This window comes from Arachis stenosperma, chromosome 5 (assembly GCF_014773155.1).
Source record: "Arachis stenosperma cultivar V10309 chromosome 5, arast.V10309.gnm1.PFL2, whole genome shotgun sequence".
Lineage (NCBI taxonomy): Eukaryota > Viridiplantae > Streptophyta > Magnoliopsida > Fabales > Fabaceae > Arachis > Arachis stenosperma.
Window position 1 is genome coordinate 3,603,889 of NC_080381.1, and position 72,089 is coordinate 3,675,977.

Sequence of the window (72,089 nt, forward strand, 5' to 3'; positions counted from 1 at the left end):
ATAAGTAATTTTGAATTCAAAGGACTAAAATGGTGAAAGTTGTGAATCTGAGGGACCACCTTGGAGATTTAGTCGCGCTTATATTGTTTATTTGAATGCCAAGATCAGATTATTAGTGCCACTAACTAACTACACTAATAATTGCTTTTAAAGGAGTTTATGAGAAAGATTCATTTCATAAAATACATATTACTGAATAATAGAAAGTTAACTATGCTTAGATAGTTCACTTCATTAGTTAATCATGAGGAAATTATTCTATTTAATTAGGATGTCTCAAGCTCACTTAAGCTAAAGTGGAATTAGAATAAACAAAATCTTGATCAACGCTAAAAAATTCTAATCAAAGAATTCCCATTTCATGAACTTCACTTACCATATAATCATAGAATGAAGCAACTAAATCAGTCAGTATTAACAAACTTTTGAGCAAAAAAGGAAAATTTGAACAGCTGAAGGAAATTCATAAATAGAAGACCAAAGAGGTTTTCTCTTTTATTATCAACACAAATGCGGGAAGGAATATGCAGCATAATGAAAAAGCTGTTCAAGTCATTGCATCCTCCTATCTAAACTCCAAGCTTTCCTATCAATTAAACTTACACACAACTTTAAACAGAAACAAGTAATGCAAGCAACTATAAATCTAAATTTACATTTAGTCAGCGCAAATCCATTACAAAACCAAAGATGAACCAAAAAGGAAAAAAAGAAGATAAAAGGCCATATATGTAAAAAGAAAGCATCAAGATGTCTACCTCCTCAGCTATCTGACTCCTAGCACCAAATCACCTCAACTTATGTTGAACATTATGACTGCACAGCTTTATTTTGTTTGATACAAGCCGGTGCCTTGAACTCCTGGCACTTCCACATTGATGTAGCCTCGATTGGCATCACTCTCTCAGTGGATGGCTCAACTGGAAACAAAGGAATACTATCAACAGGATGATTCCCCGAGTTCATTTCAGATATTGGTGTGCTTCTACCCCTGACACCTTCCTTTGGCTGCGCCCTGTCTTTCGAGGTGCAAATGCTTAATGGCAACTTTTTTAGCTTCACCCTTCCTCTCTTCTTACCTGTGGTAGACAAATCTTCAGTGTTTTTCTCCTTTGACTGGCTTGACTCTGCTTCCCCATTGTCCATCTCCATTTGGTTTAATCTATCATATCTGAGTCCCTTCTTGTCTTCCTTACTTGAGCATACTTCTTGAATGGAGCCTTCGGAATCAATCTTGCCAGCCGCTGCATGTCCATTGTTCAAAGATAAGTCTTGTCCATTTGCCATACCAGCATCAGATCCCTCAGTCATTTCCATGCTCGAAGAGCTTCTAGGCTTCTTCTGTCTGCTCCCTTTTGATTCCGAGTTTGGAGAATTCTTTGTGATCCTAGGAGAACTGTTCATGGCTCGGTGTAACTTTCGAGCCAATTCTTCATCTGTCCCACAATTTTCAATGGGTTGGTATTTTTTGTACAAGAGCTGAACTGGGAGATGCTTCTTCTGTTTGTTCTTTTTGAGACTTCTTTCCTTGTTGACCGACTCATCAGAGAAAGAGGCAACCAAATCTAAAGCACTCTTAGCTGCAGCAATTGCCTTCGCTGCTATTTCAGCCTTTTCTTCGGCTGCAGCTCTAGCAGCCTGCGCAGTCTTACTTGCAGCAACCGCCGCTGCTTTCGAGGCCTCCACTACCTCCTCAGGGGTAAGATTAGGGTTACTCGAATGAGCACTCAGCAAATTTTTAAGCCGAGCTTCAAACTCACTCGAATAGGACGACGAGGAAGAGGGAGCACCCTCGCAAACCGTGACACAAGAAGCAGCAATCGTCGAAGGAGAGGCAGCAGCATCAACACAATCCGAATTCTGTTTTTTTAATCCAGCTAGAAGCCGCTTTCGTGGAGGCAGAAGAACATCAGCATCCAAGTGATTCACATCACACACGTTCTCCATGAAAACTCTACTTAATCAAACCCAATTCAATTCAATGTTCAGGTACGAAGAACAATGAAAAAATCATCACATGAATCGAAATTCAAAACTCAAATCCATCCAGCAATCACACACTATCTAAACAATTATCAACGGTCAACTAATCTAGCTCAAAAACCCAACTCCACATCCGCGATCAAATCAGGATTCAGTAAAAACAAAAACCTACAAGATTCTCAGCAAACCCTACAGAAACTGCCTCGTTGTGATATCAGGAACCCTCCAAAGAAGAAAATTCGATTCATAACCAACATATTCTTCCAAATATTCCACCGATTTGGTTCCTAACCAGAAAAGAAGCAAAATCAAAGTCAAACTAAATTCACAACAAAATTATTCAATTCATCCGAATTAGAATCTCTACGAAAATGAACCAAAAACCAACAGAAAACGCTAATCCTTATCTAACGAATTAGAATGTAGCCATGGATGCATAATTGAGCTAAGAACAAAAGATCAGACACCGAAAAAACCAAGGAAAAACCTCCAATTCACATAGAATATCATTTTGAGCAGCAGACTCATGCATAGCAGAGTTTGCATATTTCCGATACACTTCTTTTTTTTTTTTCCTTCCAAATCAAATTAAGAAAGGGAAATGAAATCGAGAATCTCGATTCAAGCGAATTGCGCAAGAATCAACGAGAATTCAACAAACGCGGATCAAAATTGCAGAGAAGAACACACGGACAAGAAATGAGGTCCATGAGTACCTGATCCTGCTAGAGAGAGAAAGAAGAGAGAGAAAGGGAGAAGAGTAAACGGCGAGGTACCATTAGGGTTTTCTTCCTTTTTTTTTTTTTTGCTTTGTTTTTTTTTTCCCTTCTTCTTTGTTCTCTCTAAGGAAGAGAGAAAATTGGTGGTGGTGGTGTAGGAGAAGAAAATCCAGGGCGTGTGTAATGAAAACCGAAGATCTTTTTTTTTTTTAATTTTCATTTTTCGAATTTCTTTTTTTCTGTTTTAGTTTTCTTTATTTTCTAAGGAATTTGGATTAGTTATGTTTCCATATAAAGTTATAAACCACTAATAATTAATAATTACTGCCTCATTTCTCACTAAACCTTCATTTTTATTTGCATTACAATACCTAATTGCTATTACTTAATTACTCTTGCATGTTATTTTTATTTTATTATTATCCGTTTTTTTATATATATTTTGTCAAAAGAGGTCAAATTTTTCTTACAACTTTCTTAAACTCTTGTTGTTTACTTGTTTATTAGCTACTTTTTCTCAACAACCCTAATTTTTTTTCCAGGTTTCTCTTGTTTAGTTTAATGATTAGATTAGTTTGTATTTTGATTTTCCTATATGCTACTACCCCTGTCGGTAATAACCTTTTTTGTTTCTAAGATGCTAGTTTAATTTGAAATTAAAAAATCAAATTTATTCTGGGCATAATCGATGTATAACAAAATATATTTATGAGATCAAATTCAATTTGTCCCTCACTAAAATTACAAAGGATATAGTTGTTCTTTAAAAGAGAAAATAATAAATTCATCTATCACAATTTAAAATATTTAGCTAAAGAGTGTCTAAGAGCATTGATTGAAAGATGAAAATAGAACTTTTTTTTTTCAAATATATTCAATAATGTATTTAAAAAAATTACATATGAATTATATTTTTTATTTAAATCTTTTAGTTGTAATATCATTAAGAATTGTTTTTGGAACAGTTGTCAGTAAAAACAATTTTCATAGCATTGTTCATTACAAAAATTGTGAAAGACAAAGTTGTTTGGAAAGATAAATTTGTCATTTCCGAATACAAAAAATTTACTATTTTGTCTCTCCATTTTATATTATTGTATTCATTTATTTTATTCAAATACTATATTAAATTCACAGTGTATTTCAAGTAGATGAATTATTTATCTAATATATTGTCTCTTATATGTCATTTTTATTCAACATTAGTGAATATTACTTATTTTTATATCAGGCAATAATAAAACTAACTGTGTGTCATTTTAATATAAGATTATTCTATTAAATAATAGCGTGATCCATATATAATTAATATAACTAATTCTAATAATATAGATTTATATAATATGATAGTTATTATTAAAAAATGAATTAATGTGACTTTTTTAAATAATAAAAGATCTTTTTAAGGGATGATAAAATTCTCTGAGATGCAGAGATCATTACAGGGACTATTTTAAATAGAAATTTGACTATAATTTTTTTTTTTTATGAAGACAAACGCAGGGTAAAATTTTTTCGAGACAAAAGTGGAGACTTGAATAGGAATTTTCATCTGTCTCCGCTAATGTCTAAATTCATAAATTTACTTATTTGTCTTTAATCATATATATATATTAGTCATTTCACATGCTATATATATACTATATAAGAGAAACCTTAAATTTATAATCCTCATTTGTATAACTCTTCTTCAATTTAAAAATCTCTAGCTGTTGTCCATACTCCATTCAACCTCTTTGCAGCCACCTTTTCGTCACTTTTCCTTCTCAACGTGCTATCACTCCTCACTGTGCCATCAACTCTCACTACGTCGTTCTCTCTATTCGTAGCATTCTTTCTCCTCTTTGAGGATGCATTCGTTCTCCTCTTTGCAACTCTATCGTCGTATTCATTTTCATCTCTATTGCTGCGTCTCCTGTATTCGTCTACTATTTTGTATTCTGCCTCGCCGTCGCGTCTGCTCACTGCGTCAATTTAAAAGAAATCGTCGTCTATCATTTATCGTTTTTGTATAAAATCTTGCTTTATTGTATATGATGAATACTTACGACTCTATTTTTATAGAAATTAATGATCAGTTAAAACTAAAAAAAAAATAAAAAATAAAAACCTACAATAAATAACATCTCACAAAAAAATGAGAATAGATATAATATTTTTCTACAATAAAAATTAACAATAAAAATAAAAAATAAATCTGAGTGAAAGAAAAAACAAAAAGCGGTAAAGTATCTCTCGTCTCCGCCCTAATTCCTCCCCCTCCTTTCTGAAAAGTAAATAACAAATAGAGGTTACTTTTATAAAATAACATAATTATAAATTTTAAGATATTCTACTTAATAATTATAAATAGTTTCTTGATCGATTATAATACCGATAACTTATACTTAATTCACGTCAACAATCTATCTAATAATAATTGCTGGCATTTTTTTTTCTTGCCAGTTGCCGCTTATATCTAGGGGTGTCTGCGGATCGGATCGGATCGGATATGGCTAAAATTTCGATTCGATCCGCATTAAAATCATCGGATCGGATCGAATCTGATATCCGCAGTTTTTAAGGTTGGATCGGATCGGATATCGGATATATCCGCAAAACACAAAAATATTTTTAAAAGTTTATTTTTATTAAAAAATATCAATAAAATTCATGTTTTCTATTCTTTTAAATATGTTTACTTTTAAAATAATATTAAACATACTTATCTTAAATAATAAATTAAAATAATATAACATATATGATCATTATTAGTTGAAATAAAACATAAAAAAAAATTTACTTATTTATTTCTTTATTTTTGCGGATACGCGGATATGCGGATACCAACACAAAATCCGCAATCCGATCCGATTAGTATGCGGATCCGATTCAATCCTTGCGGATCGAATCCATATCCGCCATTTTCGGATCGGATTCGGATAAATACCGCGGATATGCGGATCGGATCTGATTCATGGACACCCCCACTTATATCTCACTCTCCCTTGCTTTGAAAATTGACGTAAATATTTTAACTTCAACTAGTAATTGCAACTTGAATCATTAATTGAATGGGTTTAGTTAACATATGTCTTCATAAATTTATTATTGATAAAAAAAATAAATTTTTTATTTAATAAATACAAAGTAAATATATTAAAAATTTAAATTTTTTATATTTTAATAAAAAAATTAATTTATAATATTAGTTTATATATCTTAGGACACATAATAAATAAATCCTAATTTAATTAAGTGGTTGTTTTTTTAACAAAAACTAATCTTAACACGTATTTTTTAGAAAATAAGTTAGCTAAATCTTAAATTAAAAGAATACTCATAAAAATGTCATATTGAATGGCATAATAGGAAAGTAATAGAGTTTGAGGTGGTTTGACATGAAATTTTCCAAAGTTCACTGTTATTTATATTGATAAAATAAATTGCTACGTACTAAAGTAGTAATTAATTTGTTTCATATTCTTGTCACTTATTGTCAGGAACTAAAATTAAAAAATAATAATATTTCATTTTATTTTACTATTAATTCTAATTGTTGTGTTACAAAATACCAGTTAATAATTAGCTAGTTGCATCTCCTCTATTTTGTTGTGTCACTCCAGATCACACTATTGTGATTTGTCTAATAAATATTAAAAAAAAAAACCCACCAGCCAAAAGAACAGTTCTTAAGGCAAAGTCAAATATTAACCCTTGATGAAAAAGAGTGTAGTTTCAAACACTTGTAGAACGATCACTCATCACTGGGATCCATATAAATTATTTAATAACATGGTTCTTTGTAATAGTTTTTTTTATAGATGAATTGGACAATTTTTAATTTCAGATACCACACAATATGTCTACACAATTCTCACACGTTGCAGCAATTGTTAGGAGATTTTTTTGATCGGTTATAATAAGTGGGATTTAAATCTGAGACATCTAGATAAAAAGAAAGAAATTATTTCATTTAAGTTATAGTTCGTTAGTTAATAATTTTAATACAGTAAAGAGTTATCAATATAAATTGGTACAGATAAATGAAGATCTGTATCCTTTAACTATCTTTTTCAAGTTTAATATTAATTAAAAAATAAGAATAAAATTTATTTACTTAAAAGAATATGAATACCCTAGTACAAATCAAAAATACAGTAACGAATTTAGTCAAATATCTTTTTTGAATATGACGGTAATAGTTTCTTAAATTTTTGTATTAGATTAAAAAATTTATAAAAAATAATGGTTTATTAAAATTTAATTATTATCTAATTTAATTATTTGAATAATTAATAATATCTCATTTTTTATTCTCTTAATGACATGAAATTTTTAAATATTTTTTTAATAAAAAATAAAACGTGAAATATTTTTATTAATTATGATTCCATTTTCCAAAAAATATTGTTTGTATATGATTTTTTTAATTATGTTATATTTTTTATAATTATGTGAAATCTAATTATTTTAATTTATTTATAAGGTATATTTTAAAATTAAAAATAATAATTATAAATATAATAGCTAAATACATTCTCTTTTATAAATTTAATGACTATATTAAATGCATTGTTTTATACAACTTATTAATTACGTTTAATCTCAATCATTTAAATTAAGGTGTTTGCTTAGGTACGATAATAAATTCATACGTATCGATACGTTTAAAATATGGACAAATAATAATAATTTACGTGGAATTTATTTTCCACATCAACATTTAATTTTTATTTTTTTAAATATATATTATATCACCACTTTTATTAATTTACCCCTTTAATTAAATAAAAATAAAAAATATTTTTTATTTAATTTTATAAAAAGTCTTAAACATCTTTCTTTTATTTGATTAGACAAAAATATCCTTTTAAATTAACGAAATCTTAGAATTCAATTAATCTTAATTTTATAGTTTCAAATGATTTAAATAACAAAACAAAAATATATTTAAAAAACAAAAAATCAAAATTTCTTCATCTTCTCCAATTTCTCTAATCAGTCGTGTCCCTCTCTAAACAAAACATATCAATAAAACAAAAAATCAATCGTTTTTCATCTTCTCCAATTATTCCTCTACAACAAAAAAGTGAAAATCCCGAATCAAAACCCTAAATTCTACGCTGCTGCCGTCCCAATGGCTTCATCCGCGTCGTCCAACCATTTCAGCACATGACCTTCAATTTTTTTCAAATCCCTTCTTTCGTTCTGAACACGATGCTTGGTTTCATCTCTTTTACCTTTAAGATCAGTAACACGGTCACTCAACTCCTTAAAATTGGCTTTGTACAATATTACATAACTGAATTGCCTTCCAATGGCACCCACAGTATAGTCTGCCACTTTTCCGGTAAGAGAAATTAGAATTTCCAGTGACTGTTTTGATTCAAGAGCTGAAACTACAAACAAAAGTCGAAAAAATTTGAATGAGGAAAAGGGTTCAAAACATATTTGATTTGTGACTTTTATTGCTTTGCTTCAGAGGGGTAATTGGAGAAGATGAAAAACGATCGATTTTTTGTTTTTTTGATATGTTTTGCTTAGAGGGGACACCAATGATTAGAGAAATTGGAGAAGATGAAGAAATTTTGATTTTTTGTTTTTTTAATATGTTTTTATTTTGTTGTTTAAATTATTTGAAACTATAAAATTAGGATTAATTGAATTCTAAAATTTCGTTAATTTAAAAGGATATTTTTGTCTAATCAAATAAAAGAAGGATGTTTAAGACGTTTTATAAAATTAAATAAAAAATATTTTTTATTTTCATTAATTAAATGGGTGTATTAGTAAAAGTGGTGATATAATATATATTTAAAAAAATAAAAATTAAATGTTGATGTGAAAAATAAATTTCACGTGGCTTATTATTATTTGTCTATATTTTAAATGTATCAGTATGTATGAATTTGTCATCGTACAGTAACAAACACCTTAAATTAATCCAATGACTATAAATAGATTCTTACATTTATGTAAGAATATCATTCTCATTAGATACATTCTTCACACATACACACTATATACATATATATACACATACATACATATGGATAGATTATGTTTTTTTATCGCTAGCTAACAATCTAGAAATGATCTCTAATATATAATTTGATTTAATTTCAATATTTAAAATGTTTTTATTTTACTTTTATCATTAATTATTTTAATTGTCAATAATTAAAATATTTTAAAAATTACATATAGTATATATATTTGCTTCCACAAGTCACCAAAAACAAAATGCTTCCACAAAACTAAAATTATTCTTTGAGACAAATGACATAAATAAATCATTGGAGTTTGAAATTTACTCTAAATGTAAAGAGTGGACATTAATACTCTAATTTTATGTAAATCAAATTATTTTATTTTGATATTGTGTAGCCTTTTTATATGTCTTCTATATTACGCTTTATTATTGTTTAGCAATATTTGTTGAGAAATGTATTATTTTTTTCGAATTTTTACAACAAACTATCATTATTGATATTATTGTGTTTTCTTTTTCAATACAATACTATCTTCACTTTTATTTTTGTAAACTTTCAAGATACATTAATTAAGAACATTATTAAGATATACCTTCCAAAGTCATTCATAAATATTATATAATGACATAACATGATAACATAATCACATATATATGATAACATAACAACTATAATAACATAGCATGATGATATAATTCTTAATAATACAACACAATAATAATGACATAGCACAATAACATAATAACACATAACATAACAGTCATTCAAATAGTCAGAATAGATGTGATCCTGTAAAGTAGCGACGTGGTGCCTGATTTTCTGTGTTCTCTGAGTGAGAGATACCTCTTCCTCGCCTTTGATCGGTTCAGGTGGCCTAGATGAACCAGCACGATCAGGGGGTGCAACTGCAACTGCCAAGGGAGGAGTGCCACCCAATTCAAATGTGTCTCATTCAAAGATCCTGACGGAGGCTCGTTCAGGCCCACATCAAGAGGTGTCTGCTGTCCAAAGACCTGCAGTTCACGTTGGGCTGCCTCATCCTCCTGGACAATAACACTAATCTCCTATAGGAAACGGATCCTCCGAAGTCACTATCTAAGTCATCATTGTCTAGCAAATCCAAAAGGAGTTTCACCTAGGCTCATGAATGTCTGACTCTCATGCAGGGATATATCACTGCTAAAGACATCAACAAAATAATTACCAAAATACTCGTCACCTCCACCATCTCCACTTTCATCAGCACCTTCACCAACATCAGATCCACTCCTTAAACCACCACCACCACCACTATCATTTCCACCTCCACCACCTCTACCACCACCTCCAGATCTACCGTCGTCATCATCTCCACCTCCATCTCCACTATCACCACCATCATTCCCGCCTCTCCGAATATGTCGACCTCTACCTCAACATCCACCCTCCCTCCCTCTCGGCCACACCCCTATTTCGTCGACGACCTCGACCCCTCCCCTCTATGGCATCAATCGCATCATCGAGCTATCTCAACTCATGATCACTGGCTCGTATACCAACACGACGTCTCCACTCCACTTGACGTTTGTCAAGAATATCTGGCACCTGATCCATTTCAAGAATCCACCCTAGACCTCTTTGGGTCGCATCAGCTGGGATAGCATCTACTCTAGGGTTTCCAAGAAAGAGCTCCGGTGATAAGAATCTCCTTCCATGCCCGTGCCACCACTTCAAGTAAGCTTGTGATGGTCCTGGATCTGCCACCACATCAAATCGTAACACATGGTCGGCCCGCCTAATCCAATATATGTGCCAGCTCTGTAGGGTGTTCGAAACTTTGCCATTAGAAAATCAATGTCGAGTGCAGTAGTGGACGATGCTATACTCCATCAAGTTGTGGTAGCACCCTATCCACCTGATGCCACTCTATCATGACAAAGTAGATCAATGCCCTCACAACACTCCATAGTGCCATATGTTGGGGCTCTAAGATCTCGGGATGAATTACTTGAACAACATCCGGTGTGCTATATGGCATCCACATGAACTGGTAATGAATGAAGAGTATTGCAAGTTAATTTACATCCAGTAAGTAGTTTAAACAAACTTAATAATGAATGCTTCAACCCTAGATCACTCACATCTATTGCCCAGAGTAAATTTATCATAAGCCTCCATGCGCGACTCTAGACCCCTTCCCGCTCAATGTTGGCTGATAACTAACTGGCCCACCTAAAACGCAATATATGTTATGAACAACGGCAATAATCTCTTATATACATTACTAAACATGACAACCATAAAAGGTACGTACTTCGTCGCCAACGACCAATGAAAAGCGTCAAACCTATCAGGCCTGAAATCCGGGAACCGCCAAAAAATCTACGACTGAAGGAGCTGCAATGGACCGGCCAACTTAATCACATTCATGTTGGCCACACGGCACAAGCACCAGCATAACCATGACAGAGCGGCGGATCCCTGACTGTATCCACACATGTCCTTTAATCTCGTTATGTCTGGTAGCCGGCAAATATGCATGCGTGTACCGAACTTGTCACTGAAGAGTCGGGTGGATAAAAGCATCATGATATACGCCCTTGTGTATCTCTTGACTGTCTCCTTGTCTGCGTTCGGGGGAGGATGACTGAATGTATCCTTCATCTAAATGTACTTTACAGTGAACTTGTCGATGCAATATATCGGAGGCAACACACCCAATAGCTCTTGAAACCAATCCCATGTAGGTCGTCCACCATCAATATACCGCTCGAAATCCGTAAAACATCCGTTGTTGTACTGTTCGTCGATGAAAAGGCCTAACCGATATGTAACATAGCAAAATATTCATGTTTATAATTAATATTTCACCTTAACTTTTTATTAACGCTGTTGATTGATCAACTGACAAAGAAACTAATTTAATTGACGGTTTAAAACTAAATAATTAATATGATCAATTTAAAAATTGAGAGCCCAATTTAATTATTGTATAAAAACTTATGAACTAATTTGATTGCCATTTTGCTGAAAAATATAGCTATTATATTACTGTGGGTGTATACATATTAAGAAATGTGAAATATCGAAAGAAGAATTTATTGATAACCATTTATCGAGAGTAAATTTTTACTATGATTTGAAGCAATTCATACTTTTAATGGTAAACAACAAATATAGTTGGGTTTGTGTTGGTAGTCATCCAATTTTTATTATTTGTTTTAGAATTGATTCTTCTGAAAGCATCTTAATTATATTACTTTCAATATAATAGTATTTGTCATTCCAGCCTGTTAGAAAAAGCATTATTTGATAAAAATCTGGATCTGTTAAAAAGATGTTTGCAAACCATCCTAATTGTTTTTTTTTTATTAAGATAATATAAAATTGTAGGCTAATCTTTTTAGATAGAACTCAGTTGATTTTATACTAAAAGTACAAATATTAGACTTGTCATTAAAAGATTTTTAGCATTTGCTTAATTTCTAAAAAATCCATGTAGGATCAATTAAGTATTTAGAAAATTGTAAACATTACTTGAAGAAAAATTCAACGTCATTTTATTAGGAGTTGAAATGGTCATTTTCATTATTATGATCGATAATGTTACTCCCCTAGATATTTTCATTTCTTTCCATTCCATTTTATTTTAACATGAATATGTTAAAGACGATAATGGTCATATTCATACCCCACATTATCCATATTATTTTATCTATACAAACAAATGAATGTACATCAAATGGTTTCCTTGGAATTATAAAAATAAATAATCAAATAGATGTCATATATAATTTTTGGAGACCAAAGTAAAATCGCTTTTTAATTTTCATATTACAGGAAGAATGGTGTTTTTTTTTTTTCGTTATTGAGACTTTGTGTGTTATTTGCAAGTGTCGTGAACGGATCTAGAAATGTTATTAGGAGAGGCCAATAACATATATATTATTAAAAATTATGTAAAAAATTATATAATATAAGATGTATTACAAAAATATATTGATAGAGAATATATTTTAAAGTAAAAAAAATATGTGTGTACTTTTTACTAACGAAGTAGTCGATTTTTCATATCATAAAATTTATCGATAATAGAATTTGTGTCAAATTTTTTAACAATTTTCTTTTCAATATAATTAAAAGACAATTAGTAAAAATTCATTTTTTATTTCGTTTCTGAATTATTTTTCACAATATTCATAGTTGAAAAAGATATCTTAGTTGTAACATTTGAAACAGAAAAAATTAATATCAAATGAATAAAAAAAACAATCACAAGAAGAAAAAGAATTCACTTTATGAGATTTAAAAATTTTTATTTAATTAAAAATATTAATAATAATATATTTTTTAAATTTTTTAATATTATTACTTATTTTTTAGATATTAGAACTCATTAATATTTAAATTAGACTAAATTTTTATTTATATTAGACTAAATAATAAATAATTTTTAAAAAAAATTAAATTATACACAATAACTTATTATTATTAATTTTTTTTAAAAAAAGCTGGGACAGACCTCAGTCGCCCTTGTATCGTCACTTGAAGTGTGGTTTATGACCCAAAAAAAAAAAAACCCAATAACTGCACTTTAAACTATGGAGTTTGAGCAAATACGATTAAATGTTAAAAATCGACCCACATATTTGTGACAAAAAAATATTTTTAGGGATTATTAAATCAATGTTAAAAATATTTTAATTAAATTGATCTAGTACATATGTATCTTTCAAGAACTAAACAATTGTCAAAAATATTTTGTGAATTAAATTAATAATTCTTCTATTTTTAAAATACAATAATATTGGAAAAATAAAAAATAATAAATTCAAACCATTTAAATGATTTTATTTATTGTATGGTATATTAAATAAAATTAAAAATAATAAATTTTGATAGTTTTAATTTTTAATTTTTTGTTATCAAATATTTTAAATAAGCGTTTCTTTTATTTCTGCACACGTAAGTTTTATTATTGATATATAAACATCACAGTATACGGCAAGTCGTTTCAGTTAGTAGTATCAAACTGCCATTTCTTTTTTGCGCGTACCGAAAACAACAACAGACTGAGACCGAGTCACTGACACTCAGCGTGATACTTCGCGCTCTCTGATCAAACGACGACGTAGGAGCATAAGCCCTATCGTAAGAGATCGCATTTTGCAGCAGCGCCGGAGCTCCATGGCGGCGCCGAGCATAAGGCCTTTGCCGGAGGCCGTTCGCAGTTCAGTGCGTTCCGGCATCTTCTTGTTCGATTCCACCCGCGTCGTCGAGGAACTAGTTTTCAATAGCCTCGATGCTGGTGCCACAAAGGTAGTATAGTATCTAGTATCTGTAATTTCTGTTAGCTTCTAATGCTGAACTTGAAACTGAAACTGTTCGGTGCGTTGTTTTCAGGTTTCTGTGTTTGTTAGCATTGGGAGCTGTTACGTAAAAGTAGTAGATGACGGTAATTCAATTTTGCTTAGCAATTTTGATTTCGTATTCTTTTTCCTGATTAAAAATTTTGATATACTGCAATGGACATTCGGTTTTTCGTTCATTTTTTGGTTTCAATGAATGTATGTTTTGTAGGAGGTGGAATTGCTCGAGATGGACTTGAATTGGTGGGAGAAAGATACGGTACATTGCATATCCTTCGTTGTTTGTTTGTTTCTTTCTTAATGCATGTAACTTTTCTGAATGCAGCAGTATTAGTCTTGGGCTGTGTTCATTTTTCAAATTTTAGAGAGCCTCAAAAGACATTTTTGTTGTCATTTTTGTTAATTGCTAATACAAGTAGGTAGTCAAAATTGTTTTGTGGAAGCGATTATAGGTTATCAAAATACTCTTATTGCCTTCTCAAGTTGTATTATACACAGCTCTCCAGTGAGGCTGGCGTTAAGGGAAGCTGTGTTAGGACTTAGGAGAGTGCTTGAGTTTGTTATTATAACGTGTCAATCTCAACTTCTAAAAGGCTACAACTAGCTTGTTTTTATTTTGGATTGATTTAATAAGGAAGGGAAAAAAAAAAAAGAGGCTTGTCTTGTTTATCTTTCATGAATTTGATTTTGTTTATGTTGTCATTGATAATGTGATTCGGTGATACCTGCCTGTTGTGCAAGCAGCAACATCAAAACTTCGTAATTTGGATGACTTGAATGCCACCAGCGGAAACTTTGGTTTTCGTGGGGAGGCTTTAGCTTCCATTTCCGAAGTCTCTTTGTTGGAAATTGTGACAAGAACATATGGAAGGCCCAATGGATATAGAAAAGTATTGAAGGTGGGGATAATTTCCAGCAGTTTGTTCATTAGTACTATTTCATGCAAGTATATATTATGATTGCTGTTGATTTTGATGCAAACTTGGTTCTGGTTTACTTTTCTGTTTTTACTGCAGGGGTGCAAATGCTTGTATCTTGGTATTGATGATGATAGGAAGGAAGTTGGTACAACAGGTAATTATTTTGGTGAATCTGACAATTGTATGGTTTTAATTTCTCGTTATGGTGGTGGTACTTGTTAATACATTGATGTTATTCAACTTTAGTGCATAATCCTTTATACACTTCAGCTATTGATACAAGATTGCAATAATACTTGATTGATATGTAGACTAGTAGAGGCATCTAATGTGTCTGCTACTTCTCACTTGCTAATCATTTTTCCTTTTGCTTGCAATAAAAGTATTTGCTTTAAAATTTTCTCCTCCATGCTTGATGCTCATTTTCATTGCTAACCATGAGCTGGTGACTGTCAGTTGCTGTCCGTGATTTATTTTACAACCAACCAGTTCGGAGGAAATACATGCAATCCAGGTTCTTTTCTCTTGTGCCACCATGCAAATGATATATTTTGTGAAGTTTAATTTATCTTTAATGAACAATGGATCTGTTTGATAATTTTGTATTGACCGATGAATTCACCTCTGCAATAAAAGTCCCAATAAGGTGCTGCAATCAATCAAGAAATGTGTACAGCGGCTTGCTCTTGTGCGTCCAAATGTTTCCTTCAAAGTTATCGATGTTGAAAGGTATCTTCCCCTGCAAAATAACAAAGTCAATCTTCTTTGTATTTGTCTTAGTAACATTTTATATACTTTACGCGTAGAGATGATGAGCTTTTCTGCACACAAATTGCTTCTTCTCCACTAGCACTTTTGACCAGCGGCTTTGGGGAGGAGGTATCAAGCTTTCTTCAAGCTTTAGAAGTTGAGAATGATATCATAAAGCTATCTGGATATGTCTCTGGCCCTTGCAATGCTTTGAATATGAAGGTGATTTATATTTCTCATGTAAAATCTTAAAAAAAGTAATTAATACGTCAACTTTTTCTTCCTTTGATATAGGTTCTGTCCCTGTCCCGTCCGCTAACTTCTGGTGTGTTTCTGTATTTGCTTTGCAGGCTTTACAGTATGTCTGTATCCTTGTGACTACAAATTTAGATAGTGTAATTATGGCACAGTAGATATGCTGAGGTTTGAAAAGTATTCAATACCATAAACATTTGAATTGTTGGCCTTAACATTGTTAGATGTTAACTCACAGTTCGTTAGCAGTGGCCCAATTCATAAGCTTATGAGTCAATTGGCTAATAGGTTTGAGCATCTGAATTCATGGAATACTAATAATGAGTTCGAAAACAAGAAGAAAAGTAGGTCTCAACCATGTCCAGCTTATATCTTGAATATAAGTTGCCCACGTTCTTTCTATGATTTGACATTTGAACCATCAAAAACTTGGGTACAATTCAAGGTAATTCTTTTGCCCTTTTTCTTTACTCATTTTTCTTACCATGTTTGTCAATCATTGTTGCTGTATGGGCTCCATAATTCATAGTTGTTTGTTGAAGGTCCAAAAGTGAATTTTATAGGGTTCTAGTCCAAATTCAGGACATTTATTAGAGATGTGTAGAATTTCTTTTTTGGGGTTCCTGTATTATTGTTTCATTCAGTGGGAATTGTCTTATCACTTCTTGGTACACTTGATAAATCTGATTTTTTTTTTGGCTCAACATTTTTATATCTTGCAAATTAAGGATTGGGATTCTATACTCAACTTCATTGAGAAGGTCATAAAAGAATGCTGGGAGGAAAACATAGATTGTGGTATGCCCTCTCACTGCATCTTGCATAGGTATGACGAGCTATTGTTTTTTACATTTTTATTCACTATTTATGACTGGGATTCTTATAGGAGAGTCCTTCAATCAGTCCACTTACATGGTACATGAAGATCAACCGTGGGAAGATCTCAACATTCTTCCAACAGAAGCAGGTAAGGTTTATTGTTTTGGTGGTCAAACAGATCCCTTTGCATTATTTGAGTGTGATCAATTTTGTTCGTTTACTTTTTGCTTACTTGTCTTATACACATGGGTTGAACATTACATAAGGTAGATATCCCCATAATTGTTTTTTTGTACCGTGGATCATGCTGGCTTGTTTTTATAATTACATTGAACTACTATTGTCAAATATCTTTGTTGTAGATAAATCAAAATTTGGAAGCCATACTAAGAATTCCCAAGAACTCTCTGTTTCCACTTCAGGCAAGCTAACCGAAGATGAATATCATCAATCTGACAGGGAATATGTTAGAACCTCTCTTGGTTACTTGTGTCAAGGGACTGAAATATTGAGAGAGAAACAAAACAAGAGAGACTTCTCTTATCAGACTCTTTTTTCTGGAAATTTAGTGGATGATTCATATGCCAGATGCATGCCAACTGTTGGAAAGCATAAGAGTTTATTGATGTATGATAAGAATGGTCAATCACTAGGAGATTACTTTTCAGATGATAATGTTCCTAGTGCAGAAATTTTATTTGATAATGTACCTTTTGATGCACCAAGTTCTTCAAAGGGAAGAAAATTCCGTGCTGTAGGGGCTGATATGATCAACGAATCATTTGAAGACTGCTTACTTAATGATAGCCATGGGTTTTGTAACAACGTAGAGGTAAATGAGGATTTTCAGAAGCCTTTTCTGAAAAGCTGTTCTATAAAAGGAAGTATCCTGCGAGAGAAGGCTTTCTTTACAAATGATGAACATGAACTCCACACTGATGGCTTTTGGAGAAAACAGACAAGGGAAGACTATGACAGTCTGAAGGACTATGGTGCTCAACGCTGTTCAAATGTTGTAAAAAAATTAAAATTGTCTAGAGATTGTGATTTTTTCTCTAGAGCAGTAGCTGAAGATCTTCCATATTCATACTATTCAGCAGCACAAACAATGAACTCTGGGACTGTTGATCAGCTATTTACTTCTGAATGGCATTCTGTCTATCAAGAAGCCTCATCTCCAGCCAGTGCATGGGGTGGTGATCATGCAGCTGATATTAATGATCTTGGACTTCATCATACAATACTTACTGCCGAGGAAGAAAATGACTGTGACTTTGTCTACGATATTTCAAGGGATGCCAAACGAAATGGCTTTGAATTTACTGATGCTATTGATTTGGAAACGATATTCGACACAAAGGTTGACTGGCCTGATCGTGGTCCTAAATATTCTACTAAAAAAAGGCCAGATGTTTTATTTGAGGAATCTGAGTGTTTGTTGCCTGATACATGTGTTGAAAAGTGCAAAAGCCATGACAAGAACAAAAGCAGGATGGATCATTTGAGACATCCAGCATTGAACAAGAATAATGGAAGATCTAAAAGAAGCTCTTCAGCTCCACCATTCCATAAAAGGAAAAGGAGGTTTGTATCTTTAAATCAACCATCAGAAATGATAGCCAAAAGGCCTACTGGCCAAGCCTCCAATCCTGCTTTCAACCATCCATCAGGAATGATAGCCAAAAGACCTACTGGCCAAGCCTCCAATCCTGCTTTCAACCATCGAGGTTTTCCATTTTCCTCTGCCTTTCCCTTCCTATTTTTTGAAGCAACAATAATTCCCTTTATCATGATATTTCCCCCCTTCTCTTTTCAATCTCCAGAAGCTTCTGATTTTATATATGCTCAACAATCTATTGAAGCTCTTCACCCAAGCACTGAAGATCACTCTCTGCAAGAATTCAAGTAGGATAGCTCTTGTTGACCATTTCTCTAGCTACTCAACTGTTGGGAATAATTTTTCACTGACCTCTTCAAATTATCCTGATCATAGATCTAATGTGAAACAGAGATCAGATGCTCTGGGAGATGCACATTGTAATGACAACAAGGAGATTGATGGGTTTGATAGTTTCAACATTCAGAACAATGCTCCAGTCAGAGGTAAGTTCAAGTTGTTAAGAGAAACTACAGTCTGACACAAGGAGCTTTTGAAAACTTTTTTTTTTTGGCTCATAACCATGCTCAATATAGCCCGGCTTTGAAGTGAGTTGTCAGAGATCTGTTGTTTAGTAGCTGGTCTATCTTCAGAGATTATCTTGAGTAATATTTATAATTTTAAAATAGAAGTTTTGCTGTAGCATATTTCAATGCACTGTGTCAGGCTGAAAGTTACTCTCTCATGTTTAGCAGTTTCTACCATAAAACATAGGTGCATTTTGCACCATCTTCTTTAGTGGAAGAAGTTTACTTTCAGTCCAATTGGATTATGCTAATAGTTGAAACTTTTGTAAGCATTCATCTTATAATCAACTTTTAAACTGCTGTCGCATATTGTTCTGTATTTTCAGAGTTGTTCTCAAGGGAAGCACAAGATTCTATAGATCAGGGGATCAAATGGAGGACATGCTCACCTGAAATTCCAGTTATGTTTTCAATCTTTGTGGGATTACTATGTTACTTTTGAGACATTTATTACTATAGAGGATGACTGTAATCTGACTGTATGACCTTTGACTTTTACATAGAAAAACAATAAAGTGGATGAAGTTCAAAGTCAAAACAATATACTTGATATCTCTTCGGGATTTTTGCATCTTGCTGGAGATTCATTAATACCTGAAGCAATCAGTAAGAAATGCCTTGAAGATGCTAAAGTTCTCCATCAGGTGGATAAGAAATTCATTCCAGTTGTGGCTGGTGGAACCCTTGCTGTTATTGATCAGGTCTGTCTTGCTGTACACTATTGCAGATACAGTACAGTTGAATATCAAATAAGCAAAAGTAATGATAAGTTTTTATGGAAATCTCATTGACCTCCATATTTCTGTTAGAAAATCTCACGCTTGTATCTTAAAATTTGGCTGTCCACCTCCACGTGTACTTGTATCTGCCTTTAAGCAACAGTTAAGTTATATTGCCTTAGGTTATGCATTTGCATCTTTTCAGCTTATCACAAGCCTGGATTCTTGCTAAATGATTTTTTTAAAAATAATACACTTTACAGATGCAGTAAGTTGTGTATAACATTCATAGTTCTTTTGTTACAGCATGCTGCAGATGAAAGAATCAGACTGGAAGAATTGCGGCAAAAGGTAAACTTGTTTGTGGTGAATGTCAGAATATTTATCCAGTGTTATTTATGAGACTAGTAACATGTAGGTATTATCTGGAGAAGCAAAAGGAATAACCTATCTGGATGCTGAACAGGAACTGGTATGTATCATATGAATTAGAGGGTCTATGAGACTCTTTTCTCTCCCTGATTCTTTAAAATTATTACACCATTAGTAAGACGCATTATACAGGTGCTGCCAGAGATTGGTTATCAACTACTTCATAGTTATAGCGAACAGATTAAAGATTGGGGTTGGATGTGCAACATTCATGTTCATTCTGAACCCTATAAAAGGTATGCTTGTCTGCTAGCTTGCAAAAGTTGTATACTTCCTAGATCAATGTTTTTAGAAGGCAAATAGTGTTAATGAGTTGTTCATTATTTATTGTTTTGCCAACGAATCAAGATAGAAAATGCCTTTATTTGCTCATATCGTGCATCTTATTGTCTGGGCCCAAATTAAACTAGAATAATTTGTTACATCAAACTCATTCAGTTGGATGTGGTTTTTTAATATATAATTTTCATTGCCTTGCAGGAATCTGGATGTTCTCAACAGACAACCAATGGCCGTCACACTTATAGCGGTTCGCATCGAGCCATGCATTTATTATTATCAACTTCATTTAAATTCAATTTGCAAGAAGTGCTAAATGCCTTCCATGTTTTACATATTACTGATGTGTGGTGTTATGTAATTGCTTGTAGGTTCCTTGTATTTTAGGTGTCAACTTAAATGATGTTGATCTTTTAGAGTTTCTTCAGCAGGTTTAAAAAAGCCTTATCTGAGCCTTTGTTGCGTTTTAATTGTATTCCTTCAATAATTGAACATTGCACATCATCTGATTTCTTAATCTTAGCTTGCTGACACTGATGGATCATCAACTATGCCACCCTCTGTTATACGAGTCCTAAATTTGAAAGCATGCAGAGGTATGTGGCCAATATCAAGGAGTTTGAAATGCCTTATTATATTTACACGAATTCCATATTTGAGTCCCATTTCTTCACCGAAGTACAGAGGGCTGCACATAATTTATGCAGTGCCGTCTCGATGTTGATATAAATCTGACAAACTTAGGTGATTGAAAGGAAATGTTGGCCCGTTTCTGGAACTTCTGTGGAATTGCTCCCTTTGTTTTATCATATCATCTCAAGTCTTAAACTAATTATTTACTCCGTTGTTTATCAATGCCTTTATTGTGTAGGTGCAATTATGTTTGGAGATTCATTGCTACCATCAGAGTGTTCCCTTATAGTTGAAGAGCTAAAGCATACGTCACTTTGTTTCCAAGTAAGATATATGTTTTTTAATGTTCCACTATCTCTGCATGTGTATTGATGGGAATGCATGGTTCGTGACATGAATAGAGGAATTTACCGTGCAGTGCGCTCATGGGCGACCGACAACTGTTCCTCTTGTCAACTTGGAGGCATTGCATAATCAGATAGCCAAGCTTGGGCAAATGAATGGCTGCTCAGATGATAAGTTTCATGGATTACAAAGGCACAAAGTATGTATTGAACGCACAGCAGAGCGTTTATCTTCTGCTAGAGGAACCTGAGACCTTTCAATTTTACTAGTTGCAACACAATGTATGATGTATCACTGTTTTTTCATTCGATGTAATTGAGTGTACAGAAGAACATTCAGAAAATATACAAGATAGATAGAGAACCGTGCTATAGATGATTGTATATATATAACCGATTCAACGTCATTTTACATGGTGTATAATGAGAGGTCCAATTTGATCGCTAAGATAACGATACATGTAAAGTTGTTTAATGCGCATAGAAACATTCTCTTGGCAATAATATTCAGCATGTACAGCTATGTCATATCATGTCACGAAACATTCCTGTTTATGCAGCCTACCTAATTTATGGCACAACAATCTAGTTAATTAGCCCTCAGTAGATGGCCAGAAATGCCAAAAATGTATACTTCCCGAACTATGAACTTGAGATTATTTCAAACGGGTCCTGAATCACTACATCATAGCCTCTTCCTTAATATCAGTTGCAGCACATAGGGCCTTCCATACATGGACCAGCATTTTCACTGGTGGACGCAAGCTCTATAAAACAAAATGCAGAGATTCTTCATTAGAAACTAAAATGATCTCTGTCCAAAGAAAAGAAACTAAAATGACCTATTTGGTGATTAGTAACTGCCCTAAAATGTATAGCCTTCTAAAAACATGCAACAGTGTTTCCACCATTAATATTTTTACTAATGCAACCAAGAATAATTTTACCTTGAAAACTAATACCATTTCCGATTCCCCACGAATCATCATCGATAGTGTCCAGTAACAAGTCACTGGTGTCACACATTCTACTAGAACAGGTTTCAGAATCTTGTCAATGGGAACAAAGCATCTAACGATTTTTCCACTGTGACAAAATATCCAAAGACAAAAATGAGGATGATATGCATAAACACCATGCTGGATAACTACTAAAATGAACTCAAAAATAGTTACATATGATGTAGATTGCTGATAGCTAAAAACAAATTAGATAAGGTATTCTCAAACGTACAATCCAGATGCAAACAGAGGCATACATTAAAAATGTCTCAAGCATGAACATTTTCAAAAGGCTGGGAAACTAGTACCCGCGTTCAACTTTCTCAACCTTTTCTTTGAAAAGACTATTCTACGGAACAATTAGATATTACATTTGGCTTCTCACTTGGTCTTTACTAGCTTGTTGAACTACCAATAAATAATCAATTAACTAAAAGCTATACCTCATGTAGTGAGTCTCAAGCTGTACTCCAAAAGCTGGCATAATTACAATAGACTCTGCATGCAAGTACAAACACTCAAAAGAGAGAAAAGAACTTTCAAACTTAGAAGATAAACCACACATTAATTCTTTCCGGTTACAAACAAAACTAAAAATTAGCTTCCAAAACACCTTAAATACTTTCAGGCCCTCACCTTTCTTAACAGGCTTTCGAAGCAATAACTTGACAAGAAATATGTTGAAAAGCAGGCTGTAATATACAATACTAATTGATTTTTCCTGTTATCACAAGTGGACTAATCAAGTTAAAAACAAAAAACAGATGAAAGAGTTTCAAAAGTTTTGAAAACATCAAGTCATTGTAAGAAGCCAAAAAGAATGTTGAAAGGCTTACCCCAAGAATATAGAGATATAAGGCAGAAGCTAATACAAGAACTGCTGAGGTGTATACAAAGACATAATTTGCCCTACCACTCTTCAAAATTATGTGGTGTATGTCGACATTTTCGCAGGGATATTTCTGATCATGGGTATACGTATATCTGCCCTTACTTATCGTGAATTTTACCATTCTGTAACCAAAAGGCAAAACGGAAAATATATATAAATAATCAGAAAATTCTTTCTTAGACTTGCACTCTGCAAGAGAGTTCGCACATTCTAAGTGATAAAAACAATAACAAGTTCATTGATTCAAGTAATTTACATCTTAAGAGTATGTTTGGTTCGGTGGTAAAATAGGGGGAACATTTTCATGGATGAATTTAATATGTAACTTTACAAATGAGCTCGTTTATGAAAGTTTACACCCCAACCAAACATAACCTAAATTTTTAAAAGATTCATCATAAAATAACAAAGCTTTGCTGAACAAACATGCTATGTTAAACGGTAAAAAGAATTAAAGAAAAAAGTTAACCAATATATGAATTCAGAAAATTGGCAAACTGGTGTCTGAAATTCCAGCTTATAATAGCTTTGAAAGGCGATCTTTTATAAAATGCCACAGCACAGCACACAACATGAACACAACAAAAACACTAGAAATAGTTGCTTGTTCTCTGGAGCACACAACTATTTCTTCGAAAAACAAGTATCGGAATCCCAAAATCCATGGAAACCTAGCTCAAGTTGAAAATTGAAACCTCAAATTAGTTTTATGTCAATCTCATTGCCAAATTCTAACCGTCACATTCAAAATCACCGGCTAAAGAAAACCGATGGCTTCTGGGTGTTGAGTATATTAGATACTATATAATAAAATCATTCACAGTTAAGATCAGAATTAATTGAATTACCCAAAATCATCAATCGATTGATAACATAAAAAAAGTAACAGATGACAGCTTCAGGACCCTAAAGAACCCAATATCAAAAGGAAAGCGTGGGAATGCCATAGACTTACCCTTATGATCTGATTTGGAAGAAGAGGAAAGAAAGATAGCCGAAGCGCAAATAGGGGAAACGGTGATGCTTCAAAGAGTGAAGTGAGAATCATCAATGGTGGACCCACAAAAAAAACTACATATTTTCATCAACATCGACAAATTTAAATTTTATACATTTTCAGAATTGAAAACTCTTAATTCGATAAAAAAAAATTAATTAATATATTCAATACATAAAAATGTAGGAAAATATCTTACCTCTATTGGATTGTGAACTTGTTACATTGTAGTACCCAAATAAACCCCTCAGAAACTCTTCACTGGATCATCTGAAACAATGCCACCAAGTCCATAACCAAGTTTTGATTTGAAATTGAATTGCAACTTCAAACTAGCATGCCTTATCACCTTTGTTGGTTAGCTTCATACAAAAATGGTAGTCAGTGGCTAAGAAAGGGTTGCTCACGTGAGAGAGGCAGAGAGAAGCGCCTCGCAAGGCACAAGCCGCAAGATGGAGCAAGAAAGAATGGTTCCGGCGTCCTTGCTCCCACTGCTGGCGGCTGGCGACGGCGGCGTGTAAGGCTGTGGCAGGATTTGTCAGCGTAGAATTCGGGACCTACCAAATTACTCAAATTAGGAAATTAGGGTATAAATCTGGTTTCATTTCTCACCGATTTCGTTCCTAAAACCAGAAATTAATTCCGCTTATTTAAGAAATTTTAATTTATTCTCGTATTTGTTTAAAGTTTTAAAATATAATTTTGAATCCTTAGATCAAAGATCCAAACATAATTTATACCCGTAGTTAGGGGTGTTCAAATTCAAACCGATTTAAATTAAACCGTTCATCCAATCCGATTCAAACTGAAATTGATTAAAACCGCACTAATTTGGATTTGATTGGATTTTATTTTTTGCAAACCGTTGGATCGGATTGGATTTCGGATATACTTTTCATAACCGATCCAATCCAATCCAAACCGCACAATGTGCTATAATATTATTATTTTATTATTATATTTACAATTATACTTATAACATGTTCAATTTGTTATACATTTTTATATTATTCATATATTATTATTATTTAATAAATATTTTATGTTCAAAATGTTATTTATTTATTTATTTATTTTAACAAACCTATAATTTTATTTCAAATTGTTATGTTATCGTTAGTTTTGTAAGATATTGTTAAAACTTGTTATGTTATTGTTGATTATTTAAAATTTGAACTTGTTATATGTATTTATTTTTTATTTAAAAAACCGCAAATTTAAACGATCCAAACCGCTTGTAATCGAATCGGATCGGATTTCAAAAAAAATTTCATCCAATCCAAATCGCACCGCACATAAATTAAACGTTCGGATCGGATAACTTTTTTCCTTAAAACCGAACCAAACCGCACCACAAACACCCCTACCCGTAGTATTATTTTTGATAGCCAGGGTGCTTTTGTGAAAAATAGACTAATAAATAATAATAACTGATAATATTTTGTTAGCGTATGATAGGATTGAACGGGTTTTCTAGGAAAAAAAATATCAGGTTAAGGTTTTTAAATCAATCAATTGATTTTTTGGTTTTCATATGAACAACACTAATTATCTTTTTTTGTAAGTAAAGGAGCTCAACACAATAAGGCATAGTTATCAGAATCAAACCGACAATTAACTCGGTCATATGACCGAGTCATTGAGTTATTAGTTCAATTGAGTCACTGATTTATTCGGTTGATTCGGTCATAATCTAAAAAAATATAAAATTATATAAATGAAATTAAAATTATGTATTAAAAATTAAAATGCAAGTCTTTACAAACATAATAATAATAATCAAATATTAATTTTTAGACATAACTAATGATGTAAAAAAAGATAATAAACTAGTTTCTAGTATAAATTTAGAGCATCAGAAAAAAATTTGGAGTTTCATATATATCTTTATAGGACAAATTTAGAGCTTGATTAATATTTTTCTCATTTTAATTTACGTCTATATCTTCCATAAGAAACATTGCATTATGCAGAACATCAAAAATAGAGTAAGAAGAGTTTGAAAAGAGAGCTTCAAAAAACTAGTGAACTGAATTAATTTCATCTTATTCTTCCATCAATGAATCAATTATACACACTTCTTAGAGGAATGCAAGAATTTTATTTATCACAGAGTTAGAAAAGAGAGAAAGATCAGGAATCAGAAGAAATTCAACACAACAACAAGGATCAGTAACAAATTCAACTCAACTCAATTATCCAGCAACAAATTTTACTCCCAACAACAACCACATTTATGATATGTTCAACATCAAATTCAACTTACAGTTGACAACAAATTTTACTTCTAGAGTTCTAGCAACAAATTCAGCTATGATAAACAACAAAAAAAACTCCAAATCTCCAAATATGATTTATAGCAAATTAACATTAGCTAAATCATAATTTCAGCAACAAAGTCAACTTTGAACAATAAATTCAAGATGTACGAATAATTTACAGCAATATTGCTAGAGTGTTATCTAAATGGGAATGCATCTGCTCTTATTGCTCTATAATAACCGTTACTCATTTTTTTTGTGCCTGTTGATAAATTTCAGTTTTTAGGGGATTCTTCCAAGTTTATTACAACTTATACCTTAGGCACTCATATATCAGCACCACTCGCACTGGGCACTATGAATGCATACTGCGTTTTTAGTCCTTTCATATGATATCTTATTTGATGTTTTGTGTTTTCCATTTAGATTTGCTCTTTTAGAAATCACTTAACACTGATATTTTTATGCTTTTTGGATAGGAGAGGTGGTTTTTGAGTTGTCTTTACCATGATTTAGTGTGTTTCCTTTTGCTGCTGTTCATTATTTTTTTTAAAATCTATTTTTGTGTTTTAAACATGTAATTGAAGCTTAAAGTTTATTTTGCCAAGTATAAAAATATATACTTCATTTGAAACTATTGATAACAACTAGAAAAGGTTTTGGTTTAATTAAATTAAATTTTGATGAACATGGAGCTATTTTATTTTTTCAGCTTAAATGTGATGCTTTGATGAGATAGTTTCATCGTGATTTCAAGATTGGTATATTAAAATTTTTTGACATCTATGCATACTCACTTTTGTTAAGTTCTGTAAATTTTTTTTCTATTTTGCTATAGCAGCTAATCATGATCATATCCAATTCCCTTTGAATTATCTTATTTTGCAATTGAATTTTAATAAATATCTATCTTAAATTTAGCTGTCTAGTAATAAAGGCTTTGTCAGAGATAGCATGTCAACTAAAGTGTGGTAGTGAATTTTGGTGTGTGACTTTATATATTCACTTATTCTTAAAGTTTGACTTTTTAAAAATTGTTAAAGGTTTTTATTTTGTTCATTGTGTTTGATCTTTAATATATTTGTATAGTTTTTTAAGTGTTAGAAGATGATACTGGAAGATTACAAAAAAAAAAGGTGGTTTTGTTTTTGTATGCTTCTGTTACTAATGAGAGAAGAGAATAACATGGTTGGCTAGATCTTTTTTATTTTTTTGTCCCGGTTAATTTGTACTTTATGTATTTCATGATAGTTTAATATGTCATCACTTCACGTTTATTTTGTTTGTTTGATTGTTTATCTTTGACCAATATCAAGAATGAACCTCCAAACAAGAGAGCTGTTGTTAATTTATGATAGGATTTTGCCTCAAAGTGTCATAATCAACTCTTTATAATTAGGATGGGATTTATTGTTAATTTAGGATAGAATTTTGCCTCAAAGTGTCATAATCAACTTTTTATAACTAGGAGCATCGAACCTGAAAAGAAAGAAAACGTGCAATTTAACGAGAGTGTAGAAGAATGATTTCTTAAAAATGAATTCACTTTATATATTTTAAAAAAATAAAATGGAGTTGTGATTAGACCTCTAGTTATATGTAGTATTTGTAAAAATATTAGAATAGTACTAATAGAATAAGGTGCCAAAAAGATATTATATTTTTTATACAATTTATTTGCATTTAATATATAGTTGTAAATAGTAATATTTGAGTTTCAGTTTAAATATATATATTTTTAAATGTACAACACAAATTACTATTGAATAAGTAAACAATTTAAGCGTCAATAAGTTATAATTCAAATGACATAGTTTTCTCATATTTAATTAAGAGGTTGTGCGTTCGAGTCTCCTATTTCTAGTAAAAAAAAAATAAACAATCTAAGCATACTATTAATAGTATGGAAGAAAATATTATTTGGCTATGGATGTGAACTCTAGGAAGCTTTGTGGACATTTAAAAATTTATTTAATTAATATTTTATTTTAGTTTTTCAATTTGTTTTGATATTGTATCTTAAAACTAGGAAAGTTCAAGTGCCATGTGAATGTGATTTGATGATTTTTTGTATAATAGTGATAAAAATTTAATAATTAGAGTAAAATGAATATAAAAATTTTAAATTTAAGTATATGATTAGTCTTTTATATGATTTTGAGTATATAATTTTTTTTATTAATTTTATCAGATAGACAGAGAAAAATTCGAAAAACGTGTGAAAATTAAATCATATCAAAAATTTTTATTTTTTACTAATTTACTATTTTTTATAAGTATTATTTTTTTGTATTAATAGTAATTTTTTTATAGAATTTAAAATTGATATTTGATCTCATATATAACTTTTTATTTTTTTTAAATTTTAAGATTGTGTAGCTGATGATAGTGGTGTATGTTATTACTACTAATTTTATAGGGAGTAATTTTGTCTTTTTATTTTTAGATATTGTATAATGTATAGCACTTTGTTATGAAAGAATTAAACAAATAAATAAAATATACAGTCTTGACTGTTATCATGGTAGATAATAATTCAAATTTTTTATTTTATTTTATTCAAAATTTCGGTAGAAGACATACTACAATAAAAGATAAAATATATTTATCAATTTATTACTAATAAATATTTTTAAAAAATGTATTAAGTGATTAATTTTTTTAATTATCTCCGTGTATATAGTTTTTTTTAATAAATACTGTTTTGATATTGATATTTTCTTAACAATTATATACGACTTTATTACTTTTGTTAGTTAAAAAATTTTAATATGTAATTAATTAATAACAATTGTATTTTTATATGGATATAAAAAATATTTGGTATACGAATAATATTTTTTCATGTATTTTGTAATTTAATTAATATTATTAATCATTATTTTTCTACTAAAATATTAATATTTTTTTAAAATGACACGATATATTAAGATACATAATAGTATTTGTATTTTATAAATCTGCTTAATAATGTATGTTTAAGAATTTAAAACTAACCTCAATTATTTAAATTATATTTATAAATTATAAGATAATTTTTATATTAATAGATAGGTATTAATAAATTTTTATATCCCGGTTTTACACTAGTTTGATGGAAGACTGAAGTTTTTTTTTTTTTTTGGTATTATGGAAGACTGAAGTTAATCCACGAAGACAACACACGAATATTATATTCTCAAAGTCAAACCAGCCTAACTTTGCCTCTTTCTTTTTTTTTTTTGGTCATGTAACTTTGCCTCTTTGGATTTTCTCTTTGCTTCCAACGAACCAATGGGTTAGGCTCGGAAGGCTCGTCGTTGAATTGGTGTTACCTTAAATCCATAATTTGTTCATCTCCATAAACATTAAAACCGACTACCCTTGCTTACTAAATACTACAAAAAAAAAAAAAAAGACTTGAATCATGGCCCAAACCAAGATCATTTTAGCTTTAATTTTGCTTGCTTCAGCTTTGATCGACAGAAATAGTGGCTTGGATTCAGCTGAGGATGATGATGAGGCCAACATGTGGTGCCTCCCGCCACCACTTGAACAACTAATGCCACCGTTGCAGTTGGCGGTAAGACTGCCGTGCCGCCACCTCCACGCCACGGTGTTCATGGATTTTGGTCAGCAGAGCATGGTGTTAGGCATAGCGTTCCACATTCCATTCACAATCAAGGCATGCGCTTGTCTTCGCTGGATTTATACTTTTTAATTTCGGTTTCTTTATTACAGATTCAACTCATATCTAATATACTGCGTGTTTGCTTTGTTGTTCATCATCCATCTCTTCATAGTTGTGGTTGTATGTTCTATGTTGTTTCCAAAGAATACTATGTTATTTGAATAATATTTGGTATCTCAGGATTCAGTTTTATTCTGAATTAGTTTTTGTTCAAAATAAATTTTTTTCTATATTTGAAAACAACCATGTGATGATAATTATTTATTTTGATCTTTTATATATATTGCAGAATGGTATGTTGGTTAGTAGTTAGTTATGTATGAATATTTTGTTAAATATTATATTAATCAATTTAATTTAATATCTTAAATTATTTAATTATTTTTTAATTTTTTCTTCATATAACAAATATTTTTATATGAACAATTACTATATTAGTTGAGTCTCTAACCTCGCTTTCTTAGCTAGTTCGAAATTTGGATCAAGACTCTGAAATCTGAAAAGAAGTTTGTAATTGTTTCATAGTATCATCGCTGTGTCTTATTCATATATTTTTGTTTTAATAATAAATTGTTTGTAATGAAATTTATATAAATAATATTAATATTACTTTAAATAAATTTACAAAATTAAATAGAAAAGTAATAGAAAATATATATTGTCCATTTTGTCATCTTACATCTAAGCATGTTTTAACAAAAGAATATCCAAACAATTACATTAACATAATTACATAAGTCTAATTAATTTAATCAAAATTAATTCTACAAAAGCACATTAATCTGTTTGCAAACAATAATCTATTGGTTAGGATTCATTTACATTCTACTGGTTTATAGTCTAAGATTTAGCGTTTATGTCTAATATCAAAATCTAAATCATTGAATTACGTTGTTTTGGTCTTTATATATGTTTACTCAACTTTAATACTAAAAACTTTCTATACTTCCAAATTCAACTTTAACTTTGGTAAATGATCCGTGAACTTTTCACACACATTATGTGGTTTATATCAACATTTTTGCAGGGATATTTCTGATCATGAGAATAAGTATATCTGGCCTTACTAATAAGTTCATTAATCCAAGTAATTATGTACCCAAAACTTTCAGCAAGGCTTATAATTCACACCTAACGTGTATGTTTGGTTCGGGGGTAAAATGGGGTGAAATTTTCATGGATGAATTCAGTGTATAAAGTTACAAATTTACACCCGAAGCAAACATAACCTAAAATTTTAAAAGATTCATCACAAAAATAACAAACTTTGCTGAACATACATTCTATGTTAGATGGTAAAAGGAATTAAAAAACAAAGTTAACCAATCCATGAATTCATAAAGCACAATGTTGAAGCTAGCAAGCCTAATCATAAAGCTCATTATGATTAGAAATTGAATCGCAACAAAAATTGAATTTTGTTGTTTCTCAAGTGAATTGCAACTTGAAACAAAAACGGTAGCTACTAGCTAGTAACTAATTAATTAAGGCCCTATCGTTCATAAAAAAATAAAACACGCAGCAGCAGAGCTAAGAGAAAAAAATACCCAGCAGAAAAGGGCTTGGATAAATCTTTTTGTTAATTATATAATAATTATATTTATATTTAAATATTTTAAAAAATATTTTTATTTTAAAATCTAAAATATTTTGTTCTTCTTTTATCTCTTTCTTTGGTCTTTTGTTTTTTTAAATCTCACTCCATAAGTGACCAGTGCCCCCATCACTACCAAAAACTTTCCCTTTTCTTCCGCGACTCTCCCTATCTGTAATCAGAGTGTTTTTTAATTTCTAGATACCAACCCAGTATATGTATGGACTGTGGACACATATGTTAATTAAGGTAGTTCGTTTATTACGCCTTAAGTAGTTGTTGTTGCTACGAGTTCATTTTTGTGTTGGAGAGTTGGTTTATATTTGGTCCGAGAAACAGAGAAAGGCATGATGAGGATAATTGGTTATTGCGATGGACAAAAACTAGATAAAAAAATGAGGACACTTACGTAATATACTATTTTGCTTTATATTCTTTTTTTATTTGGACCACTAAGATTTTTTGTTCGATCGCTCGACTCAAATAGAAAAGCGATGCTTATTGAATACATTTCTTTTTCTTAGTATATATTTAGCACAATTAGACCTAGGGGTGTTCGCGGTGCGGTTTGGTTCGGTTTTAAGGAAAAAAGTCATCCGATCCAAACGCTTAATTTATGTGCGGTGCGGTTTGGATTGGATGAATTTTTTTTTGAAAATCCGATCCGATTACAAGCGGTTTGGATCGGTTTGGATTTGCGGTTTTTTAAATAAAAAAATAAATACATATAATAAGTCTCAACATCAAATTTTAAATAATCAACAATGATATAACAAGTCTTAATAATATCTTAAAAAGCTAACGATAACATAACAATAGAAATAAAATTATAGGTTAGTTAAAATAAATAAATAAATAACATTTTGAACATAAAATATTTATTAAATAATAATAATACATGAATAATAGAAAAATGTATAACAAATTGAACATATTATAAGTATAATTGTAAATATAATAATAAAATAATAATATTATAACACATTGTGCGGTTTGGATTGGATTGGATCGGTTATGAAAAATAAATCCGAAATCCGATCCAATCCAGTGGTTTGCAAAAAATAGAATCCAATCCAATTCGAATTAGTGCGGTTTTAATCGATTTTCGATTTGGATCGGATTGAATGAACGGTTTAATTTGGATCAGTTTAGATTTGAACACCCCTATTTAGACCTATGTGTTTATTATGCAGGAGAGTAAAAACACTTTAAGTTGTAATACAATTAAAAAACTTTAAAAATAAAAAACTTTTTAATCTTTTAATACTGGTACCAAAATATTATTTCTTCATAATGTTAAAAAAAAATTTATTTTTTTTAAAAATTAATGAAAAAGATATAATTAATTTTCAATTATTTTATCATTTTGTTATTTAATCTAACAGACCCTTTCATAATTAATACAACTTTAAAGTAGAATTTTATAAATTTACATATTTTTTGCACGGCACTAATATAGGCCATTAAATTGAAATATTCTTCCCTAGTCCTTTAAGAACCAGTTTCAAGTTTCCACCTTAGACAATTCCTTGAATACATTTTTACTTTTACAAGACTTAAAAATACGCTACAATTTTGAAAAAATTGGAAATATATATATTCAATCAGGTATGTATTGAAATAGTCAATAAACAAAAAGATAAAAATTAAAATAGAAAAAGATGAATTGAAACTAAAAATAAAAAATAAAAAAATAGGTTAAAATTGAATACAAATAGAACCGCTCTATTTTTTACCAAAATTTTTGATACAATATATAAGAAAGAGACTATTCAAACTAACTTGTCCACATCATAGTTTGGAAATTGAATCGAATGGACTCACTCAACTTTTTATCCAATTTTTCGATGTTATAAGAGAGACCTACTCAACTTCACTTGTCCACACCATGATTTTATCACAAAACTAAAATGTGCTTTAATACTCCTCTAATTACACTATGAAGACTACAATAATTTTTAAAAGGTATTTATAAATTTTTATTAGGTTAAAATAAAAAAATTAAGTCTATAAATATAAAACTCAATTTAGTAACTCAATAAAAAAAATTAAATTGAACATTCTAAAAATATAAAATAATAATTTCTAATAATACTTGAACGAATATTTGAAGTACATATCAGAGATACACATGCATATTACATAGGATGAGTGACACTACAAGAAAAAATTTACCGTCGGATTAAACTTGACGGTATAAATGACGCTGAAACATTTTTACCGTCGAATTATTTTGTCCAACGCTAATTACCGGTGAATTTTACAATTAATGCGACGAAAATAAGCAGTTGGGTATCGTCGAAATTTTTCGACGATAATTTTGGTGCCATATTATGTTTTATGGCGCCCAATTATCGTCAGATCATCCCACCGGTAAATCAGACGGTATGCCTTTTGTTTGCATAATTAGCGCACAATTAATAGTAAAATTAAAATTTTTGTTTACAAAATTAGGACACAAATTTAAAATTACCAAAAATCAACTAATAATTTTATTAAATATCAAGAGTCTGAATATAATAAAAAGTCAAAGAAATAAAATACAATGAAATAAACATAAAATAAATTAAATTCCTAAACCCTACAGATCTCAATAATCGTCGTCGTCTATCCTTGCTGAAGCGATGGACTAGGTATTGGTGTCGGTACTCACTAATAGTATTGTTGCTGGTACTAACAACACCGCTACCTCCAACACGTATCTGCTCGTTATAGGGATGACAATACTACTCAAACCTAACTTTAAATTCAGAGTGAGTTGTCAGAGATCTGTTGTTTAGTAGTGATCATGCTCAAAAATAAAATGAAAGCATTTTCAAACTTAGAAGATAAACCACACATTTAAATAATGGTACATATATATACTTTCTCGGTGTATGTTTGCTAGTTAGTTCATTATATTGTTGTACCCAGCAACAGTAATCGTTTTTTTAGTGCACCTCTTTATATTTGTTCTTAATATAATTTTTAAAGAAAAAAGTTCAAAATGAACACAATTTATTGTTTTTTGTTAATATTTTTAACCATCGATTTAATATCTTTAATATAATAATTTAACAACATATATTTATTCTATATTTTCAAACATTATTGATTAACTAATGATAAAAAATAATAAATTTTATTAATTTTTTAGTAATTTTTAAAATATCAATTTTTTTAATAAATACTAAATAAAATAAAATTTAGTAGTTTTAATAAATACTAAATAAAGTAAATTTTATTACTTTTTTTTAAGTAAATTTTATTGATTTTTTAGTAATTTTTTTATTACACATGCAACTCATATATATGATATATCTCTTGATGGTTAAGGTTGTCTCCAATGAATATTACTGTAATCATGTAATATTTGGATTGAGTTGTTCTACTCTTCGGTAGTGCATGGTTAGGAAGAAACGTTGTATCTATTAAATGTTTGGCTATATATTAGTATACGGTTTAAAGAGGTCCACAATAATGTAAAAAAAAACCTCCATCCACAAACCTACAAGAACAACAATGGTTAATCGTGTAATATAAGCCTACAAGTTTGTTCTTAAATTATATGATATGATCGATATACATGTGATGTGACAGTTAATAAATGTGCAAGTTGGGGTTAGAAGATGAAGTAACTTAATTGTTACCGAGTAAGCTGTGGAGGTTGATGATGACTCTTTATTTGACTTTTTTTTTATTTGTTTATTAAGAATAATTTTGATATTTAAATTTTTAGTAATGAAATTATAAATCATACTTTTTCTTTATTTGATTTAGTTTAAATATTAACGTGAGAATTGAAATCTTAAAAATTATATTTTTATTGTATTACAAATTTTAAAAAAAATTATGAGAATTTTATTCTCAAACATCCATAAGTAATTTATTAGCCATCTCAGTCGGCAACTCTTCCCGCAGCACCTAAGCAATCCTGGATACAAACACAAAATATATTAATTAATCATCTCAGCCTGCATCTTCCCATACCTAAATAATCTATTGTAAAAAAATAAATTAAAAGACAAAATCTTAATAGGAAACACACTAAAATATATTAATTTGGCTAACCTTCTCTTAATAGGAAACCTTCATCAACTAGATAACACCATTCTTCACCTTCAACTATGTCAGCTCTTCAAGAAATATGCCCCAATTTTCTCCCTTCGATCAATTAGGGTTAATGCCTGCCATTATTATTTCCTCATCAAAACTTGCCAAAGAGGTACTAAAAAACCATGATCATGAATTTTGTTGAAGACCAAGATTACTTGGTTAAGTGAGAATATATATATCACTCATAAATTGTGGTCCCACAAATTAAAACAAAACAATTTTTCGTGGATAAGGTATATTATTTTAGGTTGGTGATGAATGACATGAATATCCTTGGAATAATCAGATCGAATTTTTTAAGAGTTTTTCTGTTACAACCACAAAACTAAGCTACATATTTACATATTTACTTTTATCAATTTAAATCTTATACATTTTAAAATTGAAATCTTTTAATATATTCAATATATAAAGGTAATAAATGAATTATATATTTGATCTAATATTTAATTAAAATGTTTGAAAAAGTATTTAGTTAACATAAATTATTTTTTTTAAGTGTTATTTTATCAAAAACTAACTTTTTTAAGAAATGAAAATGATAATTTATTCAAAAAACTAGTAGGAGGCTGAGATTTCTGTGACAATAGTCTCGGTGGACTGAAGGAAGCTAATAACAGCACCCCATTTCTGAACTACTTTACCATAGAGAGATGCAATATAATAATAATGGTTGTCCTCTTAGCTTGTTGCGATAATAATGGGTGTGTTATTGACCATATCTCTTGATGGTTAAGGTTGTCTTTAATGAATATTATTCTATTTGGATAATATTTGATTATAGATTGACTTTTGTTCTAAACTTGTTTCCGGTATAGAAATGATGAGCTTTTTGTTTTTTGCTCTTTGATGAAATAAATAGAATAAATTCAGATCTTCTTTAAAGTAAAAAATTTGATAAATTAGTCAAGTGACAGGTTATTATTTATTTTATAATTTTTATAAAATATATATTTTATTATTTTAATTTAAGAGTGATCAATTTTATATTTTTTCATTTTATATAAAATGTTGATTTTTGAAAATAAAAGATTGATTATCTATTTAGACTTTTTATATTATAAAAAGATTAGAAATTCTCCATATACAAGCGTTTTTTTATACAAGTCTTTACAAGTCATTTATATTAACGTGCTTCGAATCGTTACTGCACGTTTTCACTGCACCTTCTTCTTCTTCTTGCTGCACGTTCTTCTTCCTCTTCTTCTTCTTCTTCTTTTCTTTCGTTTCTTGCCTTCTCTTTCTCCTTCTTCATTTACGTACTTTTCTCTCTGTTTTCTTTCTTCGTTATTCTCGATTTTCATTGTTTTTTGACATCAAACTCTGAAATCGTTTTTGAAGAAGAAGAAATAGCAGAAGATGAGGAGGAGAAAGAGAGTTCTGAATTATGCATAAGGTGTACTTAAACGAATTTTGGGTGTATTTCTTAAATCCTTTGGGTGTAATTTTGTAATCTTTTGGGTGTATTCCTATAACCGTTTGAGTGTATTTCTGTAATCATTTGGGTGTATTTATGTAATCGTTTGGGTGTATTCCATTATCCTCAAATTTGGCAAGAAACTCGTTTTCATGGAGGAAGAAGAAGAAGAATCGTTCATAATGCATGGTGAGTAGCGCGCTTTGGAAACAGAAAATGGTTGAATAACGTGTGTTTATTTACTCTTGAATGTGGAAGTGTAATGCGTGTGTTTTGTTGGACTTATGCCAACTTGTAAGACTTGTAAGCCAAAAAGACTTGTACGTGTAGCAGGCCTCTATAAAAAATTAATATGTTGATAAGATTTATTTACTTGAAAATGCTTATAAGTATTATGTTAAAAATTTCTTTATATAAATAATCACTATATTTATTTTGATCTTTCACTCTAAGTGTTACTTGTTTGGTTCAAAACTTGGCTTAAGACTTTTGATTGGTTTCATTTTTCCTTAAAAAAAAGGCTTGTAATTATTTTATAATACTAACGCTAACTCTGATTCGTATATTTATGATGAATTGTTTGTAATGAAATTCATATAATATCTAAATAATATTAATATAATATTATTTTAAACAAATTAACAGAAAATAAATAAAATAATTAAAAATAGATATTATATATTTTATCCTTTTTTTTATCATTTTACATCTAAACATAAATTTTGACTAATATCATTCAAATAACAATTTTTTTTTTCAAAGTTATTCGTGATAAAAAAAAAAAGTTCAAATACAAATTACATTGACACCAATATAATATTTTGTTGAAAATTAATCTTACAAAAGTAGGTTGACACCAACGTCTATTTAGTATTTACAAACACTAATCTGTTTGTTAGGATCCATTTACACATGGTCTAAGATATAGTGTTGCTGACTAACGACTAATATCAAAATCTAAATCGTTGAATTTCATTATTTTGATCTCAATAACTATATTTACTCAACTTTAGAACATTCAAAACATTAATAAATATGTAATATAAACTTTGGTAAGTGGTTTGTAAACGTTAAAAAAACAAGTAGAATTTGGATGAAAATCAATTACCGGATCTCATTTAATTCAATGATTAAAAATAAGAATTTGAATGTTGTTAAAGTAAAATTTACTAGTTCAATGATCGTGATGAACTGAGTTTGAAGCATGTGTGATGGCTTGCTGGATTGCATCAATAATCTTAATTTAGTTGCCTCTGTCAGTACATTAAAATTAAAATTTTTTTTAATTATCTCATTTGCTAATTAATAATAAAAAATATTTTTTTTATCGAGATAATAACGTTCAAATGCGCACTAAATTTATGTTAACAAATTTTTACTACAATAAAATTAATACACATAAAATAAACAATTAATAAATATAATTTTTCAAATAAGCTCAATTGTTGACAAAAATTGATTTTAGTTTTTACTAATACTCATAACTTCAAAAATAATAATGAAATTGACCAAAGTTATGTTGATAGTTTGCTACCATTATAACTATATAAATTATATATATATATATATAATACAACATAATTTTTCATAAACATAATATAATTATGATTTTTAAGAAGATTGTATTTATTATTAATTATATATTTTAGAATAACTGAAAAATAATAAATAATTATTATGAAACTTATTTCATTTAATATGTCTGCAATGATTTCATTTAAAAAAGGGTTCCTACGTCCTTGAACCTTGAACTTTAGTGTAGTATGGATGAGTGTAGTTTAGGGATGGCAAAAATATTTATAAAAATGGGTACGTATTCGTAAATGGTGGATTCTATGGTGTAGAAAGGAAATTGTTTCTACATGTGTAGAATGATAGGTGTCAATGCATTAGTAGTTTATGTTGATGGTTTTTGGATGGGAAAGAATTAATTAGAGTACACAATTATTGATTCATTGGACCCACACAAAAAAAGAGAGTGTGTGACATTATATCTATGTCATAGAGACAACTTATTAGGTTTTTTTATTTTAATAAATTAAATAAAAATTTTATTTATTAAAATAAATAATTTAAAAAATTATTACCATGTAGACGAGATATATGTATTTATAAATATAAAAATATATTTTATAAAAATAATAAAATTATTAATAATTTAAATTAGACCAAACTCATAAAAATAGAACATTTCAATTAATATGGAAGGTGGACGATCTTAACCGTACTACTTCCATCCACCGGCGTTTTTTATTAGAATTTACACTAAATCAATTCAAATAATAATAAGGCTAGATTCGAATCCCCAACACTTGCTTAAGCAAACTAGTGAGCTAACCACTAGACCAAGTTCATTAATTAGTTAGTTAAAACCGCCTATTTCTTCTATTATTTTGAAACTGCTCATCTTTTCTATTATTTGAAACTGCTTATCTTTCTTATTATTTGAAATATTCTATTTTTAAGAGTTTGATTTAATTTAAATTATTAATATTTTTATTATTTTCAAAAATATATTTTTATATTTACAAATATACATATCTCGTTTACAATAAGGATATATTTACGATAAAGAGATATATGAAAATTAAAAAATATACATATCTCGATACGGATAAAATTATCTCGTTTACAGTATAAATAAGATAAGAGATGCTGATGTATTTTCCTAATAATTTTTAAAATTATTTATTTCAAAAAATAAAACATTTATTTAATTTATTAAAATAAAAAATTCCCACATATTATTTGATTTATTGTTAATAAATATGTGTATCACTAATCAAATTAGAATTAAGTCCATTAGATGAAAAAAATTTTGAAAAAAAAAATATTTTTTAATATTAACCAAAATATTTTTTATAGAATTTAAAAAAGAAAAAGATCTGGAAACTAACTTACTTTCACTCTTACAATTATTACTATTAAAAACGAAAGAATGTATAATTTAAGTAATAGGTAATTACTATTCATTTACCGTGGTTAACAAATTTAATTTGTTTTTATAATTATATGTCCTAAATATATTACTAATTATTTTTTTATTTTTAATATTTTACATGTTTTAATTTATAAATTGAATTGATAATTTACTATAATTAAAGGTATTCCATTTTTTTAGAAGAAAATATTTAACTTTGAACAAAAGACTAAATTAGAACGATATAAATATTTTAGACAAAAGTAAAATATTTTTTCAATTGTAATTGAATGAATTGAAAACATTAAGGACAAAAGTATATTTTACCCTATTATTAAATATTTGAAAATAAATAACAATTTATAATTGAAAAATATTGTTTGGTCCATAATATTTGAACTAAATTCTAATTTTATCCTTAATGTTTAAAATATTTTATTTTTGTCTAAAACATTTTATATCGTTCTAATTTAATCTTTTGTTCAAAGTTAAATATTTTCTTCTAAAAAAATGGGATACCTTTAATAATAGTAAATTATCAATTCAATTTATAAATTAAAACATGTAAAATAAAAATATAAAAATAATTAGTAATATATTTAGGACATATAATTATAAAACAAATTAAATTTGTTAACCACAGTAAATGAATAGTAATTACCTATTACTTAAATTATACATTCTTTCGTTTTTAATAGTAATAATTTTAAGAGTGAAAGTAAGTTAGTCTCCAAATCTTTTTCTTTTTTAAATTCTATGAAAAATATTTTGGTTAATATTAAAAAATATTATTTTTTTTTCAAAATTTTTTTCATCTAATGGACTTAATTCTAATTTGATTAGTGATATACATATTTATTAACAATAAATCAAATAATATGTGGAAATTTTTTATTTTAATAAATTAAATAAATATTTTATTTTCTGAAATAAATAATTTTAAAAATTATTAGGAAAATACATCAGCATCTCTTATATTTTTTATACTGTAAACGAGATAATTTTATCCGTATCGAGATATGTGTATTTTTTCAATTTTCATATATCTCCTTACTGTAAACGAGATATATGTATTTGTAAATATAAAATATAATTTTTGAAAATAATAAAAATATTAATAATTTAAATTAAATCAAACTCTTAAAAATAGAATATTTCAAATAATAGAAAGATAAGCAGTTTCAAATAATAGAAAAGATGAGCAGTTTCAAAATAATAGAAGAAATAGGCGGTTTTAACTAACTAATTAATAAACTTTGTCTAGTGGTTAGCTCACTAGTTTTTAAGCAAGTGTTGGGGATTCGAATCCCGCCTTGTTAATATTTGAATTGATTTAGTGTAAATTCTAATAAAAACGCCGGTGAATGGAAGTAGTACGGTTAAGATCGTCCACCTTCCATATTAATTGAAATGTTATATTTTTAAAAGTTTGGTCTAATTTAAATTATTAATATTTTTATTATTTTTATAAAATATATTTTTATATTTATAAATACATATATCTCGTCTACATGGTAATAATTTTTTAAATTATTTATTTTAATAAATAAAATTTTTATTTAATTTATTAAAATAAAAAAACCTAATAAGTTGTCTCTATGACATAGATATAATGTCACACACTCTCTTTTTTTGTGTGGGTCCAATGAATCAATAATTGTGTACTCTAATTAATTCTTTCCCATCCAAAAACCATCAACATAAACTACTAATGCATTGACACCTATCATTCTACACATGTAGAAACAATTTCCTTTCTACACCATAGAATTCACCTTCGTAAATATTATTTGCAATGGGAATTTAATGGGAAGCCGTAAATTTTCTAAGGGACGAAAAAGGGAGTAGAAATACCGTCTCTATGGAGACCTATCAAATTTTTGTAAAGGGTAAAATTATTAAAATATTTTTATTTATATATAAAAGTTATGTTATATTATTTTATTAAAAACTATGTTTTTTTTTAATGTGTATGTTGAAGATTTTATATGCAAATAGATTATATTAAATTTGTATTTCGATCATGTTTCAATATATATATAATAAATTTGGTTGAATTATATTAAATTGTATTATAACTAGTTGTGTTAATCTATCTTTTTTAAATTTTTTTAAAGTTAATATTAAAAAAATAAAAGGAGATGTGTGCTGAAAATCGAGCAGAAATGAGAGACATTTTTTTAAATAAAAAGAATGCGGGTGAAAATATAATTAAAATTTTATGTAAAATAAAAAAAATAAATTAAATAGGTAAAATATAAAATCGTAAAAAAATTCAAAATATAAAATCAGCGTATCTAATATAAATTTTATAAAATTTATTCACTCATTAAAAATTGTAATAATATGAAAAAAATTTTAAGACTCATTGCTCGTGTTAAATTTTAAAGTAGTATTTGAGATTCACAAAATGCACCAATTTGGTCCCTAACTTTTTAATTGCACTATTTATGTCTTTGAAATTGGAAAAAATACACCTAGTTAGTCCCTTTTCCCTTTTCCGTTTAAATTCTTTCTCGACGGCAGTGATGTGTCAATTTTTTGCCATGTTAGACATCCCACCGATTACATGACGTGGCTATCGAAAGTTTGTAACCCAATGTGGTTCTTGAACCCCTTTTTAACCCTAACTGCTGATGAAGTAGCGTACTTTTTTCCTGTTCGTTTACTTACTGTGCTGGGTGGAACGATGGTTAGACGTACAAATAAAGGAGACGTGAAAATGATTTGATTTTGTAGTCATAATAGAGATAAGTGTTAAGCATCTTATTTGTTTGTTTGTTGTTAAATGTGTTTGTTTGAGGCGCATAAATTCATGTATGGCATTATGATAACAGGAGCTGCATTATAATTTTTAAATTGTATCAATTTTATTAATAGTAATAACGATGTAGATATTATATAATAATATCTAATTGTAACATTTTATTTTTGATCCTTTTAATTTTGTTTCCTATCAAACGTTTTTTAATAGATTTTTTTATTTTTCTTTTTATTTATAACCCTTTTCAAGTTAACCACTACTCTATTATTTTTTTTCTATTTTTATAAAATTTATACAAATGCTAAGGAGACATAATTGTAAATTAATTTACTATTTTAATTATTATTTATATGTATATTTATTTATTATTTTTAATCTAATCACATAAAAATAATTTTTAAAATTTATTTCATAATATTCTTTCATATTCATATTTTATTTTTTTATTTATAACATTCTATATAAAAATGATGGGCGGTATAACGAAATTAATTTAATATTTTTGGCATAACTTTATAATTTTATACCTATAATTATATATTTATTATATTTAATATTATACAATTTTAAAATACATATTATTATTATATATGTAATTAACAATAGTTTGAATATAATATTTTGAATAGCTTAAATATTGTATATTTATTATTTATTATTTTACCATGAGAATCATCACGAGTGATCACATAAAATTATTCCATAATATACAAATTTACTCTAAAATAAGAAATTCAAGTTTAATAATATAACATCCCAAAATATTGATTCATAACAACCTAAAGAATAATCACTAAAATCATCTAAAAAACTTAAATTGTTAGCACAATATATATCACTAACACTTACTTCACTCATTGCTTTTTCTTTAGTTTGTCTTTTCAAATTCATTTAAATATCTTTAACTTCTAAAAATATATTTTTTTTTATAAATTTTTATATTTTTATTATATATAACATTTTATATATAACATCTATATATCATATATATATATATATATATATATATATATATATATATCATAATTTTTTAAATATATTGAATATTTATAATTTCATACATATAAAAATTCACATTAATTTAAACTTTTAATTCAATCATCAATTATTATTAATGCAATATACAATGAATTAAATTGTCAATTTAAATTTTTAATTTTTTTTATTTATTCTGGGCGTTGTTATTAGCATTATATATTAGCGTTCATAAACCATTTTCTGTAATTATAATTTCATTAAAATTCATTTATCAATAATTTATATATAATTTGAAAAAAATAAATAAATATTTACAATTTTTTTTACTTGTCTTTATGACACATATTTTTATTAGATATTTAATTCTTTTAATCAAATTGTAATTCTTGCTTATATCAATATATCTAAAAGCGTTCTATTAACACATCATACATTAATAAATCTTAACATCTCAACTTTTTTTTGGAGAATGAATTCTCTAAGTAGGAATTTTAGTTTATTTTATTCAGAATAAAAAAAAATATTTAAAAATGTAATTAGAAGAGAGAGAAAAAAACTGAGATTTGTGCATATAATTTGGCATTTCTTTCTTTTACAAATGGTAAAAACTCAGGTACAGTAAATTTTACGTGAAGTTGATATGTGAGAGCCATTAAATAAAAATTTAATCAAATTAGTTAAATTATCTAACGACTCTCAATCATCAACTTCACGTGAAGTCGACTGCAGAGTTTCTACCTTTACAAATTTCAAACAACAAATATTTAGGGAAGGAGTTAACGTGCAGCCCTCCCTCCACCACTTGAACAACTAATGCCGCCGTGGCAGTTGGCGGTAAGACTGCCGTGCAGCCACCTCCACGCCACGGTGTTGATGGATTTCGGTCAACACAGCATGGTGTTAGGCATAGCGTTCCGCATTCCATTCACAACCAAGGCTTGCGTTTCTCTTCGCTGGATTTATACTTTTTAATTTCGCTTTCCCTGTTACACTAAAAGCTTTGTAATTATTTCCTAGTACTATCGCTGTGTCTTATTCTTATATTTTTGTTTTAATAATAAATTGTTTGTAATGACATGTATATAAATAATATTAATATTACTTTAAATGAATTTACAAAGTTAAATAGAAAATACGTATTATATATTCTGTCCTTTTTGTCATTTTACATCTAAGCATTAATATTAATCTAACTAATTTAGTCAACTAATTCTACAAAAACACGTTAACACTAACATCTGTTTGCAACCACTAATCTATTCGTTAGGATTCATTTACATTCTACTAGTTTATAGTCTAAGATTTAGTGTTTATGATGAATTATGCCTAATGACTAATATCAAAATCTAAATCATTGAATTACGTTATTTTGGTCTTGATAATAATTATGTTTACACAACTTTAAATATTTCAAAACATTAATAAAAATGTAATTTAATAATAAAAATTTAACTTTGACTTTCGTAAATGATCCGTAAACTTTCCACACACGTGACACATCCATCATTAAAAGGATTGATTACTGTATGTAGAGAGTTATGTTTTGTGGAAAATAAAAGTAGAAGTGTAGAACTGGTGGATGCAAACCATATGAGAACAAATATAAAGAGTTGCACTAAAAAAAAAAAAAAGATTACTGTTGCTGGGTACAACAATATCATGAACCAACTAGCAAACATACACCGAGAAAGTATATATATGTACCATTATTTAAATGTGTGGTTTATCTTCTAAGTTTGAAAATACTTTCATTTTATTTTTGAGCATGATCACTACTAAATGAGGTACAGCTTTTAGTTGATTGATCTTATTAGAGATTACTATATATTTAGATTTAAGATCAAGTGAGAAGGCAAATAATGTAGTAATCTCTAATAAGAAAAGGTGGCTCTAGTTCAAGAAGCATGCATCTTGCTTGGATACAATTCCCATTTCGCATTTCTAATTTTAATATATAATTCAGAAAGTTATACATACACTGGCAATGTACGTAAAGTACAAAATAAATATAATAAAAATAACTGCTTCCACACCCACTTAAATAAAGTCCATGCCTCCAATCTCCTTTACCAACTTAAAGTCCATCACTTCATCCTCCGTTTAATTAAGATGAGATAATTAGATAAATTAAAAAATTAGGGCAACGCAAAACACCATGATTGCCTAATTAAAAATGTTACCATCATAACTCTTTTTTGAGAAATGTTAGCTAACAAATATTTTTTCTTATTTTTACTTTACATTTCAATTAACCTCACTAACCAACTCTCTATTTGATTACCTTAAAAATATTAGTTTTCTAGCATTTTCTTCTTTAATTTTTATTTAATAATAAGTATTTCTATCAAAACATAAATTCAAAAGTATATTGGAGCTTTAGTGGTGTTGGATTGCATTATGGGGGAGGCAGGTGCTTCACTGAATTGTGGTGTCAGTGTAGCAACAACTCGGAGGGTCCGAGTTCTTCAATACCAAACGGACCGTCCGATTTCCCTATCACTACACGCACGGTCCGATTTGGATGTGGATGGACACTTGTCGCGCACCAGCTTCTCTCCAAATCGGTGCCCTGATAACCAAACAAAGGACATGCATTAACCCCTCTCATCATCCGAATACACTCAAACCCTCACATTTCACTTTCAACTTCAACAACCCCCATTCTTCCTCTTCGTTTCTCCTCTCAGCTCAGCTGTGCATGGTGAAAAAATAAAAAGGATGCCAAAGAAACAAAAAATTAAAGATGTTGATCGACTTAAGCTTCATGTTATACATTATCTCAATCATCCTGATTATGTAAGTTTTTTTTTAATATTTTTTTAATATTTAATATTTATAATTATCATTGTTAAATATTTACTTCTTGTGATTGTTATTATTAGAAATGCAAATTAATAATATAAATAGAATGATTATTAGTAGTTTTCAGCATTTATATGATTTTTCTGAATTTTTTTAACTAATTTTTAATTGTAAATATTACTGTTAGTAAATTGGTTATTATTATTTTGTTAGTTGTTGAAGTTTAAAATGTAAACAGAATGCTAAGAAATTTTTTAATAAAGGACGTAATTTTTTTTTTGGATTTTTTAATGTTTTTATTATAATTATTAATTAATATAAATATAACCAAATTAAAAAAGACAGAGCCCCAACGGCATAATTCTTGTTATAATTATTATTGAAAACAGGGTTAGTTTTTTTTAAATCCTTTTAAAATTAAAATTATTAACTATAATTGTTATGAATGAAGTTAAGTGTTACTGTTGTTGTGAGAAACTGTTAGTTCTGAATGAGTAGTAGTAATAATTCTAAAGCACGTTAGTTTTATTTTAGGAATATTCTAATTTTTTTAATTATAATTTTCATTGTTAGCAAGTTAGTTAGTTGTTATGAATGTTGTTAGAAAATGAATTTAGGCATAGAGTGATTGTTATTATTTTATAATTATTTATTATAATTAAAAAAATATGTTTAAATAATAGTAAATTACTAATTAATATTAGATATTATTCAAGAAAAATGTGTTATTGTAGAGAATTTAGATTAGGAAATTATGTATTAGTTATGAATAATTTGAAGGATTAGTAATTAATTTTGAAAGTTAGAATTATCTGTTTTATAAGGATTTTGTAAATGAATTTATGATAGTGTTTTTTAGTTGAGCTATTTGTGCAAATTTTGTAACCATGATATTTATTTACTTTTGGTAGGAGTTTATTGTTTTACTTGTTGCGGTTGAATAATTATTGTACAGAATTTTGATTAAGAATTTATGTATTAGTAATTATTATTATTAGCAATAAGTTATGAATAATTTGAAGGATTAATAATAAATTTTTGAACTTAGAATTATCTGTTTTATAAGGATTTAGTAAATGAATTTATGATAGTAACTTATTTTTTGTAGAGCTATTTGTGCAAATTTTGTAACCATGATATTTATTTTAGTAGCAAGTTAGTAAGTGTTAATAAGTTGACTAATAATTTGTTATGTTTTCTGTAGAAATTAAGAATGTTGACATGTGACCACCCAGTTCCTCCGGATCGGTACAACGATAGGGTGGAGGAGCCTTTACGACTTACCGGATTTTACCATGCATCTCAAATTGGGGTAGTCTAATGTCAAAAGGCACTGGTGAATGCTCTAATCGAGCGATGGCACTCCAACACACATACGTTCATCTTCCCATCGGTGAATGCGCCGTGACTCTTGAAGATGTGGCTCTAATTCTTGGTCTTCCAACGGATGGTCTTCCTGTCACAGGGATGACAATGAGTAGTTTTGAAGCCTTGGAGGCGGAGTGTTTGCTTCAACTTGGAGTTGCACCGCGTAAGTCAGATTGTAGAGGCAGCTGCATAAAACTGACATGGCTGCGAGATCTAAAAGAAAATTTAGAGTTGACTGATGAAATCAGTATAAAGAGGTATGTGCGGTGCCACATTATGTTGCTGATCGGGTCGATCTTGTTTGGGGATAAGTTTGGGGCAGGTGTGCACTGAAAATTTCTACCATTGCTTCGTGATTTTGCCAGTATTGGACGGTATAGTTGGGGAGCGGCATGCCTAGCACACCTCTACAGGGCGTTATGTAGGGCATCTCGTTTTAACCGGTTCGACCGTCAAACCAAATGAACCGAAACCTAACCAATCCGGTTCACTGGGTTTGAACCGTCGAAGGGATCGATCAACTACGAATGATAATTAGAAACTCACGTAATATTTACTAATCATGTTCGAGCGAATTTTATTATTACCTAATAAGTACTTATAGCATATATATAACACTGAAAAAAAATATTTATTGTTATAAAACACATACATTTTCAACTTTGTTATTTAACATTCGTGCTATTTTTTATTTTTTTATTTTTACATAGGACCGGGTCAACCGATTTTTTCACTAACCCAGCGGTTGAACCAGTGACTCAGTCACCTGAACCGCTCGACCACCAGTTCGATCTTGAGAACTATGACATCAACGCATGATTAAATAATGGTAAATAAATACTAACTTATTCATAACTAAATCAATAACTGACTAAAAAAAAACTAATACGACGTACTACGTACCTGCAGTCATATATTCAGGAAATTTCGGAACATGCATGGCTTCCAAGTCCAAAACTCGCATGGATGATGGCTCCTCAAACGGCACTTCGTTTGCGAGTGCATTTACCACCTCTGTCATATCTGGAGCCGTAGTTCCATCACCTTGATCTTCATTTCCATCTGGACCAACAAACTCGTAGTTACTTTCGAACTCTTCATCACTGTCACTATTATAATCTTCCCGTAGAATATTCCAATCGGCCTCATATTGTTCAAACTGAACATACAACTCGATGAATGAGATCTGAGCCCGATTTTCAATATACATTGAAAACATCTCTTGCATGCTCGCTTCGTCCGTCACATATTTGGTTTAAAACTGGACGAATCCACCAAATACCTGTATGGGATATCTGTATAGAATACAGGATATCTTTCTTGCCCTCTCAGAATCAATCTTTTCACAGATCACACCTTTGAGCTCTTCAAATGAGATGATAAAAGGAATAACACCATCTAGTGAATTTTCACAAATAAATTTTACTCCTTCAGATGTTTGTAGTAAAATCTGACCAAAATAATACACTTTTAGTAACACTCTGTCACTCATTTCTCTCAATCACAAAAAAAAGCATAGATTTAGCTACTAGATTTTCAAGTTTAAAACAGCAAGTAATAAAGAAACGAGAAAGAAGAAACAGAAGACACAGCCGTTCAAGTTGGAGAAGAAGACACGAGTAAGCTACCAATTCACTTCACACTTTTATATAAACCACTTTAACGAACTCGCACCCTTCGACTAGGTTAACATGATTCAAAAAAATATTAAGAAATGAAATCGGATGGTCCGAGTTCATCAAAAAAATTTTCCATCCGCACTCAAAACGAAGGGTCCGAGTTCATGTCAAATTCTAAGCATGGAACTCGGACCATGCGACTTGTAGTACCATTACCTATTAAAAAACGGTCTGAAGGTAACACGGAGGGTCCGATTTAGAGCACTCCAAATTTTATTTCTGATTAGCATACAAATCGGACCGTGCGAATTGATATGCAAAAGTTCATAACCAAAGAAAATGCACGGTCTGAGTTCTTCTACCTCAGACTGCCAAAAAGATGTCCTACATATGCGTCTAGTCCCCGTGCTTCCATATCCAAGAAAAACACACATATAGATTCCATTTCGATAAAATTGAGCCCCTCGAGGATATTATTCTTAAGAATAGTATACTTGAGTATTATAAAATATTATTTATTTAGTATTATCAAAAGTTAAAACAGAAATGTTCAATCAAAATATGTGTAAATTATTTTACATACACACAATTACCAAAATTTGACATGATAATTGATTTGTTTAATAAAATAAAAAATTAGAAATAGATCTGAAGATTAAAATTTATTAAAGATTAAATTATCCAATTAAAAATTTTATGAGCATTGGTTTAGAATATCACTAAAATAATTGTCCAAGATTGTGAAGTTTAGTAATCCAAATTAAATATAAATTGGTGCAATTACTATTCATATAGTGCTATTATTAAGTAGATGTAGTTATTAATTAGTTAATCCTTCAATTGTTTTTATTACATTTAAATATGGAGAAGAAAGACAAAAACAATATTTCTTTTAAACCAATTCAATTGGGAAAAAAAATGAACCATGCTTTCCCATGAGCCAAAATAATGAATTACTACTTTGGCCCAAAAGGCAAAAAAAGAAAAGAAAAAAGTGATTTTAACTGTTGTTCTCCATCAACAAAAATGAAAGCTAAGATCGTGTTGGTTAGGCCCATGATGATAGTGAGACTAATTAAAATAAACCCCAGGTTTGTTTCTATTTGACTAATAAGCAAATGAATCAATCAATGAAGAAACAACAAAGTGGGTAACTAGTAAGCAAGGGTTTCTAAAATCTACCTACTTAATGTACTAAAACTGGGTTTTTCCTCCAACTAATAAAGGTAAGGTGTCGATTCCTCGTAACTCCGTTTTCCCTCCAAAATAAATGTATTTTTCTCTTTTCTAAATTATTTTATAAAAAATATCTTTATTATAATTAATATTTAATGAATAATACATAATTATACTAATTTAGAAACATATTTTCATTATAATTATATCAAATCAATATTTAATGTATTATTAAACTACTTATCAATTATATATCAATTAAAAATACTTTTAATCATAATAATAATAATAATAATAATAATAATAATAATAATAATAATAATAATAATAATATATGATAATGATATGATAATGTCACCGATCGTAGTAATTATGATAATAATATTTGATTCTAATCACACAATGATCAAATCTTATGATATTAATAACGCACGTTGATTTTAAATATTTTTAGTCATTTTAATTATATTAATTTTAAAAATATTGATATAATTCTAATTCTTATTTATTATCCAATAGTAATAATAATAACTTGAAAAATCCGTATATAAACTATTTCAATTACCCGTGTATTATTATTAATCCAATCAATTATTTATTAATTTATTTTTTTGAATTCAATAAATTAAATAAAATAATTATACTAATTGGTTTGATTAATTCTAAAAATATTTTTATTTTATTTATTTAAATACACGAGTTATAAGTAATTAGTTATTTAATTTTATTAGGATAAATATCAAATTCTATTCCTAATATAAAAATACAAAATTTTATTCCTTCCATTTTTATTTTACCCTTATAAAAGACTATATATGCTAGAAGAAAATATCATTTGTTTACCAATTACTCTTTCATTGGGTAGCTTTTACAACAATTCTTTTTCTTCCTATGAGGTGTCGGCACAAGAAGGCAACTATCGTGAACACAAACCACCACACACTCTCCAACTCCCGTGCTCATCATTCAGAGAAATATATGATATGTTATCCATGAGGCATTTATAAACCATGGTGTTATCATGTATGCATAAATAAAAAAAATCGTATTTAAACTTAAGTCATTTACCTGTTTGTGTGGTATATTGTAGTGTAAAATTACTTTCAATTTGTGTTGTATAATGATATTGTGGTCTAATTTAAGCTTTTACTTTAGAACTGTGTTATGATTTTATTTCATCATTTTCTCTTAGATACCAAGTTGACGTATTTTTATTTATTATTATTGAAACGGATGTAATATGAAATTTATAAAAAAAAACTCTCACACTGAATTTATTTTATTGTAATCTTCTATCTCTTCTATTTCATTTTTTTCTTATTCATTTTATTTTTTTTAAATATCATATAATTTATTATAATTTATACCAATTAATTAATTATAATTCATTATATCAATTAGTTTGATTTATTAATTTATAATATGCATGATAAAATAGATCATTTGTTACTTCTAACGTTAATTCTTCTAAAATCTAAATCTGAATAATTATATTTTTACTTTTTGTTATGAACAAAATATTATTAATAATTAACCACTCATACTTTTAATCAAAATGTTTGGATGATTTTTATATTTGCTAGTATTAATTATTGATTATTTTTTGTAAATAAATTGTAATATAATTTTATGTTAGTTCATAATTAATTAATAATTGATGTTCATGAAGCTATGTTATTCTAAATTTTATATTTTACAAATATTTTATTTAAATATAATTTTTTAACATAAAAATATATTATTTTTAATAATATCATATTTTTACGTTTTCTTATTATTCTAAATGAATATTTTATCGAAAACTAATTAAAGTCATCCTTCCATTTGCTTTTACTAATCTATTATCTAACTATTATATAAAATTAAAATCGTATTAATAAATTTGATATTAAAGTTAATTTGCCTTTTTATTTAGAGCATTTTTCAATTTTTTTAGTCTAATCAACCAAAACTATTCAATTTTGAATAGTCACTTCTATCTTATTTTAAATTATTGACTAATTAAAATTACTAAAATTTAATAATAATATTCTGTTTTATATTTTTATATTTAGTCCAATCCATCTAAGCTATATAATATATAATTACTTTAATTTTTATATTTTATAATGTAATACTACATACAGTAATAGTAAAATAACATAGTAAATTATCATGTTTTAATATTAAATATAAAATTAATTCGTAAAAAAGTCTACTTAATATAGTAAAATTGGATTTTTTTCTAACTAATGAAAGTGAGGTGTCAATTCCTCATGAATTTATTTTTTCTCCAAAACAAAAGTATTATTCTCTCTTCTAAATTTATTTTATAAAAATATCTTTATTATAATTATATAAAATTAATATTTAATACATTATCAACTAATGAAAGTGAGGTATCAATACATTATTAAACTAATTATCAATCATCAATATTTTTAATTATTCTAATTGTATTAATTGATATAGTTATAATTCTCATTCATGTGCAATAATTTTATTGGTAGATAGTTGGTATACACATTAATGATGACTCATTTAATTTGATATCAATTAGATAATAATAATAATAATAATAATAATAATAATAATAATAATAATAATAATAATAATAAAGGTATATATGGTACATGTATTGTATTTTAAAAAAGTAAAACATATTTTAAAAAGGATTGAAGTATCAATAATAAATTGTGATTGATATCAATATTAATAATTAATTTTTATAATTATTTTTATCTACTAAAAATTACATATAGTATTTCTTTTGTGGTATAAAAAGATTGTGATTCATAACATTTTTGTGAAATTATATTGCATGGACACAAGATCAATTATTTAACAAATTGAATTTTAATTAATATATTTTATTTTCTAATCCTATTTTTATTCATTAATTATTTTACTTTTTATATTTACAGTAAATATTGAATGTAAAAAAATAATATTGATTATTATATATTTTATTTATTTAGAGTCATAATTAAATTTGATATAATTGTAGCAAGTATCTACAATTAATAATAATATGATACTATAATTTTAAGTTGTATAATATAATAAAAAGGAACGAAGCAATTTATATCTGCTTCCTATATAGTAATAATATTATATATATTTATATATCTCCTCTTTTAGCTCTTCTAAAAATATTGGCATATAATTAATGTAGATAACATATATATTGAGTAAGTATTTTCATTGAGTTAATCATAAAGGTTAATAAAATATAATGGCATAATTTTTATCTAATTGTAGGAAATATCTCTATTAAAAATATTGGCTAATTATTATCATGTATAATTATATATATATATATATATATATATATATATATATATATATAGTAAATTTTTACAATTATTTATTATTTAGAGAATTTATAATTCAGACATTGTTCTTTTTCTATTTTTTATTTTTCATACCTAATAGTTGCTGGCTACGATTCTATCAATAGTATTACTTATGGTAGATTATGTGATGAAAAAATTTGGAAAATAAAGGCAAGAATTATAAGGTAATGGAAAGTCTCATCCAAATTTGACAAGAGTAAGACGGCTTACATAGAAATGGTTCTAATAGATGTTAAAGTTAGTCGATTATTTTTCATGATTCTTTCAAGTGATGTTAGGTCCAATTTAGAAATATTTTTTGTTTGTATTTTAAATTTATTTGATAAGTAAACCATTGCAATCAAAGACAGTGCCATTTAATAGCTTTATAAGTGCTAATAATTTTTATATTTAATTTGTTTTACAGTGTGATAAAATTCATTCTTCAATCAAGAATTATTTAGAAAATATGTTTGAGAATGAACTGATTAAGGGGAAGGTCTATGTCTTCTCAGATTTTGTGATTGAGGAATCAATCAAAATTTATATTCCGACTGCACACGTATGTAGAATAATTTTTAAGGAGTCACGTATAATAAATATGGTCGATGATCGTAAAATTCCTGACAATCATTTCAATTTTCTTACTCATGCTGATATATTGAAACAAACAAATGAACGATCCAACTTATTTGGTACGTAGTTAATTTGTATTAATCTACACAAAACTGTTTTTTTAATTTTAATTTTTGCAAAGAAATCATATAATAGCATCATTTTATCGATAACATAAATTTTAATAGTTTATTTATGCAAATGTTTAAAATTGTATTGCGACTTTTTTAAAGGTATATCCTTTTATTAATATATTGTTATTTTTATTGTTTAATATAAAATAAATTGGTAAAATTTTTTAATTTATAAGTAATTTATTATGTTATTCATTTATTTGTCCTTAATTTGATGCTTTTAATTTTTTTTCAATTATATGTTATTGGACTCTTGATTGAAAAAAAAAAGAGCTTATATCATAATCAAAAATAAGAAGAAGTGACCATTACATTGTGGTTGATCTTCATGATTTAGAGTATGTAAAATTTTAATATTTCACAATAAAATTTTGTATTGTAACAATTATCTATACATATGCAAAATATTTTAGCTTTTTTATTATATAGTACTACTTATTTCTCTTAATTCTTGCTTTTACTTAGAAATAAGAAAAAATAAGATGAATACTGTGAGATCAATTTACAATCCAATTATTCAATTATCTACGTGATCACCAAACAATCGAATACATACATACTTATTCTCCAATTTGCAAAATTTAACAAAGGCATTGATAAGCATATTGGTTTACCTTTTATTTAACATATTTGTTTATGTTATATTTGTAATCATATTATATCTATTTTTATGAATATATCTTTTAGAAAATACTCTTAGTATTAGCATATGGTGTATTAAATAAATATTAGTGGTTTTAAATTATGCAAATGTTTAAAATTGTATTGTGACTTTTTTAAAGGTATATCATTTTATTAATATATTGTTAGTTTTATCGTTTAATATAAAATAAATTGGTAAAAAATTTTAATTTATGAGTAATTTATTATGTTATTTATTTATTTGTCCTTAATTTAATACTTTTAATTCATTTTTTTTCAATTAAATGTTATTGGACTCTTGACCGAAAAAGAAGAGCTTATATCATAATCGAAAATAGGAAGAAATGACCATTACATTGTGATTGATTTTCATGATTTAGAGTATGTAAAATTTTAATATTTCACAATAAGATTTTGTTTTATAACAATTATCTATACATATGCAAAATATTTTATCTTTTTTATTATATATTATTACGTATTTCACTTAATTCTTGCTTTTATTTAGAAATGAAAAAAAAAAAATAAGGTGCACACTGTGAGATCAATTTACAACTCAATTATTCAATTATCTATGTGATCACCAAACAATCGAATACATACTTATTCTCCAATTTGCAAAATTTAATAAAGGCATTGGTAAGCATATTGGTTTAACTTTTTATTTAACATATTTGTTTATGTTATATTTGTAATCATATTATATCTATTTTTACGAATATATCTTTTTAGAAAATACTCTTAGTATTAGCATATGATGTATTAAATAATTATTAGTAATTTTAAATTATTTATTATTTATTAGAGAACTTTATGCATTAGAATTCTGTAATAATTTGTTGTTCATTTTAAGCTGATTTTGATATGTTCTTACTTTAGGTAAAACAACATATAAAAATTTGTTAGTGAAAAGTATTACTAGATTATTTATGGTCATATTAAGTATACATGTCTGATTTATTGAAAAAAAATAAATTACTAAAACTGATTAGTAACTATTTTAGAGTTGATATATTTAACATTAAATAAAAAAAAACGAACAATACATAACATGTTACTTTTTTATTAGTCAAATTATTATAATTCAAATTAATTTTAATAAAATAACTTAAAATGATAATTTCAATCTTATCACGTGTAACACGAGTTATTATCCTTGTTTATAGAGAGAATTGAGTTCGTTGTCTTTTGTTTTAGTAATATTTTATGTCATTTATTTAAAATTAAACTCTATAATTTATTATTTAATAATAATAAAAAAAAATTTTATTTTAAAATAATTATAAAATATATGAAATTATGAATGGCCTGTGGGGCCGCATCTATGACTATTTTTATTTTGTTTGAGCCTTTGCACAATTAACCCTATAGTAGAGGAAAAAATTGTCTTTCTTGTACACAATCAGAACGCACTCACTTGTACTACTGACAAAAAACACATTGAACCCACTTGTCAGCTATCTGCATGACATTTTTTTATTTAAAAATTTAATGTGTACTGTCTGTAATTTTTTGTGTTCGTTTTTTATGAAAGATAATAATAAACACGGGATTTAACAAAATGAACACAGGTTTTTTGATGAATTTTTTTTATTTTATTTATAGATATTTTTATTATTTCATTGTTACTTTTTTTTAAATTATATCAAAATCTCTAATTTGATGTCTTTTTTTTTTTTTCTTTTTTTCAGGTGTTCTCTTGTTCAGTACTCTATCTTTTTTTTTACTATCTTTTTTTTCTCTGTTGCTTTTTCTTTTTATTTTTTTTTCAACTAATTTAACTACAATATTTCAGCAACAAATTATTTAGGAAAAATTTCATTTTCCTCTCTTATGAGATATTAAAATGATATTCTCTTTTTCTCTATTTTATAAATATACATTCTTTTCTCTTTTAATTTTTAAAAAACTCCCTCTTTAATCCATTTTAAACTTTTGGTGTTAACTAATGTAAATTTTATCCATTTTTTAAGAAAAAATACGCATTAGCTAAAATTTTATTTTTTATCATTAAATTTGCTTACCCTCTAATATTAATTTTATCTCTAATATTTTAAAATTATTTTAATTATATTTTTAGTTGCTAACTTTATATAAACTTTAGTTTTGCTGTGTCCAAACAATAAATTATGTTAGTATCGATACATTATTAAATTTTCTATTAGTATTGTCAATCTCTAAAGTTATTAATAAATTAAAGAGTCAAAAATAAAATTGAACAAAATTCTTGAAATAATATGAAAGTAAATATAAATATTGAAAACAAATAGCATATTTATTCAATTTTATAATATAATTAATGAACAATTTATTTATTTTAAAATATAATTTTATACGCCCTAAATTCTATATTAACAAATTCAGTTGTTATAGATATTTTTTATTTCTTATAAAATGTTAAAAATATCTAAACTAAGTTTGTTAAATTTTTTCACCACAACCTAACAAATTAAAAGAATCAAATATTTTTTTTTTGGAAAAATAATTTTCTAATATTTATCTATATTCATTTTTTTTAAATGCATGACAAATATAAAGTTAACAACTTCTACTTTAAAAATCAAAAAGAAAAAAAAAGAATTATACCTTTTTGTGATTATTATTACTATAAGTTAATTTTATCTATTTTATCTATTATATTATTTTGGATCAAGAACTCATTAAAATTTTAGCTAAGCTATGACTTCCATGACTCATCAGTCATTATTCATTAGCCAAACAAATAGCACAAAAATGTCTTTCTCACTCTTATAAAATGAAAACTGGATCAACATATCTCTTTTCTTCCATGCACTTAAAAAAATGGAATTTATTCTACAAAATTTATCAAAATTTCTACCATCTACATATTTTAATATATATCTCTAAGTAATAGAATAGCATGGTTCACTCAAATACAACGGATACATGTAAACATCTTTCTATACTATATATAACTCTATAAAAATTTAATAGAGGCATTTGCCCCCCGCTGTAGATTCGTCCCCGACAAAATCTACTTACCTTAACATTCCTCTTTAATGAATTATCGCAAGTCGCAACAAGACCACAAACGAACGTTGAACAAGTTGGGACCAGACTGAGACATGTCATTTTCATTTTCTCAAACACTTACGTGCCTTAGTTTGCATTTTTATTTTTTATTTTTTGAATTATATAAAAAATAAAAATAATAAAGATAATAATATTTAAATTTTTTTATAAAAATAAAATTATTTTTAAGGATTAATTTTTACATAAATTACAAAATCAATTTAGAGATTGAAGTTTTTCTTCATTACTAAATACTTTTTCAAACATTTTAATTAAATATTAGATCAAATATATAATTCATATATATGAGTCAAATATATTATTTAAATTGATAAAAGTAAAAACGTAAATATGGGGTTATTTAGTTGAGATCCTTTGAACCGACCTCTCCCACTTGTATCACCACCTTTACATTAGAATTTCTAGTGCACTGAACTTAGATATACTCTACCACTTCATTCTAATAAAATATCAGATCAAATATATAAATTATTTGCTATTTATAAGAAATATGTATTTTATTAAATTAAAATCATTTTGAAATAATCAAAATATCATTTTTGTTCAAAAATTATTTTATTAAATATTGAAATTTTAATATTAAATTTACTTACATTTTCAGGTGGGAGGAAGATGTGTCCTTCTTTAGAGAGAAGAGAAACATGCCAAAGCTAAAGTATACAGTTCTCTGTTTCATAATCTATTAGAGACAAGAGAAACATGCCAAATATATATATGAATTATATATTTGATCTAATATTTAATTAAAATGTTTGAAAAAGTATTTAGTAATGAAGAAAAACTTCAATCTCTAAATTGATTTTGTAATTTATGTAAAAATTAATCCTTAAAAATAATTTTATTTTTATAAAAAATTTTAAATATTATTATCTTTATATTATTTTTATTTTTTATATAATTCAAAAAATAAAAAATAAAAATGCAAACTAAGGCACGTAAGTGTTTGAGAAAATGAAAATGACATGTCTCGCTCAGTCTCACTTTAGCAGGGGGCCCCTTTCCCAACTTGTGCATAACGTTCGTTTGTGGTTCATGATAATTCATTAAAGCTCTTTGGGCATTAGAAGACCCATGCACGTGTTCTGCAATCTGCATGACTGCATAGATCATTGCTCTCTTCTACATAAATAGTTAAAAACTATAAGTACCACTTTTTCTTCGTGGGTTTTGCTATTCTGTAGATGAAATATTTTTTGTACATGTATGAAAGCTACGTATCTTGTTTAAGAATTTGACAGTTTTTCAGTATAGAAATGTGTGTTTGATTAGCAACATCATGAGGATTCTAGAAAACTGTAATTGCAGGAATGGTAGATCCATATATTTTTTAATCAATTTATAATAAAATCTGTAAAGAGTACTAATGATTAAATTAAGAAATGATTTTTTATGCAAAATTATTTAGTAAATTTAACATAATGAATCATAAAAGTATTTTATAATCACATGTTAATAAAAATTTATTTCCACACACAATACACAAATTTAGAAATTTTAAGTTATCGTTGCAAATATAGAATATATCATAAAAAAAATTTTAAATATATAATATGTAGAACTAAATTATACAAATTATTAAATAAATTTTAATTTATTTATATTTATTATTGATAAATTAACAGATACTATACACACTTTTAATTTATATTATTATATAATACCAAACCTTTCACTTCCATATTATGTATTTTATAGATTATATATATAATAATTATTTAATTAATTAACAAAAAAGGACCAAAATTAAATTCAAATAATAAAATTAATAATAATAATGTAACACTTGTCTATAATTAGTCTCTATCAACATAATTGTACGTTATTTTTCATCATAATTAAATTCTCAATTAAAATAATTTTATAAATATCTAAACCCTAAACACTAAAATCATACATCATAAAATTTTATACCCTAAATTCCAAATAATCCTAAGCCTTAAAACCAAAAATCCTAAATAAAAAAAATAAATCATAAATCTTAAACACTAAATTTTATACCCTAAACTACAAACTCTAAATCATAAACTATAAAATTATAATATACCCTAATCACCATATATTCTACATCTTTATTCTAAATCCTACACACTTATCAATATCCCTCTACCCGTTAATTATTAATTAAACGCAAATGAAATGAGTTATTTTATATATGTGGAGAAAATTAAATTTTATGTCTTATTGTATATTTCTTCTTTTCTTATTCGCGTGATTAATTTTATCATAAAATAAAAAAGATATTACATTCAAAGACACAGTAAAAAAAATTATATTCAAAGACATAGTAGTGTGTTATATGTATATAATTTCACTACTACTTTTATTAGTGGCATCTTATTTTTTTTCATGAATTAATTTTAAAATTATATTTAATTTTAATTTTAATTTTGCTGTAATATTGCATTATTGACAGACTATTGTTTAAATAATTATTTAACTTATATGTTATTATTTAAATAATTATTTTAGTTTTTAATTTATTTGCAACATAATTTGAAATTTTATTATATTTTATAATAAATAAATATAATTATATATTATATTATTAACATACTATTATTTAAATAATTATTTAACTTATATATTATTATTTAAATAATTATTTTAGTTTTTACATTTCATTTTTATTTATTTTTAAAGAAATTACCCAACATATACGGATGCAGGATTTTTTTAGAAATAAAATAAAAAAAAATATTTCCAACAAAACAGAATATACGGATGCAGCATCTGACCACTTGTCTTCCAAAGCCTCCCCTCATTTGTCAAATAATATATGGAACAAACATATGTTAGAGTCATTGATAATAAAGGACTAAGCAACACGTATTTTCTACATGTGTATAACAATATGAGCTTCTACAGCATAGCGAGATCCTTTCTTCGTTAGTGAAGTAAACACAAAGTTTGAGTGATGGCACAAACCATGACCATTTTAGCTCTCAGTTTGCTTGCTTTGATCGTTATCCACTGCAACTCCATTCAGCCAACAAGTAGCCTGGACTCTGCTGAGGACAACATGTGGTGCCTCCCTTCACCACTCGAACAACAAATGCCGCCGTCGAAGTTGGTGGTAAAACTGCCATGCCGCTACCTCCGTGGCACGGTGTTCTTGGATTTCGGCCAACAAGCCATGGAGTTAGCCATCATGTTCCGCATTCCATTCACAACTAAGGCTTGCGTTTGTCTTCGCTGGATTCGTACTTATTAATTTCGGTTTCCTTGTTACACATTCAACTCATATATGTCATATGGTACGTTGTCTCCAATAAATCACGACCTCTAGTTTGTTTTAAGAAATTTTAATTATTCTAATAAAATGTAATGTTGATTCCTAATACGGTGTACATGCCCCGGTCCGATCCGGTCGGACACTGAACACTTTAGGGATTAATTTAGTGTAATTTTATTGGGTCTAAGAATGGATAAAGATCTTAAAAATAGATTCGGTCATTATTTTGAGTCGGGTACGGCCATAGTTTGGGTCACCCAAACTCGGCTCAGTCATCATACACAATTAATATTTTGTGTTATTAGTGATGGATGATTGCTATTCTTATGTGGAATTTAAATATTATAAACCTTAATATTTTGTGTTATTAATCATTATAAGATTATAAGTTAATGTTTTATGTTTAAAATATATATGACTTTAGACTAATGCATAATATTGTGTTGTTTGTATTGATTTAAATATTTGGTGTTATTAAACAATATTAGTATTGATTATGGTTATGTTTAAATTTTAGAGAAGAGTTGGTTCTTGTTATATTTTTTAAGTGAATTTTACTATGTGAATTGTAAAATAATGATTGGAGATTAGATGATTTTTACATGCTAAAAACTCAATTTTTACTCAATTTTTACCTGACTCGAAGATGCATAAATTTCATCGAATTTAGAATTGGATTAGGATCTAAAAAATTAGACTCGATTTATATTTCGAGTTGAGTCTTGATTAAACCAAATCCGGTATAGCCCAATCCAGGTACACCCCTAATTCCAAATATCAAAGACCCAAATGGGAGTGAATCAAGTTTTCTTCCAAGGCTCATGGAAAACCTACATCGATTTCTGATCCAAAAAATCACGTGTATATTATTCATATTGGGTTGTTGAAAACTGCAATAATGTATAATAAATAGCCTAAATTATATCGTCATATAATAATATTTTAAAAAATAGCCTAAATTATTAATTCAAATAATTTATGTAAACTTGCGGAAAAATTTATAATTTACATTTTGAGAGTATGTTTGGTCTGAGAATCAAATGAGGTGAAAAGTTTCGTGGATGAATTTAAAGTCTAAAAAGATATCTATTTGTATTAATAAAAGAGAAAATTTCACTTCTCTCTTTAAAAAATGTTAAAATAATACTCTCTTTTTTTCTATTTATAAAATATATATTTTTTTCCTTTACAATTTTTAAAAAATTTTTTCTTTAATTCATTTTAAATTTTTTGTGTTAACTAATGTTAACTTTTTTATATTTAAAAAAATTTTATTTTTTACAAAAATACTTTTTAACAAAAATTTTATTGTTTTTGTCATTAAATGTTGTTTACCAAAATAATATTCTTTAATAATTTGTTTTTTTATTAATTAAATTATTTTTTAAGATACCCTCAATAATTTTTTAATTATTAGATTGTGATTTTACCAAAATTTTATCAATAATTATTTTTATATTTTACTATTAATTTTTCGATATCGATATATATTATTTTAACATTAAATAAAAAAATCTCACTACTATTAATATGTATAAGAATTAATATATATTGATATCAAAAAATAATTTTACCAAGATTTTTTTATTTAATATTAAAATAATATATATTGATATCAAAAAATTAATAATAAAATATAAAAATAATTGTTAACGAAAATTTTAGTAAAATCGTAATTTAATAATTAAAAAATTATTTAAGGATACCTTTAAAAAAATAATTTAATTATTAAATTTTTTAAAAAATAATTTATTAAAGGATATTTCAGTAAGCAAAATTTAATGACAAAAGATAAAATTTTTGTTAAAGGGTATTTTAGTAAAAAATAATTTATTTATTTTTAAAAAATGGATAAAATTAATATTAGTTAACACAAAAAATTTAAAATAGAATAAAAAAGAAGGTTTTTTAAAAGGTATAAGAGAGAAATATACATTTTACAAATAGAATAGAGGAGAGTATCATTTTAGAATCTTTTAGGGGAGGGGAGTGAAATTTTCTCTTATTAAAAAGATATATGGTATACTTTATTTCTTGAATTTTTAACTATAGTGTTGTAATATACACGGATAGTTTATTCATGTAATTATGCAAAAAAAAAAATACAATTTACAATTTAAAACATTGGTACAAGAAGAAAAAATTATACTATAAAAATTTAAAAATAAAATATGTAAATAATAGGCCAATAATTAAAGGTATACACTACAAGAGTTTAATAAATTAACGACAAATATTTTTTGGTTTAATTAGTAATCAAGAAGTTCTTCAATTTGTGGTTTTTATATATATATATATATATATATATATATATATATATATATATATATATATATATATATATATATATATATATATCGATATTTCACAAGGATATTTCTAATCATGGATATACAAGGCTCACACTCACATAAATATCGCAAAGCTAAGGTATTGGAAGATATCTATTTGTATTATTAATATATATATATATATATATATATATATAAAATCGTTATATGTGGTATACTTTGTTTATTCAATGTTTAACTATAGTGTTGTAATATATCCGGATAGTTTATTCATGCAATTATGCAAAAAGAAAAAAATATACAATTCACAATTTAAAATATTGTTACAAGAAGAAAAAATTATACTATAAAAAATTTAAAAATAAAATATGCAAATAATAGGCCAATAATTAAAGGTATACTCAAAGCTGTTATGAATAAAATCAATGAACCAATTTCAAGCATCTACCAATATTATTTTCTGTTTATATCACTTTAAACATTGTTATTTTTTTAATTAAAAATAATATATTCAATACTATATACACAAAATAAATTAAATAGCCAAAAAAACTATTTTAATATTATCATAAATGTGATTAAAAAATCAGTATAATTAAGTATTTTTTAAATATTATCTTCTATTTAATTTAAAAAATAAAAAATAAATAATTTTTTAAATAATTAATATAGATATTTAAATTAATTAAAAATAATAAATCTAAAAAAAAGTCAAAAATTGAATTTTAAATGATAAATACTTTTTTTTAAGGAAATCACATGCACTAACGGAGGCAGACCAGGTTGAAACACACTACCAATAGAATTAATATTTAAAGAGTAAAAAAAAAAAAGCAATTTCTGATTGTATTCAATTATTCATCACTCTACACAATTGTATTTTGGCATTTTTTTTCACAGAAGTACAATTTTGGCAAACTGACCTCTTTCCGCGTTGGTCTCACAAATCCCTAAAAATAACCCACAGATAACGCCACACCTGGGTCCCACAATCAGTACCTCCTCCTTCTACTGTTCTACTCCTCTCCTACCCCGTTGAGGTATCTTTCCTTTAAAAAAAAAAAATCTTATAACAAAAATTTAGCTACGTATTTCATATCTGAAATAATTTGTCCCGATTAATATATATGTTTGGAACCTGAAAATGCAAGACAAAGTAGTAAACTATTATTTTGGATGGAGGAAGTTTTTTTTTTTTTTTTTTTTTTGTAAAACAATTTAAATAAATATAGTGCGTGTTTGGCTTGTTATTTACCATCTCTTGATCGATGCTTAAGGTTGTCTTTAATGAATATTATTCTATTTGTTTAATATTTGAAGATACACTAATTTTATCAAAAATTAAGTTTTCCGACGTATCAAAGGAATAACTTTGTACTGTGACTAGACTCCTCAAAAGTGGGTGGGACCTACTTAAACCCTTATCAGCGGGAAGGATATTATTCCAATAATATTCCCTTCATTCCACATTCTATTTACAATCAAGGCTTGCGCTTGTTTTCACTGGATTTATACTTTTTGATTTCGGTTTCTTTATTACACATTCAAACTCATGATATACTGTGTGTTTGGTTTCTTCTTGACCATCTCTTATCTCTTGATGGTAAAGGCTGTATCCAAAGAATACTATTGTATTTGAATAATATTTGGTAACTCTTCTAAATTAGTTTTTGGTGAGAGTAAATTTTTTTCCATCTTTGAAAAATGAAAATAACATTGTAATGTCAAGCGGCTATTTTGATATTTTATATTAAGGAGTGGCATTTAGGACCGTATATAGTTTGGTTAATTCAAAAATCAAATTTGTTTTTTGAATTGGTTAATTAATTAAATTAGTTTTATATAATAAAATTGGTTATTAAACAAAACAGTTATAAAATTTAAAATCAATTTTTAATCAATTATAAAAATAAAAAATAATTTTAAAAAATAATTGATTTTTGAATAAAAAATTTGGTTTTTGAAAATATAAAAATTATTTTTTGACAAAAAATTGATTTTTTTAATATTTTTTAAATTAAATTTTTAATCTAACAAGTTAAAATTACAATTTTTAAAAATTTGATTTTAGTTTTGGTTAATCGATTAAAAATTAATTTATTTAAATTTAGTTTTGATTACCTAATTTTAAAAAATATGAATATAATTTTAAAAATTATTTTATTAATTTGATTAACTAAAATGTAGTTATAATTTTTCAGTCAGTTAACTCTATTTTGATTATTTTTTTAATGTACACCTCTAAGTGGTAAGATAATGCACAGTTACTTAAATGAAAATATTGTTGAGTATTATATTAATTAATTTAGTTAAATATATTAATTTATTTAACATGTATATCAAAAATTAATTATTAAATTATTTATTCGTATAAATTATATATTAAAATAAACTAAATAATACATAAATGTTTACACAAATAAAAATATAGGATGATTAATTTTATGATTTTTTTACGTATTCAAATTATTTAATTTTTTCTTTTTACATGAATACATCTTTATGTATCAATAATCACCATATTAGTTTTGAGCCTCTAACGACCGTTGCTTACTTAGTTCGAAATTTGCATTTAGGGGTTTTATTTTATAAAAAAGTTTCTAATTATATTATTTCATAATACTATTTCTAAGTCTTATTCATTCTTATATTTATTTTAATAATAAATTGTTTGTAATGAAATTTGTATAAATAATAATGTTATTTTAAATAAATTTACAAAGTTAAATAAAAAAGTAATTAAAAATAGATATTATGTATTTGTTTTAGTCCATTTTACATGTGAACATAATTTTGACTTATATCATCAAAATATTTTATTGTTAACAAAAAAAAAATTCAACATAACAAAATAAAACAAAAAACAAAAGACAAATAAAATAAAAAAATAAATCTAATCATTTGTCATCTTTAGTATTATTATCAACAACAAAAAAATACATATCACTCCATTTTTTATAGCTTAAAGATAATCAAACAATAATTACCACAACATCCAACTCTTTATTTTAGAATATCATTTTATTTCTTTTCAACCAATATATTTTAAATGAAAATAAAAAGTTTCATCAACTGCTTTTCACGTTTTTTCTTTCTACTACGAATTTATGTCCAATTTTTAAAGTGTTATTTTATTGTGGCTGAAATATTCCAAATATAATTTTGATTCCTAACATCAAAGACCCACCAAATATAATCTAAATACCACCTAATATTATTTATGATGGGATTGAACGGGTTTTTAATTTCTAGAAAAAAGAAAATCAGTTTAAGGTCTTCAAAAACCAATCAATTGATTTTTTAGTTTTCAAATGAACAACACTAACACTAACTAATTATATCATCATGCATAAAAACTAAGTGAAATTTAAAATTCATTCTTCATAGTAATTTTTGTCTTTAAGTTGTTATTGACATTTAGAAAAAGTCGGCAAAGAATACAGTTGATAGAGAGATATATACGTACACATGCATGCATATTACGTAGGATTTTGTTACTTTCCAAGTTTAGCCGAACCCGTATGAATTTGATCTATGCGTGCCGCTGCAATAATATTATTCTTCCATGCAAACATACTTTAAAAGCCTAAAGATTCATCATAAAAATAAGAAACTTTTGCTGTACATAGTGCCATTCAAAAGGCAACGTTTCAGCACCTTTAACAAACTAATTTAATATGCTTGACATAAAAATAAGAATTGATGTGTACGTCATTATACCTCAGCGCTGAAACCAACCTAAAATCTCGGCAAACGTATCTCCCGACTGAGTCAGCCTTATCTTCCAATCATGACTTATAACAACAGAATTCACTAAACAAGATAGGCGAGAACTCCTCATAACTGAAAGATACTAATAACCACACCAACCATAAACGTCGGAACCAATCCACCTCACTCGCCTATAAAAACACAGAGAGCCTAACCCATCGTCAGGTCACAGCTTTTGCTCTTAGTCATTATACTTTCTTTCTCTAATTAACTCATATTCTTACTTGAACGTCGGAGTGCTTTTTGCAGGTGCTCCCGCCGCCGTGTTTCAGAGATACCCGAGGATCATTTACTACGCCAACCACGGCCGACGTATAAGTCCACCCAGGCCGAATAGTTCTCAAGGACAAGTACACTCCTCGGGTCATTCGGGACGGAACATTTGGCGCCCACCGTGGGGCCCAGTAAAACTAACCCCACTCATTTCTGTTATATTTCTACCTCTTGAGTTTCTCTTTGCAGGATCACACGAACCCCAGATATGGCCGACAATAGAGTCCATCAGCTCACACAGGCCGAGCTTATGGCCCAGATGGCTGAGCTCCAAGCAAAAGTCAAAAGACTGGCCGAGCTGTCAGCACAAAATAACGCCAACAAGAGGGACGAAGGCAATCCCAAGAGATCATCCCAAGGCATGGCTGACCTATTAGTCGCCGACCTCCCGAAGGAGAGACTAACTTTGGATAACCCCTTTTTCGAAGAGATTACGAACTTTCAAATGCCAAAACATTTCACACTGCCCTCCTCACTTGAGCCCTATAAGGGGATTGGTGACCCCCGGGCTCACATTAAGAAAATTCAGTCCATGATGTTTTTTAACGGCCCTAACAATGAACCTGTGCTTTGCAAAGCTTTCCCAACTTATCTTGACGGAGCGGCTTTGCTTTGGTTTTCGAAACTACCTGCAAGTTCAATTTCTTCTTTCGAAGAACTGGCGAAGTCATTCATTGATTATTTCGCCGCAGCAAGAATATACGTCCATGGATCGGATTATCTTGGCACAATCCGCCAAGGTCCTTAGGAAAGTTTAAAAGACTATCTGACCAGATTTGCAGAGGCGACCATGGAGATACCCGATCTGGATCCCGCTGTCCACCTGCATGCACTTAAGGCCGGACTCCGACCTGGAAAGTTTAGAGAAACGATCGCTATCACCAAACCAAAGACATTGGAGGAGTTCCAGGAGAGGGCAGCCAGACAAATGGAAATCGAAGAACTACGCGAGGCCAACAAAACGGAAAAAAGACCCAGGAGAAAAGAGGACCGAACACCAAGGTCGGCTCACAACAAAGATTTCGGCAAACCATTCAAACTTACTACAAAATTCGACAATTACACCAGATTTAACACAAGAAGGGAAAAGATAATCAAGGAAATACTCAATGCTAAAATCATAAAACCTCCAACAAGGGCAGGCAGCTATCAGGACCAGAGGTTCGTAGACAAAAGCAAACACTGTGCTTTCCACCAGAAATACGGACACACAACTGACAAATGCATAATAGCCAAAGACCTCTTGGAAAGACTCGCTCGGCAAGGCCTACTCGATAAGTACATCGAAGGGAGGAAATATAAAGAAGGTGACCGAGACAAGGAGGAAAGACAACCGACCTCAGCCAACAAGGAAACCAACAAATGGCCAAGTAGCAACCAACCCAAGGCAGTCATAAACTGCATATCCGGAGGATTTGCCGGGGGCGGTGAAACAACGTCAGCAAGGAAACGTAGTTACCGAGCCATGCTAGCCATAGAAGGAACAGCGCCACCAAGCAATCACGATGCGCCAGATTTAGAAATTACTTTCAACAAAGCAGATATATGCTCGGCCGCCCCACACCTAGACGATCCAGTAGTAATCTCTATCCAGACATGCGACCTATTGGTAAGAAAGGTCCTTTTAGACCCAGGTAGCAGTGCAGACGTTCTCTTTTATTCTACCTTTTTAAAGATGAACTTATCTAAAAAACTCATACAACCCTCCTCTGGAGAACTGGTAGGATTCTCTGGAGAAAGGGTACCAATAAAAGGTTATATATGGCTTAAAACAACAATAGGTGAAAATTCATTATTCAGAACCCTTGATATACAATACCTGATAGTTGACTGCATTAGTCCATACAATATTATTCTCGGGAGACCTGCTCTAAACATGTTCAGAGCAGTAATATCAACCTTTCACCTATGTGTTAAGTTTCAGGCGCAGGACGGCAGAATAGCAACAATTCACTCAGACCGCCAACAAGCTCGGCAGTGCTATAACTCCAGCTTGAAAAGGTCGGATAAGAGGGAGAAACAACACGAGGTCAAAGCAGTACAAACTAGGGAGGAAGTCCTATCCCTAGCCGAGCTTGACCCCCGGGGAGACGCGCAGGAAAGGCCCCAACCAACAGACGAACTTCAGAAAATCCAACTGACGTCAAAGTCAGAACAGGTAACATACATTGGTCAAGCACTACAAAGGCAAGAAAGGTCGGATCTCATAAAGTTACTACAAGCCAACTCTGACCTGTTCGCTTGGACTCCAGCGGACATGCCAGGAATAAGTCCAGACGTCATCTGTCATAAACTCGCCACCAACCTATCAAGCCGACCTATAGCTCAGAAGAAGAGAAACCTACGAGCGGAGAAATCAAAAGCAGCCCTAGAAGAAACCAGTAAACTCCTGCAAGCCAACTTCATCAGGGAGATCCGCTTCACCACATGGCTCTCAAATGTGGTAATGGTAAGAAAAAACTCAGGTAAATGGCGCATGTGCGTCAATTTTACAGATTTAAATAAAGCATGCCCTAAAGATGCCTACCTTTTACCATGCATTGATAAGCTTGTAGACAACGCATCAGGTTTCGAAAGCTTAAGCTTCATGGATGCATACTCTGGGTATAATCAAATACTCATGCATCCTGAAGACCAAAGTAAAACAGCATTTATAACCGAGCATGGAAACTTTTGTTATCGAGTAATGCCATTTGGCTTAAAAAATGTAGGTGCAACCTATCAACGCTTGATGGACAAGGTCTTCCATCACCAAATAGGACGCAACATGAAAATCTATGTAGACGACATGGTCGCCAAGACCAAAAAAGAAAAATCACATTGTGAAGACCTCGGCGAGTTATTCGAACAAATCCGAGCTTATAATATGAGACTAAACCCAGAAAAGTGTGCATTTGGGGTAAAAGGAGGAAAGTTCCTCGGATTCATGCTCACCTCGCGAGGAATCGAGGCAAACCCTAAAAAGTGTTCGGCAATACTCAATATGACGAGCCGTAAAACAATAAAAGAAGTGCAACAGTTGGCAGGAAGGATAGCTGCGTTATCTCGATTTTTACCCGCGGCGTCAAACCGAGCATATCACCTTTTCCAAACAATATCGAAGAACAAAAAGTTTCAATGGACAGAAGAGGGCGAGAAAGCTTTTTCCGAGTTAAAAGCGATCCTATCAACACCACCCGTGCTGCAAAGGCCAGAAATCGGTAAACCTTTATATTTATACTTGTCCGTTTCAAATTATTCTATAAGCTCGGCTCTTGTCCTCGAAACAGGGAAAACACAACAGCCAGTGTACTTCGTAAGCAAAGTCATGCAACCAACAGAGCAACGATATACGAAGATAGAACAACTAGCCCTAGCACTGATAATTACAGCAAGGAGACTAAGACACTACTTCCAAAGCCACACAATCGTAGTGAGGACAAACCAACCATTAAGACAGATACTGACAAAACCAGAACTGGCCGGACGCCTCACCAAATGGTCCATTGAACTTTCGGAATTTGACATTCAATTCCAACCCAGGTCGGCACTAAAAGCACAAGTACTGGCCGACTTCATCTCAGAATTGACAACTGACGAACACGACAAGTCTTGGGAACTGCACGTCGATGGAGCATCAAGCCGAGAAGGAAGTGGAGCAGGGGTAATCCTCAAAGAGGGAGACAAGGTAATAGCCGAACAAGCACTCCAGTTCCACTTCCCAGCAAGCAACAACCAAACCGAATATGAAACCCTCATTGCAGGACTCAAACTCGCCTTGAACCTCCAAATTCGAAGCTTGACAGCACATTGCAACTCCCTCCTCGTGGTCCAACAAATCTGAGGAGAATTTCAGGTAAAAGATCCGTT

General features: G+C 28.4%; 3 protein-coding genes across 11 annotated transcripts; 1 reads left to right on the forward strand and 2 right to left on the reverse strand.

The window, feature by feature from the left end:
• Positions 1 to 462: 462 nt before the first annotated feature.
• On the reverse strand, positions 463 to 2,908 carry LOC130981651 (uncharacterized). Of its 2 annotated transcripts, none has more exons than XM_057905273.1 (2): positions 2,760 to 2,908; positions 463 to 2,270 (listed from the first exon to the last, which is right to left on the reverse strand). In XM_057905273.1, exon 2 carries the CDS (start codon positions 1,945 to 1,947, stop codon positions 811 to 813), a length of 1,137 nt encoding a protein of 378 aa, XP_057761256.1. In that variant the 5' UTR covers positions 1,948 to 2,270; positions 2,760 to 2,908; the 3' UTR covers positions 463 to 810. The 2 variants fall into 2 exon arrangements, with proteins under 2 accessions (XP_057761256.1, XP_057761255.1); XM_057905272.1 differs by having other exon boundaries at positions 2,700 to 2,890.
• Positions 2,909 to 13,690: 10,782 nt separating this feature from the next.
• On the forward strand, positions 13,691 to 21,673 carry LOC130980030 (DNA mismatch repair protein MLH3). Of its 4 annotated transcripts, none has more exons than XM_057903622.1 (25): positions 13,691 to 13,975; positions 14,060 to 14,111; positions 14,237 to 14,284; positions 14,770 to 14,924; positions 15,042 to 15,099; positions 15,402 to 15,459; positions 15,582 to 15,674; positions 15,752 to 15,917; positions 16,046 to 16,061; positions 16,175 to 16,395; positions 16,679 to 16,748; positions 16,837 to 16,917; positions 17,132 to 18,496; positions 18,593 to 18,674; positions 18,763 to 18,872; positions 19,280 to 19,353; positions 19,457 to 19,654; positions 19,979 to 20,023; positions 20,091 to 20,144; positions 20,237 to 20,340; positions 20,585 to 20,633; positions 20,755 to 20,814; positions 20,907 to 20,979; positions 21,255 to 21,340; positions 21,435 to 21,673. In XM_057903622.1, exons 1-25 carry the CDS (start codon positions 13,844 to 13,846, stop codon positions 21,609 to 21,611), a joined length of 3,627 nt encoding a protein of 1,208 aa, XP_057759605.1. In that variant the 5' UTR covers positions 13,691 to 13,843; the 3' UTR covers positions 21,612 to 21,673. The 4 variants fall into 4 exon arrangements, 3 of the variants coding, with proteins under 3 accessions (XP_057759605.1, XP_057759606.1, XP_057759607.1); XM_057903623.1 differs by having other exon boundaries at positions 21,418 to 21,649; XM_057903624.1 differs by lacking the exons at positions 13,691 to 13,975; positions 14,060 to 14,111 and having other exon boundaries at positions 14,236 to 14,284; positions 15,754 to 15,917.
• A 42-nt stretch (positions 21,674 to 21,715) lies between these two features.
• On the reverse strand, positions 21,716 to 24,874 carry LOC130980031 (uncharacterized). Of its 5 annotated transcripts, none has more exons than XM_057903629.1 (8): positions 24,600 to 24,874; positions 24,450 to 24,520; positions 24,209 to 24,276; positions 23,198 to 23,375; positions 22,998 to 23,082; positions 22,805 to 22,859; positions 22,308 to 22,446; positions 21,716 to 22,127 (listed from the first exon to the last, which is right to left on the reverse strand). In XM_057903629.1, exons 4-8 carry the CDS (start codon positions 23,372 to 23,374, stop codon positions 22,041 to 22,043), a joined length of 543 nt encoding a protein of 180 aa, XP_057759612.1. In that variant the 5' UTR covers position 23,375; positions 24,209 to 24,276; positions 24,450 to 24,520; positions 24,600 to 24,874; the 3' UTR covers positions 21,716 to 22,040. The 5 variants fall into 5 exon arrangements, with proteins under 5 accessions (XP_057759612.1, XP_057759611.1, XP_057759614.1 ...); XM_057903628.1 differs by having other exon boundaries at positions 24,209 to 24,324; XM_057903631.1 differs by having other exon boundaries at positions 24,658 to 24,867.
• Between the last annotated feature and the right edge of the window lie 47,215 nt (positions 24,875 to 72,089).

Coding starts and splice junctions, on each gene's coding strand:
- LOC130981651 (XM_057905273.1), bottom strand. CDS start 1,947: ATGGAGAACGTGTGTGATGTGAATCACTTGGATGCTGATGTTCTTCTG.
- LOC130980030 (XM_057903622.1), top strand. CDS start 13,844: ATGGCGGCGCCGAGCATAAGGCCTTTGCCGGAGGCCGTTCGCAGTTCA. Junction 14,925..15,041: donor GATATAGAAAAGTATTGAAG/GTGGGGATAATT, acceptor TTTTTACTGCAG/GGGTGCAAATGCTTGTATCT. Junction 15,100..15,401: donor GAAGGAAGTTGGTACAACAG/GTAATTATTTTG, acceptor GGTGACTGTCAG/TTGCTGTCCGTGATTTATTT.
- LOC130980031 (XM_057903629.1), bottom strand. CDS start 23,374: ATGGTAAAATTCACGATAAGTAAGGGCAGATATACGTATACCCATGAT. Junction 23,083..23,197: donor TATATCTCTATATTCTTGGG/GTAAGCCTTTCA, acceptor TTGTGATAACAG/GAAAAATCAATTAGTATTGT. Junction 22,447..22,804: donor CTTGAGACTCACTACATGAG/GTATAGCTTTTA, acceptor ATTTTGTCACAG/TGGAAAAATCGTTAGATGCT.